The sequence below is a fragment of the Triticum aestivum genome, chromosome 6A (assembly GCF_018294505.1).
Source record: "Triticum aestivum cultivar Chinese Spring chromosome 6A, IWGSC CS RefSeq v2.1, whole genome shotgun sequence".
Classification (NCBI taxonomy): Eukaryota; Viridiplantae; Streptophyta; class Magnoliopsida; order Poales; family Poaceae; genus Triticum; species Triticum aestivum.
Genome location: NC_057809.1, coordinates 221,019,815 through 221,091,903, shown reverse-complemented (window position 1 = coordinate 221,091,903; position 72,089 = coordinate 221,019,815). Strand labels below are relative to the sequence as shown.

Below are 72,089 nucleotides of genomic sequence, written 5' to 3'. Positions count from 1 at the left end.
ATGAAACTGTGTGCGATGCATTAATCGCAAATGGTGATGTAAAAAACCATCAAAAAAGATGCAAAATGTTTGCGATGGTGGAGACATCAAACATGGTTCGGATTTTACATGCGTGTGCGATGCAGGGCACACAGTTGATCCATCCAAACTTTTTGCGATGAGAAAGAACAACAGAAATGGGAAGCCATATCAAAGTGTGAGTGATATACGCCATACAGTTCACTCAGAGGAACTGTTTGCTTCTAGGGAGTGCAACAGAAATGGTTAGCCAGATCAAGGTGTGTGTGATATACGGCATACGGTTCACTGAAACAAACTGTTTTCGATTAGGGAACACAACATAAACATTTCAACTTAACAAGATGTGTGTGATATGCGGCATATAGTTCACATAGATTAACTATTTGCGATGAGCCAAAAGAACACAAATGAGTGGTATAAACAAGATGTGTGTGATACACGGCAAACAACCGACTCGAATGAACTGTTTGTGATGAGAAATTACAACACAGATGGTTACTATAGTTAATTCATGTGCGATTTTGTATGTACACAAAACTTTGAAAATTGCAAACTAGTTGCTTGCGGTGGCTAGGAGTATTGCACACGATGCGTCTGCGGGTACTCGTGTGTGATTATTAGTAATTTACACATGTGTTTCCTTATGCTAACACGTGCGTGAATTTGCAATATGGCTGTTAATATGCAAATGCCTTCTGGACATCGGGCACACGCTTGAACTCAATGAACTATGTATGATACTAATACATTCGATGAAAATCGAAGAACTTGGCTAACAGCATTTGAGTAACATATATATAATGGTTACAGTATTTGACAAAAGGAGGATCTTCGTAACATAGTTTTGACAACCATATGGTCCATATCAACATACTTAACATAGTAACAACTATCACATTTTAAGAGGCTGAGGGCCAACAACCATATGGTTCATATATACATACTTAACATAGTAACAACTAGCATATTTTAAGAGGCTGAGGGCCAACAACCAAAACTATCTGCTGTAAGCAGCTTGATCATGGTGACTCGACATCTCGTCAATGAAAAGGAAGAGCACTCATGTGCCTTGGTAGAGCATGAGTAGAACAGTGTCTCCAATTTTCCAATATGGATGCATTGCCACGACAAGTGAGAACTTGTTAATTTTAATGGTTCCATTTCTGCGGGAAATGCGGTACCTTGCAATCACTTTGGCGTTATTAGCAGGCACAACTATAATTCGACCACGCCGGTAAATCGATCCAGGAACTGCTACATCGGGCAAATTTTTGTTGAAGTGTAGAATAAAAACCAATTGTAACATATTGTTGAAGATATATATAGTTTATGAGCATCAACATAAAAATAAGACTTTGTACCAACATTTTGTGCACACAATTGGTCTTGTTCAATGTGTGCACCATGGGTATAATTAATCCTATCCAAAATCCAACGTTCATATGATGTGCTATATCTGTCAGATTATCAACAAAGTTTATGACATGCTTCAAGTCCTTCCAGTGAAATTTAGTACGCTTAGTAACATACAGATCGTTCACTATGCATCCAACATATCCTGCATAAAAGGCGGAAAGGTATTATTTATTCAGAACATGGTAGAAGAATATATAGTGCGCATGAATTGGTAAATAGAATTTGTTACTGCCAAGGAACAGAGTCAGAAAATGAAATCACAATTGGTTTCTTAAATAGTGATCAATTAGTCAGAACAAATACCCTGATTTTGCTAAGCAATATGCCAGCATGGAGAAAGTTGAAAGGGCACTAACCTTGATCAAACTTTGATTGGCTAATGACGCTGAGGAAGTTAATATCCATGGTAATTAAACCAGGCTGTGGTGTATGCACTAGAATTTTATTGCCATCTTTCAGTTCATAACACTTAGACATTTTTCTCCAAAGGTTCGCATCAAAATAGGAGTGGCCATCTTTATCAAGTTTTACGCTAACCATCATTGTAAATCCATGATGCGTTGTCAACATGACATCCATGGAGTCATCAACAAAGTAAAGCCCAAGGTTTCCTTCTACTCATGTTCTTGCAAAGCAAGGGATGTACTGCTTGAAATGAAAATTAAGATGGTAAATTAGACATATTGAAATAACAAAGCAAGATGCAAATATGGGAGTAACTCATAGAACAGAGTAATATATAGATGAAAGCAAAGTACAAAAATATATAATTAAAAATAGATAATGTAAAAAAGATTTGATGCAAATATGAGAGCAACTGAATGAACAATACATCATATATTTTCCTAATATAGGGGGGGAATCGGCTTCAACATCTAGGCTACACGTGGCACCGTACCCTTTATCCAAATGTAACAACAGACAGTATATGTTCACAAATTTAGGCCATGCCGACCATGGTAGGTTGAGATTGAACATACCGAGCGCTCCCTGAAGTCATCGGGAATGGTGAGATAGAACTTCGTTTCCAACTGGCCGCGACCACACTTGCCCGATCTTTGCTCGCACTATGGATACATGAATGAAAACCCTCCAATCAGCTAGAAGAAAAATGAATCCACGACAGTTTCCACTGGTTGATTAATAGCGATGGACGGACAGCGATTAGAGATGAGCGAATATTTTTCTAACTTGATTACCTTCTCCATGAGAAAAATCCCTGGCCCAATCCCGCAGAAAACCCCAATCGACTAGAATCTAGAATGTCAGTGCAAATAGGCGACGGAAAGCGGTAGGGGCGAAATCCCGTGCCGTTTGGAGCGCGACCTCCACCCGCGGACGACAACCGTCGAGCTTAGGGTGGCTGCCGTGATAGTAGTTGATGAGGTGCAGAGTTGCAGAGGATTCCGCGGCGAGTGGGTGGGGATGAAGTGGGCGAGGGTTTTCTTTTTTCCTTTTGCATGTGTGGGTGAACACACACGGTTCATAGAGGTGACGGAGATGAATCGTGTGCGATAGTAAATCACTGAGATTGAAGGGGAATCCAAATTTCCTTTGTCCTTTGTCCATGAGTTTTTCTATGATGAACATGAACCCTGCAAATCACCGTGTTCAAATTTGGCACTTTTCCGGGTTCGTTTGCAATATTTAGGGGATTATGTGCATTTTCAAGGCATTAATGCACATAATTCAAATTCAAACAATCGGTGCATGAAAAGGTGCACGAGAATGGTATGGAAAAACCATGATCGTGCTATTTAGTAAATTCTCACGGAAATGTGTGGCAATACTCAACCACAAACAAGTCGTTTATTGGTTTTTCAACTCTAGAAAAATGAAATACATGCTTGAAACACAAGATGGCTGGCATGGTGCCATGGTATGGCCTCACCATGCCCTGGTACAAATTTGAGAAGGTTTGGCTTATGTCGTCGTCCACGCCATTCACAAATCGAACCATCATCGAGGATTTTTCATGGCTTCGAGGGGGAAATCAGCAAGATTGAAGGGGCTGAGAATCCCAGTTTTCTTCCTATTTTGTCATTCAGTTTTTTCAACAATCAACATACCCCCCCCCCCCGAATGCAACGTGTTCAAATTTGGCATTTTTCCAAACTCATTTACCATATTTAGGGGATTATGTGCATTTTCTAGGCATTAATGCACATGATTCAAATTCGAACAACGGTGCATGAAAATGTGCACAAGAACGGTCTGGAAAACCATGCTCGTGCTATTTAGTAAATTCTCATGCCTTTTACAAGGAACGGGCAGAGATTTCAAGGAAATGTGTGGCAATAGTCAACCACAAAACGCGTCGTTTACTGGGTTAACAACTATACAAAAATGAAATACATGCTTGGAAATCATGATGCCTGGCGTGGTGCGATGGTATGGCCTCACCGTGCCCTGGTAAACATTTGAGAATGTTTGCCTTATGTCGTCATGCACGCCTTTCATAAATCGAACCATCACCGAGGAAGTTTCATGGTTTCGAGGGGGAAATCATCGAGATTGAAGGGGCTCCAAATTTCCTTTGTCCTTTGTCCATGAGGTTTTTTTCTATGATGAACATACACCCTACAAATCACCGTGTTCAAATTTGGCACTTTTCCGGGTTCATTTACCATATTTAGGAGATTATGTGCATTTTCTAGGCATTAATGCACATAATGCAAGTTCAAACAATGGGTGCATGAAAGGGTGCACAAGAACGGCCTGGAAAACCATGCTCGTGCCATTTAGTAAATGCTCATGCCTTTTAGAAGGAATGGGCAGATATTTCGATGAAATGTGTGGCAATAGTCAACCACAAACGTTTTTATTGGGTTTTCAACTGTAGAAAAAAAAATGAAATAAATGCTTGAAAAACATGATGCCTGGCATGGTGCCATGGTATGGTCTCACCATGCCCTTGTAAAATTTTTAGAAGGTTTGGCTTATGTCGTCATGCACACCCTTCATAAATCGAACAATCACCGAGGAAGTTCCATGCTTTCGAGAAGGAAATCACCAAGATTGAAGGGGAATCCAAATTTTCTTCATTCTTTCCCATGGAGTTTTTTTTCTACGACAAGCATACACCCTACAAATCACCGTGTTCAAATTTGGCATTTTTCAGTCTCATTTACAATATTTAGGGGATTATGTGCATTTTCTAGGCATTTAGCGCATATAAATCCAATCCAGCTATAGCTGCACGAGTGTGATGTGAGGGACGTGGATTGCCGTTCGATCACGGTGCATCCTACGGTGCACATGCGTGATCCGCATGGCTGGGATTCTGGCCAATAATAATGCAACACATAATAGGCTCAGCGCACACTGTTTCCAGAGGCGATGAGATGAACCATTTGCGACAATGAACAAGCAAAATTTTAAGGGAAGCCAAATTTCCTTCGTCATTTGTCGTTGAGCTCTTAAAATCCACCGCACTGTACGGTTGCCCGGTCACTCCATCCCAAAGCTCTCTCCAAGCATCGTTCATGGCACTGCGGCCCATAGTAACTGGTAAGCAAGTGATGGCATCCCACCACGCCGCATTCCTCACCGCCCGCGACCGCACACATGGTAAGGAAGCAACGTCATCTCGCTGCGCCGAGTTCATCGCTACTGGTGGCCATACAGTTACGTGGGCTGGCTTTGAGGCTGCCATGGCCGAATGGGTGGTGGATCTAGAGGCGGCCAAAGCCGCATAAAAAGAGTGGAAAAGGCAGAAAGCAGTCAAGAAAAGAGAGTCCCGCCGCCGCAAGAAAGAAGAGGCTGCATGTCGTGTAGAGGAGAGCTTGGCGGAGATCAAAGCACGGTTGGTTGCCTGCTACAAGGCCGGGATGGAAAACGTCGGTGTCTGGCCAGCATGCCCCATTGGCAGCATGTGAGAAGTAGTTAGTGCGTGTGTCGCTTGTAAGTTTGTATAATTAATTACGAGCATCTACCAGTACTACATACGTACTAATCTTAGAGAAAATTAATAGTAGTACTTTAAGTTGGTACTATCTATTATTAACGTACAATGTCGGTAAGCGCATCCTTTGAGAGCTTTGAGCATTGATTAGCATGTGTTCACTGAAGTTTTGTAGCCGCACCCCGGCCCCAAATACTACTGAAATGTCCGCCCGCGGCCACCGGAGGAGACTAGTGTTAGTGTCAAAACCGGCCGATCTCGGGTAGGGGGTCCCGAACTATGCGTCTGAGGATCAAAGGTAACAGGAGACAAAGGGGACATGATGTTTACCCAGTTTCGGGCCATCTCGATGGAGGTAAAACCCTACTTCCTACTTGACTGACTTTGACGAGTATAGGGGTTACAAGAGTTGATCTACCTCGAGATCGTAAAGGCTAAACCCTAACTATCAAGAATATATGGATTTTGATTGCCTCTACAGACTAAACCCTTCAGTTTATATAGACACTAGAGGGGCCTAGGGTTGTACAGAGTCAATTTATAGAAGAAGGAATCTATGCATCCGGACTCCAATCTTTCCATCCACGGAAAGGAGAGTCCCATACGGACACGGGGAAGGCCTTCTACTTTGTATCTTCACGACCCATCAGTCCGGCCCATATTACACGGCCCGGATACCCGAGGACCCCTTAATCCAGGACTCCCTCAGTAGCCCCAGAACTGGCCTTCAATGACGACGTTGCATCCGGAATATGTCTTCGGCTTTGCAAGGCGGGTTCGTCATTATACTTCGAATCAACGACAGTCCAACCGTGACCTTGATGTTTTTGCCTCTTATGTCCCCTCCCTATTGCCGCCTTGATTTCTGCGTAACGACTGAATACGAATGGTCCATGCTTTCTTTTTTGCAAATAAGCCCCTCATCACACTTGGATGGTATCTATATAAGGATATGTAGATCTCCAAATGCCATCTCACATAGCGCAAAAGGAAAACTGCCAAGTTTAGCCACAAGCAAAGCCTTCTATCATGTCCAGTGCGCCAGGCTCCTCTTCGCGCCCTCATGGCCCTCAAGAGGGTGACTGCCAGAGTTGCTCCGTTCCTCATCTCTAACTGAGCCGACTCCAGACGCAGGGCTATCTTCCCCCCACGGATCTAGTCTCCATTCGAGCGGGTTTGGCCTCAATCGGCAACAATGTGATGGCTGAGAACTTCCCCAATCCCAATAAGGAGGAGAGGGTGTGCTTCGTCCCATTCCTGTTCCAGGGTCTAGGATTTCCAATCCATCCCTTCCTCAGGGGGTTATTGGAATTTTACGACATCCAACTACACAACCTCACCCCAGTTTTGATTTTTGCACATCTCAGGTTTCGTTGCCCTCTGCGAACTATTCTTAGGTATCGAGGCCCATTTTGAATTATGGAGGAAGTTCTTTTGCCTCATTCCCCGGCATTGCGGAGGTTCTATATTTGAAGTGGGTCGCGCCAAAGTATTGTGTATCACTGGATCCGGATACCTCATAGGAACACCTAAAGAGGTATACCCGCAGTCTTCGGAATGGTTCTATATGGACGACGTCCTGCTGCCGGACCTAGTTCGGCACGGCCTCCTTGAATTTTCCAGTGCTCCTTTAAAGAAGCGCTTCAACTTGCGTCCACGAAGACCCAAGGAAGAGGACAATGCGGAGATAAAGAGGTTGGTTAGCAAGGTCAGGTTGCTAGCCCATACCAAACTCTCGATAATTGAGGTCATGGCAATTGCGATAAAGAGGTGCGTTCAGCCTCTCCAATCCAGAGTAATTCCTTTATGGTGTTACAATGGAGAAGACGACGCGTCCCGTTACAGAAGGAAGGGTCCAGATACCCCAGCCAAACTGGCTTGGCCGATCTGTATAAGGGCGAGAAAGAATATTTTCTCTAGTTAAACTGCCGGGAGGGTTATTCCATGTGCAGTCCTATTGAATGGGTAAGATTTGGATCGTCTGTATTTGTTTTACTGATGTTACAGACACTAATCAAACTTTCCCTCTGTTGCCACAAACAGTCCTGGAGGAAGATGACTGAGGACGTCCACTATCCCGCTCCCCAGCCAGAGGATCATAACCATGATAAAGACCCCGGCTTTTGCGAGGATCCGGACAAATATATAGAGTTCGACGATGGTTTTTTTACCAAGTGAGCCTTGGCGGTTCGGAAGTGGCTATCACCGCCGGTTGCCCCGCCTCTATCCCTTCTACATCATGAGTATTCAGAGGGTTCTTAAAAGGAAATCCTCATCCGCACTTGTACCTCTTGTACCGATCTGAATTTTAATAGGATCAGCACTCTAGGGACCGTATCTCCTCATGGGTGGCCCCTACACAAGGTTGTCGTTCAAAACGAAAAGGGACCGAGAGTGCTGCAGAGACCTCATAGTCTTCCAAGTGGTACGTTTGCTAGAAGCGAATCCGGCATAGCTTAATGTTGTCACCGCCGAATTGGCGGAAATGAAAAAGGCCGCAACAAGTGCATCTGGGAAGAATGAACAGAGGGGAAAAAAAGACAAACAATCTGACGTGATAGAGAGCTTAAGGGCTCAGTTGTCGGCCGCTCAAAAGGAAAATGAGAAGCTGTAAGGCGACATGTTCTGTATGTCTTCCTCTCTTATTGAAAACCATCCTATGTGCCCAAATGTAGTCCATAGTTCGGAATGTCATGACTTTGTTGCTGTAGGTCTGTTAACTGGTCAACCGGAAGAGGTAGTGTCTGGATTTCAAGGTGATGTGCTAAAGGAACTGTCCATGGTACATGCTGTAACGCCCCGAGACCGATGTGCCAGGTGTCTTCTAGTTATTCGCTGCGTTGCCATGTCATTTGCTTGCATGTTGCATTTCATCATGTCATCATGTGCATGGCATCATCATGTTTTCAAAACTTGCATCCGTCCCGGTCTCCTCGTTTCTTTTTGTTGTCCGTTCTGAGCCCAGACACACTTGCACGCGCCTGTGGCACGTCCGAATATTATTTTATAAGTGGCCGGAAAATGTTCTCTGAATGGGATGAGAGTTGACGTGTGGTCTTATTATAGTGTAGATAGACCGCCTGTCATGTTTCATCACATTCGGAGTTCATTTGATAGCCCAACCGTTAAACTATAGCGGCATTATAGCCAGTCTTTTTGTCGGACGTTTTTGGTCTCCGGAGACAGTCATCGGGTCTCTCTCTTCTCTTCTCGCAGGCCAAGGCTTTCTGCACAGCCCACTACCTACCGCCAGGTCCAACCTAACCTCTCTCGTCACACCGCGTCCCTCCTCGTGCGCTTCCGAAAGCTGTCCCGGATCCGACCCGGGCAGCCGTCACCATTGGGTCCGGATCATCCCCAAACGTCTACAAAACGTCTCCTTTTTCTTATTTGGGCTCCCTAGCCTATTTTTCCCCGACCGTTCGATTACGATCGGAGGGACGGATTAGCCCCTACCCAAAAATCCCCTTCTATATATATATATAGGTCCAACCCTAAAATCTAGGGACTTTGTCCCGCCGAGCCGCCGCCACCTACCGTATCTTCCTCGGGATCCAGATCCAATCTGCTTCCTCCCCGATCCAAAAGCCCCTCCTCGCTTTCACCACCACACCAACCAGAGACCCCTGCTCCCTGTCTCCTTCTCCCCGCTCCCGATGGCCAACCAGCGCCCGAGCCAGCTGCCCGTCGCCGCCGCTAGCGACCTCAACCACCACCACCGAAGCCTCCAGGTCCAGCCGTCGCCGGTAGCTACAACCAACAGATGAGCGCCGCCCCTCTTTTATTTCTTCCCTCGTTTTTCCTCCTCCTCTCCTTTTCCTGCTATCTCTCCCGAGCTCACCTCTCTCTCTCCCTCCCGTTCTGCAGGAAGCCACCTCCTGATGGCCTCCTCTCAAGCCCGGCGCCGTCGTGACGGATCCCCTCGCTGAGCTCCATCAAGTCCACCGCCCTCTGCGTCTTCCTGGTGAACCTCTGTCGACCTCTTGCATCGCCTGGAGCTGCCGTGGCCAAGTCCCTCGATCCCCGACCGGAGCCCATCTCCTTGCTATTCCCGGTGCCGTCGCGCACCTACTCCCGCTGCTTCGAGGACGAGAACGAGCAGTGACCAACGCCCGAGTCGACTCCCCTGCATCGCCTGTTGCTGCGCCGAGCCCCGCTGCCGCCTCGCAGTTGACCTTCAGTGTCGCGTTCTGTCTCTGTCGAGCAGAGGACGGAGGAGCGGTTCCTCGTTATCGTATTGACCGAGGCCCAGCAACGATCTTCGTTCCCCAGGCCGGGCCTTCTTCCTCAATCAGGCCAAGGCCCATGGTGAGGCAGACCCCCTAGTGCCTCTCTTTTTTTCCTTCCTTTGGCCCAGCTAGTTTCGGCCCGTGTATTTTTTTTCCAGCGCCTGTGATTTTGCTTTTTAATCAGACTGTAGGTTTTGTAGAAAACCCCTCCATGTTCATGCATTTAATAACTTCTAAACCGTGCATCGGATTAAAATACTTTATATATGTAAAATGCTTAGAATTTTGTGTAGATTATTAATTTGCAACTTTCAACTATGTTTAAATGTTTAAAATTGTTGTTTGCATTAATTTGCATTAATGTCATGCTAAAATGGTTTATGTCATAACTAATTTAACTATAGCTCCGAATTAAATAAATTATATATGTAAATGGGGTAGAAAAATGCCTAGTTTAACATGGCTCACTTTCTTTGCATGTTTAACAACTCTAAAATATGGCTTAGGGCAGAACAGTACCAAACCTTAAAATATGCACATGAGGAGTTTTCCGGACTTGTTGTTTGTTGTTCCGGCCTCATTTAACCTTGCCTAGATAGGTAGTTTTACTTTGCTTCACCCTCTTGCCATGTTTAACAACATTTAGTATTGTTGGGTACATAAACGAGATCGAACTAAATAACTTGAATGTGGTGTTTCGTCAATATGCAACGGAGTTGCATGTTGAGCTCCACTTAATTTGTAGGATTGTTTGTGCACTTTGCCATGCCATGCCTCATTAAACCGGACATGCATCATACTTGTTTGCGCATCGTGCCATGCTTATGTGGTGGTTTTTTAGTATGTTGTGTGCTTCTTTCCGGTGTTGCTTCTTCGGGGTGGCTTCGATTATGTCGCGTTTGTGAGGAACCGTTCGACTACGTCTGGTTGTCTTCTTCATGGACTCGTTCTTCTTCCTTGCGGGATTTCAGGCAAGATGACCATACCCTCGAAATCACTTCTATCTTTGCTTGCTAGTTGCTCGCTCTTTTGCTATGCCTATGTCGTGGTACCTACCACTTGCTTATCATGCTCCTATATTGTTGAACCAAGCCTCTAACCCACCTTGTCCTAGCAAACCATTGGAGTAATGCTTGACATAGGTTGTTTTGTTCTAGTTGATCAATAGTGGAGCCCAGTTGGGGTCGATCGGGGATCTATGTAGCAATTGGGGCAGTCTTCTTTTATCTTGGTTCCGTAGTAGGACCTTGATTGTATCTAGATGATGTAATGCTTTATTCATGTATTGTGTGAAGTGGCGATTGTAAGCCAACTATGTATCTCTTTCCCTTTATGTATTACATGGGTTGTTTGCGAAGATTACCTCACTTGCGACATTGCTTTCAATGCGGTTATGCCTCTAAGTCGTGCTTCGACACATGGGAGATATAGCCGCATCGAGGGTGTTACACATGCCCGGGCCCGGAAAGCCATGAAGAGTATGGTGAAGGCATTATGGCCCTCTGATACCCCTCCAGAAAGTATGGAGGGCTTGGCAAACTTGTTCAAGGGTGCCCAGCGTCAGTTCGAGCTATAGAAGACATCCGCCTGTCAGGAAGGCACACGAGAAGCCTGGGCCATGGTAAAAACATGCTTCACCAAGCTAGATCCAAATCACTTGGCCCGAGTGGGACCATGGGGACTAGACGGGGAACAAATTCTAGTGAAGTTGTCTTATGACCAAGTAATGGTAGTTGCGAAGTACTCGCAGGAGGACTATAAGTTAGACAGTCTTATAGATGGAGTAGATAAGGAATAGGTGTTTTTATTAGTCAACATGTACCTTTATCCAAACATGTGAAAATTTTGCCATCGCAGGCCTTTGGCTTTTATCCTCTGAACAAAAAATTGGTGGAGTGTTTCCGGATACTTTTTCAAAATGAAAGAAGTATGTATTATGTCCGAAAACCAAGCAACCCAGTCATTGTGCTCGAACAGACAAAAAGTTTAGTTCAGGATGTATGTTATATGACATATGTAAGAAACATCTTCCAAGGAAAATAGGTTCGTTAAGGGTCCCTTTCCTTAGGTTGGCATGCTGGAATTATGCATGGCACGACATTGGTCAGTAGTACGGGAGAGAAGTGTCCCACTGTGTTAGAGGGGTCACCATAATGTAACAATTTGTCACTTGATTGCCGACCACTTATTCTCTTAAGAATGCTAGCTTTCGGCTTCACCCGTCTGAGGTATATGTCCGGATGACCCAGTTGTAACAATTGTAGAGGTGCTCCCTTTACGCCCTAGTCGAACAATCGGGAACGTAGGGCATAAACACAGGAGCAAGGAAACCCAACTTTGCAAAAACTTAAGTCATAGAGGTGCATGTGATGGCAAAAAAGGATGTATATCAGCAAATGACTCTTATATTATGAGCTCCAGGCTCGAAATGATAGTAAGCTTCGGTTAAAGAAGCCCCCAGTCATGCTGGGATATATATACATTTAAGGATGTGTACCCCTCAAGTGTTCGGCATATCTGAACGCATCATGGCAATCGTACCGAAACGAGAAAAAAATGAAGAGGAGAAAAAGGAACAAGAAAGAAGTATAGCCAAACTTATGCATAAAATCTTAGGAGCCGAGCAACGTTCCATGGATTTGGCTCAAGGCGATCCAGAGCATCACGAAGTAGGTAGGCTCCTCCTGTGAGAACTTCATCGATAATGAAGGGACCCTCCCATTTTGGTTTGAGTTTGTCCTTTTTATTCTCCGGAAGGCGCAAAACGAGTTCCCCGACATTATATGTCTTGGCCCGCACTTCTCTGCTTTGGTATCTCCGAGCCTGTTGTTGATAGAATGCGGAACGGGCTTTTGCGACATCACGCTCCTCCTCCAGGCCCTCTAGGTCGTCCTTCCGATCAAGCTCGGCTTCTCTCTCTTCATACATGCGCACTCAAGGTGAGTCATGAATGATGTCACAGGGCAAGAAAGCCTCTGCGCCGTACACCATGAAGAAGGCTGTGTATCCGGTCATGGGATTGGGCGTTGTCTGCAGTCCCTAGATTACGGAATCAAGTTCCTCGCCCTAGTGTTTATCTGACTCCCGTAGGGATCACACTAGTCTGGGTTTAATGCCGCTCATTATCATACCGTTAGCCCATTCGACCTGACCGTTTGTTTGAGGGTGATATACGGAAGCATAATCCAGCTTAATGCCCAGGTTAGCACACCGGTTTTTCACCTCATCGACTGTAAAGTTGGAGCCATTATCAATAATAATGTTGCGCGGGACACCGTAACGGTTTGCACTGGATATAAAGTCAATCACCGTCCTAGCTTCAGCTATTTTGAATGGTTTGGCCTCTATCCATTTATTAAATTTATCCACCATAACCAGCAAAAATAATTTCTGGTGGCTTCCCCCTTTAAGGGGTCCGACCATATCGAGCCCCCAGACGCAAAAGGCCAAGTAATGGGGATTGTTTTTAGGGCAGTGGGCGGCATATGACTTTGATTGGCGAACAGCTGGCACCCGGCACATCGTTGTACAAGGGCCTGCATATCTGCTCGAGTCATGGGCCAAAAGAAACCTGTATGAAAGGCTTTACTTACGAGGGCCTGAGTTGCGGCGTGGTGGCCACCGAGACCAACATGTATTTCAGCCAAGAGGCGCCACCCCTCCTCTTCGGAGATACATCTTTGAAGAACTCTAGTAGCACTTTTCTTGTAGAGTTCTCATTCGTGAACTTTGTAGGCTTTCGAGCGTCGGACTATGCGACGGGCCTCATTCTGGTCATCAGGCAGCTCCCGCCTATTAAGGTAGGCTAGGAAGGGTTCGGTCCATGGAGCAATGACATCCATGATTACATGGGCGGAAGGTGTCATTTTGGTGTCCGAGCCTCCCGATGATATCAGAATTGTGTTCGACATCTGAGGGCATGATCGACTTGAGACTGGTATTACCGGTCTCGTCCTGCCATACTACGGATGGCTTAAAGAGCTTTTCCACAAAGCTGTTAGGTGTGACGGGGTCGTGTTTAGCGCCCATTCGAGCGAGGATGTCCATTGCCTGATTACTGTCTCGAGCAACATGTTGAAACTTGAGCCCCTCGAACCGAGCTGATATTTTGAGTACGGCATTGCGGTATGCCGCCATCTTTGGATCTTTTGCATCAAAATCTCCATTTATTTGAGATATGGCGAGGTTCGAGTCCCCTTGCACCTCAAGGTGTCGTATACCCATGGAAATAGCCATTCGGAGACCTTGCTATAGTGCCGCATATTCGGCCGCATTGTTGGAGTCCATATACTTGATTTGTAACACGTAATGGACTGTGTCCCCTGTAGGGGATGTTAGGATGACACCGACCCCCAATGCGGCTAACGTTTTAGAGCCATCAAAGTACATCACCTAGTTACAATATGTGTTGTACTCTTTAGGGAGCTCGGCTTCTGTCCATTCGGTGACGAAGTTGGCCAACACCTGAGATTTAATAGCTCGGCGTGGCTTGTATGTTATTTCAAATGGCAAGAGCTCAATTGCCCATTTGGCAATGCGACCGGTGGCATCCTGATTGTTGATGATGTCATTGAGTGGAAGTTCGGAAGCCACCGTGATCGAACACTCTTGAAAGTAGTGTCGCAGCTTCCGAGATGCCATGGAGACCGCATACGCTATCTTTTCATAGTGTGGGTATCGAGATTTTCCTGGTGTTAGAACCATCGACACATAGTACACTGGTTTCTGGAGAGGGAATTTATGTCCCTCCTCCTATCATTCGATGACAAGTCCCACGCTCACTACCTAGTGAGTCGCAGATATGTAGACAACATGGGTTCGCCGACACTTGGTGCGGCAAGGATTGGGTTGCTTGCTAGCAAAGTTTTTATTTCTTCCAATCCGGCTGTAGCTGCGTCCGTCCACTCAAAGTGGTCGGTGTGTCGGAGTAGTCGATAAAGCGGTAGCGCATTTTCTCCCAACCTGGAGATAAAGCAGCTCAGGGCTGCCATGCACCCCGCTAATTTTTGGACTTGCTTTAAGTCTGTTGGCGTCGCCAATTGTGACAAGGCCCGGATTTTTGCTGGGTTCACTTCAATTCCTCTATTGGAAACGATGAACCCGAGTAGTTTTCTGGCTGGGACGCTGAAGACACACTTTTCCGGATTGAGCCGTATGTTGTATGTTCGGAGGTTGTCAAATGTGAGTCATAGATCGTCCACCAATGATTCGACATCTTTAGTCTTGATGGAGACATCATCTACGTATACCTCCACTGTCTTGCCAATTTGCTTTTCCAGACATGTTTGTATCATGTGTTGGTAAGTGGCACCCGCGTTTTTGAGCCCAAAGAGCATACTGTTGAAGCAAAAAGGCCCATAGGGGGTAATGAATGTTGTTCCATCCTAGTCGGACTCCTTCATCTTAATTTGATGGTATCCAGAGTATGCATCAAGGAAACATAGTGAGTGGTATCCTGCGGTTCCCTCAATGATTTGGTCAATGCGGGGCAGTGGGAAGGGGTCCTTAGGGTAAGCCTTATTGAGGTCCTTGAAATCGACACAAAGGCAGTAGGATTTATCCTTCTTTGGCACCATGACCAGGTTTGCCAGCTAGTCCGGGTGTTTGATCTCTCTAATGAACCCGGCTTCAAGTAACTTGGATAGCTCCTCCCCCATAGCTTGTCGTTTGGGTTCGGAAAATCGTCGCAGCATTTGCTTGACTAGTTTGAACCCCTTTATTATGTTGAGGGTGTGTTCGGTTAGTCTTTGTTGGATTCCTAGCATATCCGAACGATGCCAGGCAAAGATGTCCCAATTTTCGTGCAGGAACGCTCGCGAGGCGACGTCGACCGTCAGATCCAGACATGCTCCAATGGAGGCTATCTTGTTAGGATCCGTCAGGTGCACTTGCAATTTAACTATTTCGTCTGCTGGTTTGAAAGAAGTGGACTTGGGCCTCTTATCAAGGATTACATCGTCTTTGTCCACTGTGGACCACGGAGCGGTTAACTCCTCGGCCGCGACGGCCTCAAATAGCGCCTCGAGGGCCAAGGATGCTATTTTTTTCGGCGCAGAGTGCTATGTTTGGATCACTGGTGATGGTGATAACTCCATTGGGCCCTGGCATTTTGAGCTTCATGTACCCGTAATGGGGTATTGCTTGAAAGTGTGTGAAGGCGTCACGCCCCAACAGGGCGAGATATCCGCTGTTGAAAGGTGCCACGTGGAAGAGTAACCATTTGGAGTTGAAGTTCTCCAGTGTGCTGAATACTACATCAAGTTTGATTTTCCCCAAGCATTGTGCTTCTCGACTAGGGATAATGCCTCGAAAGGTGGTAATGCTTTGCTCGATGCGACTCTTGTCCATTTGCATTTTATTGAGCATTTCCTCGTAGATGAGGTTTAGTCTGCTGCCGTCGTCCATGAGCACCTTGGTGAGCCTAAAACCATCAACAATTGGGTTTAAGACCAAGGCGACAGGTGCTCAGATTGATCTGGCCCTTGGTTCATCGTCGGTAGTAAAAGTAATTGTCATATCGTTCCAAGGATTTATTGCGACTACTTGTTTGACTTCGGCGAGGTCGCGGAGCGCCCTTTTGCACCGATTGTTTGAAGAAAAGTTCTCAAAGACCGTAAAGAGATTGAGATCGTCGTCTTCCGAAGAGTGCGTCTCCGGGGTGATGTTGGTGAGGATGGCCTTGCCGCTCTTAGCCACTTGCCATAGCACCCAACATGCCCGAAGGTTATGTATTGGTTCGGCATTCGGTGTAGTGTGTATCTGACAGGGCTTGTCCATCCGTTTGTCAAGGACAGTTCTATGTCCTGTGAAGGATTTGATTCTCTTGTCAATGAGTTGATGATTGGGTGGCCCATAAGGGTGCATCCTTTTAGCCCATCTAGTGGGCTACTTAAAGGTAGGAGGATCCCATCGGGCTGTCTGGGCTTTCCAAGCGCTTTCCATTGCATAGTATTTTTGTACTATCTGTGCCAAATATGCAAAGTGCAGTATGCGGTGGTGGTTGAGGGCATTGAGGATTCCGTCATCCGTATAGTTGCGGCAAAAAACTGAAAACGCATCGTCCTTGCAGCAATCTTTAATCTTGTTTTTAACAAGGAGGAACCTGGCCAAGAAGTGATGGACCGTTTCCTGAGGCTGCTGTCGTACGTACATTAGGTCACATACGTTTGGAGGACCTGAATTGCTTCGGGAATATTGCTTGTGGTGGGTGGGCAGGTTAAATTCTGAACCCCGACCCGCCATTGGATCTGGAGCTTGAAGAATCTCCGAGGTCACTACTCCATGATCCGGAGGGTCCTGGAGACTTTTGCGCTTGACGCTTGATTCCATGTGCGAAGGACATACAGTCCCTTCCTGAAGATGGGTATCCGGCACACAGGGCTTGGAAATCCGAACATAGCTCGTTCTTAACTTGGGAGGAGAAGTATTCTCGGCTTGCTCCTCCACAGCCTCTATGAGATGGGTGATTGGCGGGGACTTGATTTCCGTCTGATCGGGTTTTAGCCCAATCCGATCATAATCCATTGCTACTCCTAGGGCGGCGGTGCGATCTAGTAGTTCATTCAAGGATGAGACATCTGTCAGATCCATCTTCTCGGATTGTTCGAGTGTGATGCAGAGGTGGTGATTGGCAATCGCGGGGGCTGCCTTTGGATTAACGGCCAAGCGGGCGCCCATGGTGAAGCTGCCAAGCTGGAGGACCTGTCCTGGAGCCAGGGCCTTCCAGAGGAGATACCGTAATTACTGACAAGGTGATCCATCGATCCTTCCATCGATGATAAAGAGGAACTCTCAATGAAAGCACCAATGTCCGTGTCAAAACCGCCCGATCTCGGGTAGGGGGTCCCGAACTGTGCATCTGAGGATCGAAGGTAATAGGAGACAAAGGGGAGACGATGTTTACCCAGGTTCGGGCCCTCTTGATGGAGGTAAAACCCTACTTCCCGCTTAATTAACTTTGATGGGTATAGGGGTTACAAGAGTTGATCTACCTCGAGATCGTAAAGCCTAAACCCTAACTATCTAGCCTATATGGATTCTGATTGCCTCTACGGACTAAACACTCTGATTTATATAGACACCGGAGGGGCCTAGGGTTGTACAGAGTCAGTTTACACAAGAAGGAATCTATGCATTCGGACGCCAATCTTGCCATCCACGCAAAGGAGAGTCCCATTCGGACGCCAATCACAGCCCATCAGTCTGACCCATATAACACGGCCCAGACACCTGAGGACCCCTTAATCCAGGACTCGCTCAACTGGAGCTGGCGCAGTTGGTTTTTAGTCCCACCTCGCCGCGCGAGTTGGCCGCATACCGGCTTAAATTGTCATGCCGGCGGATGGTAGCAAGCTTCTCCCTTGTTGCCTAGGATCAAATCTGGCTACGCAAGAGAGGCAGGTTGACACTTGATTGAATTTCATAAACCGATGATTGCTCATTGGGTGTCACCTTGCCTCGCTCATGTACATTGAAAGAGATTTTTGAAATTGGGTGCAGTTGGAGATGCTGATGGATATAAGAATTATTAGAAGATCACAAAACACACGGTTTCTATGGCGTACCCGTGTGCGTTTTTTGCGTTAATGATCCATAGGTAAGTTACCTGTGAGATGTTTCCTAATAAACCAGGTGTACCATTGACCCAAAAAAATCAACTACACATGTACATTTTTTGGGGGACAGGGTTTGCGAATTTTCCCTTTTCTCGCACACGATTATTATACGCGCTTCGTCTGTGTTGTGTGTTTCCCCACCACATCCCCACCCATCAAATTTCCTAAGTATCTCCCCTCCCCCCTCCCCCTACCGGCAGCTCAAACTGCCGTCGCCGCAACCACAGCTTCAACCACATGTACATTCTACTCGAATCCATTTAGGTATCCCACTGATCTCTATCACAGCCCCGGCCTGATTGCTTAAATGGCGCCTGTGAAACATCCTCATGCCTCCAAATCCCCACCACCCCTACCTCCAGAGCATCACTGTCGTGGATCTAAGCCTGACAGTAGAGTGGGGGTAGGTATGGAGAGGCAAGGTCCTAGCTATGGAGAGGTTGTAAACACAAAGGATGTACGAGTTTGGGCCCTTCTCGAAGGAAGTAATAGCCCTACGTCTCGGAGCCCGGAGGCGGTCGAGTGGATTATGAATATATGAGTTACAAGATGCCGAACCCTTCTGCCTGTGGAGGGGGGTGGCTTATATAGAGTGCGCCAGGACCCCAGCCATCCCACGTAGGAGAGGGTTTAAGGTGAGTTAAGTCTGGGGCGTTACTGGTAACGCCCCACATAAAGTGTCTTTACTATCATAAAGCCTACTTAATTACAGGCCGTTGCAGTGCAGAGTGCCTCTTAACCTCCTGGTGGTCGAGTGAATCTTCGTGGTCGAGTCCTTCAATCAGTCGAGTGAGTCCTTCGTTGGTCGACTGGAAGGCGACCTCTTCTAAGGGCGTCCTTGGGTAAGGTACTTAGATCAGGTCCATGACCTTACCCTAGGTACATGTCCCCATCATTAGCCCCCGAATGGATTGAGGCTTCGAGTGAGGAAGGAGTTGATGTCGTTTCCGATTAACCTTTGCACACTGGTCGTGCGTTGTTCTGGGCCAAAGAATTTCTTCGTCGATAGTGAGCAACTTGTCTTCGATCGACTCGATCCATTCTCTTCTTTTGTCGAGTGATCTTTCGGGCTTCGATGATCTCCGAGCGACGGATCGCGGGAAACCCCGTGTCTGACAGACCGATCTGATGTTCGCGGATTCCGCGGGATGCGAAATTTGGGGACGCGCGCGAAGCGGAGCGGGCCGCGGTGTTCGGATGGGACGGGACATAGACGCCTCGATCTCCGCGCCGCTTTCTTCGCCACGTATCCCGTCTGCATAACTGTTCCTGATATGATTAGATTGACCGGGCCCACCTGTCATCCACTCGGAAGGGGCCTTATAAATGCGCCCGGCGAGGGTTTCTGTACTGTGCCTCAGCATTCTCTCTCTCTCTCTGCTTCCTTCTTCCCCGCCCAGCGTGCTCGCTCTCGCCTCCGCACCACTTCCCTTCGCGCATCTCGCCGGCAACCATGGCCAAGGAGAAGACGGCGGCGCTGGAACGTGCGAAGAAGGCGTCGACGTCGGAGAAGGCAAAGGGGAGATCCACCAGCCGCGGCGGGTCCTCGTCCAGATCCCGCCTGCCGAAGGGCTGGGTCCAAGGAGACTGGATCCAGTCGACCATCACAGAGAATGACCTCCTCGACATGGCCAACGAGGGCTTGATCCCTCATGGAGCTGCGAGGCTTCCGGGGAAGGAGTGGCAGCCCCAGCCAGAAGAGGGTGAGTGTGTGCTCTTGGCCACCCATGTTGATCGTGGATTTTCCTTGCCGCCGAGTGTTTTCTTCCGTGGCTTCTTGAATTTCTTTGGAGTGCAGCTCCACCACTTTACCCCAAACTCCATTGCCTATCTTGCCGCGTTCGTGTCCATGTGCGAGGGTTTCTTGGGCTGTCGACCGCACTGGGGTTTGTTCAAGCATATATTCACGTGTCGCTCTCAGACCGTGAAGAAGGCGAGTCCAGGCGACGAAAATACCCGAGTCGTCCAAATGTGTGGGGGTCTGGGCATCCAGGTGAGGAATAAGAGCACCTTCCCGCCCATGACCTTTCCCGAGTCCGTAAGAGGCTGGCAGTCGACTTGGTTCTACTGCCACGTCCAGTCGACGCCAGGGCAGTCGAGTGGACTTCCTCCGTTTACCATGGACCGAGTGAACAAGCCCTCCCCTCTGAAGTTGATTCCGGAGGAGAAAGCCGACGTGAAGATGTTGATGGAGCGCGTGGTGCAGTTGGTCCGGGAGGGAGTGACGGGCATGGACCTCCTGGAGGTCTTCCTCAGGCGTCGCATCCAGCCCCTTCAGTTCCGGAGTCACTGCATGTGGTTGTACTGTGGGACTGAAGATGAGACTCGAGTCCATCCAGAAGCAGTCGACGATGTCACTCTGGAAAGATGGATGGTAGCCGTTACCGGAAACAAGGATAACCCACGCGGAGCCAGAAGGATTCCTCCACTCGACCACAACAGCGATCCAAACAAGGTACATTTGCTCTGCTCTCTACTATGTTCTTGTCGCATTCATTTCCGTTTATCCTGCCGACTGGTCGACTGATCCTCGTCTTGATATCTGCTAGGCTCTCACCGAGCTGTACTCGATGCCCAATGGGGCACAAGCTCCGACTGAGGAGGGCGAGGCGAGTGGGGGCGAGAGCCAGGAAGACGAGGAATGGGACTCGGACGTTGCAGAGGATGATGACGACGATGATGATGATGACGGTGATGAAGATGACGTTGAGGACGAGGAAGAAGAGGAGGAGGAGGTCGTACCACCGCGCTCAGAAAGGCGGTCAAAGCTTGTCCATGACCCTTCGGCTGAACGTGGCAAGGGGGTTGCGACCGTTGTTCAGTCGACCAAGCGCCCTCGAACCACCTCTCCGGTGCCGACTGAAAAGGCGCCGAAGCAGCCCAGGGCGGCCTCGTCGAAGCCGGTCAAGATCCTGCCGAAGATGAAGGTGTCTATCCCCACTATATCAGGGTAATCGTGCTGCTTAAGTCTTCTTTTTTTTGTGTGAACTTTGTCTCTGGTCGACGCTGAAGTTTAGTCGACTGATCCTTTGGAGTTGCAGTGCTGCTACTTCTGAAACCTCAGCCCGGGCTGACGACCATGAGATGGAGGACGCAGCAACTTCGAACCCAGGTGCTGTATTCTTAACGCCGTTCTTAGTCGACTGACTCGCGATCTCTAATCCTGATTCTTCTCCGCAGCTCCACCCAATACTGTTATCAATCTCCCTGATGATGATGAGGATGAAGAACCACTGAAGCGCAGGAGGAGTAGGAAAGCGTCCGCCAGTAAGGTGCCCCAGGATGTGACGGCGCCTGAGATTCTGATTGCGGAGGAAGAGAACACCACTCGACACACGGTGTCCTTCGCAGATCCATTGACGAGTGCTTCGCAGCCCTCTCTCTTCACGACGCACCACGTCCCGGAGGACCAAGCCGGCGCGGCGAAGGAGGCAATACGCCAGGCGGGAATCATGATGGAGCAGTTGAAGACCATCCGGGACGCGAGCCAGGCAGCTTATGACGCCAGTTCTGCCCTCCAGAGCAATGTTCAGGTCAGTCGACCACCGTTTGTTCTGTTGGATATGCTGCCAAAAACTTTTCCTTTCTGGAATTTATAGTAGTCACCCAGTGGGTGTGTCGATTAAACTCCGTGTTAGCGGGGGCACGCTGAGTGCACCCGCTGGGTGTAGTCCCCAAGGCTAAGGTCGACTGCTGGCAGTCGGCCTTAGGCTTTATGATGTCAATCTTTCTGTCAGTCGACTATGTCGATTGGATTTCACGAACCGGTGGGGGCACGCTGAGTGCACCCACTGGGTGTAGTCCCCGAGACTGTGGTCGACTGCTTGCAGTTGATCACAGTCTTAAAGAATACATATCGTTTTTTTTAGGTCGACTGGTCGACTTTGTTTTCAACAGAGTTAGTGGGGGCACGCTGAGTGCACCCACTGGGTGTAGTCCCCGAGACTACGGTCGAATGCTTGTATTCGGCTGTAGTCTTAGAAATGTGTGTTTTTTCCTTTTCACTCGGAAGTGAATTATATTTGACATTTAGTCGATTGGCTCCTCGCAGAACTCTTGTGATCTTGTGGCTCGCTACTCTGAGCTGGAAAACAAGCACACTCAACTCGAGCTGAGCTTGAAGCTGGTTCAGGAGAAGTTGACGAAGGCAAAGGAAGAGACTGAAGGTATGTTTGGTGAGATCCTGACGACTGCCTTTCCCCTTGCTTGTTTCAAAATCTGATCTTGCTGTAACTTGCAAGTAAGGTAAGGGAGGCCCAGCAGAAGAAAGACCTCGAACTAGCTGAGAAGATCAAGCTTGCTGATGAGAAGTTAGCTTCAGTCACCAAGCTTGAACAAGACAGTACCAATCTGAAAGCTGCTCTTGGGATCGCCAACAAGGAGGTCAGTCGACTGAAAACTGATAAAGCTGCCCTGACCGACCAAGTCAGTAAGTTGACTGGGAAGAAAAATGATCTGGAGGCCTTCCTGAGTGGTCTTGCCAAGAGGCTGTTTCTTATGCTTGAAGGTAAACCTTTATGCTTGGCAAACATTTCCAATTGTGGTTTTTCCATTCGACCATCCTTTTGACTTAGTGATCACCCTTGCAGAATTTTGTCAAAACTTTGAAGAAGAAACTAGCCGGCTGGAGCCAAACCTCGACCCCGTCAATTCTCCGGTGAACGACGAAGTTGCCATGGAAGTTTTCCGACTGGAGTCCCGTGTTGCAGCTGTCGTGGACTATCTCGCAAGGCTGAAGGCCGCCACATCTCGCATCGATTCGACGCTCTGGCCTGAGGAGACACTTCAGAATGACCTTGAGTCGCTGATGGCCCGCTTGAACACGATCCCTGGTCGAGTGCAGGAATGGAAGAAGTCCTCGGCTCAGTGTGGTGCAGATGTTGCTCTGTGTCTGGCCCGAGTCCACTGTAAAGATGCGCGAGAAGAGAAGCTGGCGGCTCTTCGGGTGGCCAACACCAAGAAGCACGACTTCAGGTCCTTTATGGAAACTTTCCTTGCAGCTGCCACTCGGATCGCTGATGGAATCGACCTTGATGAATTCGTTGCACCTTCCAGCCCTCCACAGGAGGGGTAAAAAACTTCTTCTGGCTCGACGCTTTAAATTTGCCTCGGTATGCCGAGTGGAATTGTAACCGATAAACCTTAACAGGCTTAACGCCTGAGCACTTTCGGTTCCTTTAGATATCGATTCAAACTTGAATTTGGTGCTTGGATAAGATTGCCTTTGGCTCGAAATGTCTTTTGCAGGTTCAAAGCAAGGCGCCTTTACTGCAATCGACTTATTCTTTAGTCCACTTAGGCGAGCACTGGGCTGCGGCTAAGCCTCCGAGTGGAAGCCCGGCTTACCACTCGGTAGGATTTCTATAACTTAGGCAAGCACTGGGCTGCAGCTAAGCCCCCGAGTGAGAGGTTTGCTCTTCACTCGATAGGATTTTTGTAACTTAGGCGAGTGCTTGGACTGCAGCTAAGCCCCCGAGTGAGAGGGTTGCTCTTCACTCGGTAGGATTTTTGTAACTTAGGCGAGTGCTTGGACTGCAGCTAAGCCCTCGAGTGAGAGAGTTGCTCTTCACTCGGTAGGATTTTTATAACTTAGGCGAGTGCTTGGACTGCAGCTAAGCCTCCGAGTGGAAGTCTGGCTTACCACTCGGTAGGATTTTGATAACTTAGGCGAGTCCTTGGACTGCAGCTAAGCCCCCGAGTGAGAGGGTTGCTCTCCACTCGGTAGGATTTTTATGACTTAGGCGAGTGCTTCGACTGCAGCTAAGCTCCCGAGTGAGAGGGTTGCTCTCCACTCGGTAGGATTTTTATAACTTAGGCGAGTGCTTCGACTGCAGCTAAGCTCCCGAGTGGAAGTCTGGCTTACCACTCGGTAGGATTTTGATAACTTAGGCGAGTCCTTGGACTGCAGCTAAGCCCCCGAGTGAGAGGTCTGCTCTCCACTCGGTAGGATTTTGACAAACTTAGGCGAGTCCTTGGACTGCAGCTAAGCCCCCGAGTGGAAGTCTGGCTTACCACTCGGTAGGATTTTGATAACTTAGGCGAAACGGATTCGAAGCTAAGCCTCCGAGTGGAAGTCTGGCTTACCACTCGGTAGGATTTTGATAACTTAGGCGAAACGGATTCGCAGCTAAGCCTCCGAGTGGAAGTCTGGCTTACCACTCGGTAGGATTTTGATAACTTAGGCGAAACGGATTCGCAGCTAAGCCTCCGAGTGGGAGTCTGGCTCACCACTCGGTAGGATTTTTACAAACTTAGGCGAAATAGATTCGCAGCTAAGTCACCCACTGAGGGGGAATTTTATTGGACAAAAATAAAAAGTGATAGAAATTATGGAGGAACTATGACACTATTATTTTGAGGTCCATGAACTACAGAAGTACTTTATTGCAACTCAGCCGAGTGTATAAAATGGGCGGAGTAGTTCCGCGTTCCAAGCTCGGGGCTCGTCGATATTATGCTCGACGTTGTAAAGACGGTACGCCCCGTTGTGGAGAACCTTGGTGACGATGAAGGGACCTTCCCAAGAAGGAGCAAGCTTGTGTGGTTTGTGCTGATCCACTCGGAGAACTAAATCTCCTTCCTGGAAGGCTCGACCTCTCACATTTCTGGAGTGGAAACGACGCAAATCTTGTTGGTAGATGGTCGACCGGATCAGAGCCATCTCCCTTTCTTCCTCTAAAAGGTCGACTGCGTCCTGCCGCGCTTGTTCAGCCTCTGCTTCGTTGTAGATTTCAACTCGAGGAGCATTGTGGAGAAGATCACTCGGCAAGACTGCTTCAGCGCCGTAGACCAAGAAGAATGGAGTTCTTCCGGTCGACCGATTAGGTGTGGTCCGCAGCCCCCAAAGCACTGAGGGAAGTTCGTCGACCCAAGCTCCGGCCGCGTGTTTGAGATCACGCATCAGTCGGGGCTTCAATCCCTTAAGGATCAGTCCATTAGCTCGCTCTGCTTGTCCATTCGACTGCGGATGGGCGACTGAAGCGTAGTCGACCCAAGTGCCTTGGGAGTTGCAGAAACCTCTGAATTCCTCCGAGTCAAAGTTCGACCCATTATCCGTAATGATACTGTGCGGGACTCCATATCTGAATATTAGTTCTCTGATGAAGCTAACAGCAGTACCGGTGTCAAGGCTCTTGATTGGTTTAGCCTCTATCCACTTGGTGAACTTGTCGACTGCCACCAGTACATGTGTGAAGCCGCTTCGTCCTATTCTCAAAGGACCGACCATGTCCAATCCCCATACTGCGAAAGGCCAAACGAGTGGGATGGTCTTCAGAGCTGACGCAGGCTTGTGCGACATATTCGAGTAGAACTGACATCCCTCGCACTTATCCACTATCTCTTTTGCCATCTCATTCGCCTTTGGCCAGTAAAATCCGGCTCGGTATGCTTTGGCCACGATGGTCCGAGAGGACGCATGATGACCACAGGTCCCCGAGTGGATATCATTGAGGATGAGTCGACCTTCTTCTGGTGTTATGCACTTCTGACCAACTCCAGTCGCACTTTCTCTGTACAATTGTCCTTTGATTACGGTAAAGGCCTTAGATCGACGGACGATCTGTCGAGCCTCTTCCTCATCCTCCGGGAGCTCTTTTCTCAGGATATACGCGACGTATGGAACTGTCCAGTCGGGAATGACCACCAAGACCTCCATGATCAAGTCGACCACCGCTGGGACTTCAACCTCAGTCGGATCCGTGGCACTCTTGGGCTGTGGAGTTTCTACGGTGAAAGGATCTTCTTTGACTGACGGAGTGTGTATATGCTCCAAGAACACACCACTCGGAATGGCTTCTCTCTTGGAACCTATCTTTGCTAGATCATCAGCTGCTTGATTTTTCAGTCGGGGTATATGATGGAGCTCTAACCCCTCGAACTTCTTTTCCAGCTTCCTCACTGCACTGCAGTATCCAGTCATGGCTGGGCTTCTCACGTCCCACTCTTTCATCACCTGGTTGACCACTAAATCCGAGTCGCCATAGACCATCAGGCGACGGACGCCGAGTGAAATGGCCATACGCAACCCATATAAAAGGGCCTCATATTCTGCCTCATTGTTGGAGGAATCAAAGTGAATCTGTAGCACATATCTGAGCTTATCTCCTCTGGGGGAAACCAGGACAACCCCAGCACCGGAACCATTCAACATCTTAGAGCCATCAAAGAACATGGTCCAATGCTCCGAGTGAACTTCAGTTGGCTGCTGTTGTTCAATCCACTCGGCGAGGAAATCTGCTATTGCTTGGGACTTAATGGCTTTCTTTGCCTCAAACTTGATATCAAGGGGAAGAAGTTCAATCGCCCATTTGGCCACTCGACCAGTTGCATCTCTGTTGTGCAAAATCTCTGATAGTGGAGCGTCGCTGACGACTGTGATGGAATGATCAGAAAAATAATGAGCAACCTTCTTTGTGGTCATGTATATTCCATACACAAGCTTCTGATAATGAGGATATCTCTGCTTGGATGGAGTCAGGACTTCAGACAAATAATACACTGGGCGCTGAACTTTGAGAGCTTTTCCTTCTTCTTCCCGCTCGACCGTAAGCACAGTACTGACGACTTGTCCTGTGGCTGCGATATAGAGCAACAGAGGCTCTTTGCTGATTGGAGCAGCAAGCACCGGCTGGGTGGAAAGCAGAGCTTTTAGCTCAGCAAACGTTGTATCAGCTTCTGGAGTCCACTCGAACTTGTCTGTTTTCTTCATCAGTCGGTAAAGAGGCAATGCCTTTTCACCGAGTCGTGAAATGAATCGACTTAATGCGGCCAAGCATCCAGTAAGCTTCTGGACATCGTGCACTCGCACAGGGCGTTTCATTCGGAGAATAGTGCCAATCTTCTCTGGGTTAGCGTCAATTCCCCGTTCAGAAACGAGAAAACCGAGTAACTTGCCACCAGGAACTCCAAATGTGCACTTTGATGGATTGAGCTTGATATCATATCTTCTGAGGTTGGCAAATGTTTCGGCGAGATCAGCGAGCAGGTCGGAACCTTTTCGTGACTTGACAACAATATCATCCATATATGCTTCCACATTCCGACTGATTTGAGTGAGTAGACACTTCTGAATCATTCGCATAAATGTGGCTCCGACATTTTTGAGGCCGAATGGCATGGTGATATAGCAGAAGCACCTGAATGGAGTGATGAAAGCTGTTTTTACCTCGTCGGGTCCGTACAGACGGATCTGGTGGTACCCGGAGTAGGCGTCTAAAAAAGACAACCTCTCGCATCCCGCGGTCGAGTCAACAATTTGATCTATGCGAGGGAGAGGAAAATGATCTTTCGGGCAGGCCCGGTTGATGTGCTTGAAATCAATGCACATTCGGAGCGACTTGTCCTTCTTAGGAACCATGACGACATTAGCGAGCCACTCGGAGTGGTATATCTCTCGGATAAATCCTGCCGCCAACAGTCGAGCCACTTCTTCACCAATGGCTTTTCTCTTCTGGACGGCGGACCGCCGAAGATGCTCTTTGACTGGTTTTGCAGATGAGTCGACTCTTAAGCGATGCTCAGCCAGTCCCCTGGGAACACCTGGCATGTCAGCGGGCTTCCATGCAAAAATGTCCCAGTTCTCACGGAGGAACTGGATGAGCGCTTCTTCCTATTTGGGGTCGAGTGTTGTGGAGATGCGGGTCGGAGCCGCATCGGGGTCGGTCGGGTGAATGTGAACAGGCTTCGTCTCACCGGACGACTGGAATGCAGATTCTGTGGCGGGTTTCTTTGATCGCAGCAAGTCACTCGGATCTGCGTTTTGCTTGTATTCCTCGAACTCGACCGCTGTCACCTGGGAATCGGTAATCTTGGAGCCCTTCTGGAAGCACTCTTCTGCCTTTTTCCTATCACCGGTGACAGTGATCACTCCTTTGGGGCCGGGCATCTTCAATTTGAGGTACACGTAACATGGTCGAGCCATGAACCGTGCGTAAGCTGGTCTCCCCAAAATGGCATGATATGCACTCTGAAAATCCACGACCTCAAACGTCAACTTTTCTTTGCGAAAGTGTTTCGAATCACCAAACACCACATCCAAAGCTATTTGGCCGAGTGACTCGGCTTTCTTCCCTGGTATAACTCCATGAAAGCTCATGTTACTAGTGCTCAGTCGGGACATCGGAATGCCCATTCCTTTCAGTGTGTCTGCATACAACATATTCAGCCCACTTCCACCATCCATCAGCACCTTTGTCAGTCGAGTGCCTTCGACAACTGGATCGACCACCAAAGCTTGCCTCCCAGGGGTGGCAATATGAGTCGGGTGATCAGATTGGTCGAATGTGATGGGTATTTGAGACCATTTCAGATAATTTGCTTTTGCTGGGGCAACCATGTTCACCTCTTGGTTAATGACTTTCAGTCGACTCCTGCTTTCCACATCTGCAAAGATCATCAGAGTGGAGTTGATATGCGGATATCCATCCTCACTGTCCTCCTTGTCTTCAGCCTTGTCCGACTCCTTCTCCTTGTCCTTAGACTGTTTTCCCTGAAACTGCTGGATCAGGAGTCGACATTGGCGAGTGGTGTGCTTTGGGTAGATGATATTCCCCTCTTCGTCTTTCTTCGTGTGGATGTGACATGGCATATCCATTACATCGTTCCCTTCTTTATCCTTTACCTTCTTGGGGTTCCAGGATCCTTTTGGTTTCCCCTTAAACTTTCCCTGAGTCACGGCCAGAGCCTCTCCAGGAGCTGCCGGTTCAGCCTTCCGCTTCTGTTTCCGACTGGTGTTTCCTTTTTCCGAATGACTCGGCTTGTGCTTGCCGCTTCGGAGTCGGTCTTCTTCTTCGCCGTTGGCATACTTGGTAGCAATCTCCATCATCCGACTCAGGGTCATGTCACCGGTTCGACCAAACTTCAAACTCAGTTCTCTGTTCTTGACGCCATCTTTGAAGGCGCAGACTGCCTGATGATCGGACACGTTCTCCACAGTGTGGTGCAAAGTGATCCACCTCTGAATATACTCTCTGAGAGTCTCATTAGCCTTCTACACGCAGACTTGCAACTCTGTCAATCCAGCTGGTCGCTTGCAAGTTCCTTCAAACGTTCCGATGAACACTCGGGACAGATCTTCCCAAGTGTAAATGCTGCTAGGAGGTAATTGGGTCAACCATGCCCTGGCAGAACCTTCCAGCATGAGGGGCAAATGCTTCATGGCTACCTCGTCGTTCCCACCACCAATCTGAACTGCCACTCGGTAGTCTTCAAGCCAAGTTTCAGGCTTAGACTCACCAGTGAACTTGCTGACTCCTGTCGCCAACCTGAAATTGGGAGGGATAACTGCGGCTCTGATAGCTCTGCTGAAACATTCAAGACCAGAAACATGCACTCGACTGCTTGTGGGTGCATCTCTGTCGAGTCCGCCTCGATGGGCTCTGTTCCGGTCGACCAAACCTTGTACGATAATGGATCACGCGTCGAAGCCTGGTTCTCTGGGGTCGACTGGAACCCTTCGCCCTGTACTGTACTGACGCCTGTCATCTTGCTGTCGAGGAGCGTAAGACCCACCCCTCGGAGGGGAATAGGGCACTCGACGCCTGCCATCTCGGTCGAGTCGGTCGCCATATTGATCTCGCCAATTCTCGCGCCCTTCACGCCGCGGAGGCGATCTGGGGCTGTGAGCCGACTGAACCGTATTCACAGTGACGGATCGACTGTGAATTCTGTTGCGCGACTGAGACACAGCTGAATTCTGATCTCCTGCTGCCCGGAGCAGATCCCTAATCTGCAGCAGACCTCTGCCAGCTTCCGACTGCGAAGGCTGGATGGACTCTGCTATACGGGTCGCAGCTGCTAAATTCTGGATTGGGGTTCGATATACCTGAGTCGGCGGGAAGAGTTGACGTCGACTGGTGTTGGGAACTCGTTGCCGCGCGCGCTCGTCGAGTGCTCGCTGAAGGTTCTCCAGTCGAGCGCGCTCGGCCAAATTGGCCAGACGCGCCTCCTCCAAGGCACGAGCCTCGGGGGTTTCTCCTGCGATGGGGGTACGCAGGGCATCCACATTCCTGCGGCGAAGTTCCTCTCTTTGCAGAGAGTCGAGTGGCTCGGGCTGGTACTCTTCGTGGCGTCGTACGGGGTCGCCTCCGTCACCTGCTCCATCATCACGGGCGAAGCCACGGGGACTGCAGGGCCCGTCGACCATCAAGATTTCCACCGCTGGATCACTGCTACCGCACTCGGATGCAGTCTCTACGGAGCCAGTCGACAGATCGAACAAGCCGTAAAGAGATTCGTCGGGCTCGATTGCCGCAACTTGGGTGGTGGCCGATTGGCGAGCCACCGCGTGCTTCACCCATTGCTGAAGCCTCGACCGGCCCGAGCGCTTGCGCTGGCGGGAGACCGGGAGGGTGGACGATGGAGGAGTCGTCTGATACGGGGTCGACGGTTGCCGCAGCAGAACGCCGCGGACACATGCGCGAAAATGCGTCGCACCGCGGACGGGGAGCGCATCAACGTCGAGTGGAGCCTCCTGGAGCCAGGCGGAGTCGTCGACGATGAAGGTGAAAGCGCCGAGACGGATCTCTCGACCCTCGACTAACACTCCAGCAGACACCATGATGAAAGTACTCGGAAGAATCGCAACTTCTCCACAAAAATCGCTAAAACACCGGCCCCACGGTGGGCGCCAACTGTCGTGGATCTAAGCCTGACAGTAGAGTGGGGGTAGGTATGGAGAGGCAAGGTCCTAGCTATGGAGAGGTTGTAAACACAAAGGATGTACGAGTTCAGGCCCTTCTCGGAGGAAGTAATAGCCCTACGTCTCGGAGCCCGGAGGCGGTCGAGTGGATTATGAATATATGAGTTACAAGATGCCGAACCCTTCTGCCTGTGGAGGGGGGTGGCTTATATAGAGTGCGCCAGGACCCCAGCCATCCCACGTAGGAGAGGGTTTAAGGTGAGTTAAGTCTGGGGCGTTACTGGTAACGCCCCACATAAAGTGTCTTTACTATCATAAAGCCTACTTAATTACAGGCCGTTGCAGTGCAGAGTGCCTCTTGACCTCCTGGTGGTCGAGTGAATCTTCGTGGTCGAGTCCTTCAGTCAGTCGAGTGAGTCCTTCATTGGTCGACTGGAAGGCGACCTCTTCTAAGCGCGTCCTTGGGTAAGGTACTTAGATCAGGTCCATGACCTTACCCTAGGTACATGTCCTCAAACTGCCGTCGCCGCAACCACAGCTTCAACCACATGTACATTCTACTCGAATCCATTTAGGTATCCCACTGATCTCTATCACAGCCCCGGCCTGATTGCTTAAATGGCGCCTGTGAAACATCCTCATGCCTCCAAATCCCCACCACCCCTACCTCCAGAGCATCACCGCACAAGCCCAACCACATATTACATGGAGGTCGAGGAGCTGATCGCAGTCCATGGCGCGATGGCCACTGTGCATGTTGACCTGGAGGAACACCTTGCCTCCTTCGCCGCCGACTTGGTGCAGGCTCTGGCCAAGATGAAGTGCCCTAGCGACTACCCCCTAGGACTTGATAGGAATGATCTGACCAGCTCAATCTTACCAATACTACTTGCATGGCTATATTTTGCATGGTTGATGTATTAAGCATGTTTGTGCCATGTTTATTTTAGTACTGCCAAAATAACCATGAGCAGCCACAATATTATAAGTTTCTTCCTCTTGACCAAATTTGTAACCCTCATTAGCAGATTCATTTTCAATAGTTTCCCTGATCAAACTAGAGGTTACCAAGGAACCATGCATAGCACTGAATAGGGAACCACCAAATACACCAGCTACACCTAACACTGTGTGATGTTCAGGTATTAACTTTCCAGCTCAATTTCACCAATACTAGCAACAAACTTATAATACATGACTCGGGATATCACTAGAGATGCTGCCCATTTGCTATTTTTGGTGGATGCTAACCCTATTGTACTTAATATGCATGTCCATGTACTTACGCAGGGTCATAACGAACGATGTTGTTGTTTGCCGTCGAGGTTAGCTACATCCCATGTCTTACAGTATTTCACATCATTTGTGCAATTGCAATTTAACTTCTAACATTTACTGGTTTCTTGTAGGTGCACATGTCAGTGGCACTGATCCACGCTTCGACCCGGAGGAACACCTCGCCTCCGCCACCACTGACTTTGGGCGGGCTCTGGCCAAGATGAAGTGCCCCAGCAACTACCTCTCAGGACTTACCAAGTATGTACTCACCAGTTCAATCTTACCAATACTAGTTGCAATTAATGGCTATGTTTTCTACAGTCAATGTATGAAGCATGTTGTAGTAAACATGCCTAAAATGTTTTAGCTATTTCCCTACCTTTTTATAGACAACTGGGTCATTCTCTGCTCCGGCAGCACTTGCTTTGTGATGTTTAACTCTACTAATTGCATTTTTATGAGTACCAGTTTCAATGGCTATTAAGCCTGTTGCAATTAACAGTTGTATCCATTTTTAAATAGTTGTATTTCAATGGCTACAAACTTACAAAACATGACTTAGGATGTTGTTAAGCCTGTTGTAATTAACAGTTGTATCCATTTTTTAATCTGTCCCTTTGCTACCGTGCTACTCTCCATAATGAAGATATAATAGAGATGATGCCCATTTGCTATATTTGGTGGATGCTAACCCTATTGGACTTAACATGCATTTCCATGTACTTACGCAGGGCCATTGCGGGCGATGTTGTTGTTTGCCATCGAGGTTATCTGCATCCCATGTCTTACAGTATTTTGCATCATTTGTGCAATTGCAGTTTGGCTTCTAACATTTACTTGCTTCTTGTAGGTACACATGTTAGCGACACTGATCCCCGCTTCGACCCGGAGGAAGCGCTCACCTCCGCCGGTGCTGACTTTGGGCGGTCTCTGGCCAAAATGAAGTGCTCCGGCAACTACCTCTCGGGACTTACCAAGTATGAACTCACCAATTCAATCTTACCAATACCAGTTGCAATTAATGGCTATGTTTTGTATGGTTGCTGTATTAAGCATGTTGTAGTAAACATGTCTAACATGTGTTAGCTATTTTCCTTACCTTTTTATAGATATCTGGGCCATTCTATGCTCTGGCAACACCTACCTTGTGATGTTTAACTCTGCCAATTGGATTTTTATCAGTACCGGTTTCAATGGCTATCAAGCCTGTTGGAATTAACATTTGTATCCATTTTTAAACAGTTGTATTTCAATGGCTACAAACTTACAAAACATGACATAGGATGATGTTAAGCCTATTGCAATTAACAGTTGTATCCATTTTTTAATCCGTCCCTTTGCTACGTGCTACTCTTTCACAATGAAGATATCACTACAGATGTTGCCGTTTTATTACCATTTGCTATTTTTTGTGGATGTTAACCCTGTTGTAGTTAACACTGGCTTTCCATGTACTTAAACAGGGCTACAATGGGTGATGCTGTTGTTTGCCGTCGAGGTTAGCGACATCCCATGTCTTATACACAATTTGTTCCTAAATATAAGCATTTTTCGAGATTCCAATATAGACTACATAAGGAGCAAAATGAGTGAATCTAGATTCTAATCCAAACTATATCTATAATTCTATATACATCCTTATGTAGTTCATATTGAAATCTCTAAAAATACTTATACTTAGGAACGTAGGTAGTTGTATTTTACATCATTTGTGCAATCTCAGTTTAACTTCTAACATTTACTAGTTGCTTGTAGGTATTTATATGAGCGGTACTGATCCACGCTTCGATCCCTTTTGCGTATGGGGTAATGATATATTCATGAACAAGCGTCAAGTGAGGAAAACTAAGAATGATTGTTAGGCAAAAGAAATGGGTGATGGGAATTAAGCTCTTTATTTACACTTTGTCAAAGACAACAATGAACTTTAGGATGGTAAGTAATGTGTTGCCTTTTCCCCCTGCCCACAACAAGTGACTCTCACTGGTACATCGATGTCCTAAACAAACGGTTTTTAACCTCTTTCCGCGACGACATTTGGAACCGGCGCCAAGTGAGTGTGTGCGATAGGGTGTCCTTCCCACATGACCCAAAAATCATCGGGGATAGGCCCTCCTGGGACCCAGGCTGGGGCCGTGTGCAATCAGGTGAGGCATCGAAACCCAATCATTTCCGTAGGTATGTACATCCCACACGATAATCCAAGAAAATCATTTCCGTAGGTATGTACATCCCACACGGTGAATCCTAGAAAATCATTTCCTTAGGTATGTACAATCCACACGCTGAATCCCAGAAAATCATTTCCGTAGGTATGTACATCCCACACGGTGAATCCTAGAAAAACATTTCCCTAAGTATGTATATCACACACAGTTATTTGTGTGGAAACGTTTGTGCAAGGTGGCCTAACGCAAACAATTCCCTGCCGGAAGCCGTGTGTGATTGTTAGTTGATCGAACACGCCTACTTTCTAGAAACCGTGCGGGTTGTTTGAGTTCATCGCCCACGGTGCTGCCTGAGTAATTGTTTGCAATAGAAAACCCCAATAAGCAGGGTAATTAGCCTATTATTGATAATCCATGTACTAATCAAACTGATATTTCTTATAAAACATGCCAAGTATTTCATATCCGTATAAAAGCAGCCAGGATTTCATAATCGAATTACATCAGATAGCTTTGGCACTCAGTTACGTCAGTACACAATAGCACCAAGTTTCACATGCAGCAACAAAAACCTTTGGAAAGTAGCATCATACACGGTAAATAGACAGATGAATCTCATCTGGGAAATTGCGGAAGTGGAAGGCAAATATTGAGCCTTGAATGATGTTAAATGTCCTTGCAACTTTAGGCCAGTGGCTATGGATAATTAGCTACCCAAACTTCATCCTCTTCAACAAGACTTCAATATTGTACCATGGGTGTTGAATGATTACCTTCGTCACCTCTTGACCATGCAGGTGGTTTGAGAGGTAATCATCGGTGAACTGCTTTGACAAGTACTAAAAACAAAGCTATGCATAAATCGATGTTGTAAATTTTGAAATGGCGCAAGGGGTAAAAACAAGGTGAAAGAGTTGGTACCATCCTATAGTTGACTGATGTCTTCTTCATTGTGCAAACAATGATCTTGTTGTTATTCATCGCAAGTTTCTTCATCCTAACAATCTTTCTGAGTTTCTTGACTTGACTGATATTCATGGACATCTCATTTCCCCATATGCAAAATGGGTCGAACAGTGGGTCTAAGCCTCTCACAGCAGGACCTACATGTGCAAGACCAAATTGTAAGAAACCTAAATATCAGAATGATTCTTGCAACTACACAATAATGTGCTATTAAGCAAAGGACCCTGCTTGAACAAACCTCGATGGTAAACCATAGTGTCTCCCATTGTTTCCCTGCAACACACATAAGGAAGATCTTGATCGAGTCAACTGAGAGTTGCCATACTACCATTAGAATATGTATTGAGTATAGCCAAATTCGATTAGTGTCACATGCATAACAATACAAAATTGTACCCATAGCAAATGAAAATCAAATTGCAGAACTGAACCAAATAGTTAAATGGACAGTAGACCAAATGAACAAAAATAGTTAACTGAGCACGACATTGCAGAATAGAAACTTGTACTAGAAGTTAAGACAGTTAACAAAGCAAAGAATGCTTGAGAACAGTACTATGAAATGTAGCAATTGTTGGACCAAAGTGTTAACTGAACATTACATTTCAGAGGACCAAACTGTTAACTGAACATCAGATTGCATATTAAGATTACAGAGGACAAGTCACTAGAAGGCACTGGTGGTGGCCTCGAGAAAACATCACGAACTGTATTTTAATGTAGACAACCGCGTGGCGGTGTCGACGGTGGCCTCGAAGACGAGGTGCTCCTCCAAGATCTGGCGGTCGACACGCATGGCAGCCATAGCGACCTCGTTTGCGCGTGCGGCCGCATGCTACTCAGATCCACGTTATAATGCGTGTAAAATGGCTATGGGCGGCGCTTAATTCGAGGAGGGGGCACTTATTTCGGTGGAAGGTGTTGCTCCATTAGTCGATGCATGTGGGATGGGAAAGGAGGAGGATGATGTGGCTGGGGTGTGGATTACCTGATCATATCAACGAGGCCGCGTAGCAAGAAGAAGGGTCGGTGGCGAGGAGGCCACGCAGCAAGAAGAAGCGCTGGCGGCGAGGAGGCCACGCAGCAAGAAGAAGGGTCGCCGGTGATGAGGTGGCGCTGCAAGAAGAAGGGTCGCCGGCGAGGAGGCGGCACTGCAAGAAGAAGGGTAGCGAGCGAGGAGGTGGCACTGCAAGAAGGAGGTAAGCAGCAGTGAAGGTTTGAACTTGGAAAGCAAGGAGGAACAGTGGCAATGTGGATTTTGGTAAGAGGGAAGGGCGGGGAGATAGATATTTCCGCGGTGGCAAAAAAAATTCGCTCAGTGCCGCGCGAAACTGGCGCGCAAGTGTGGTTCAAGCGGGGGTGGTGGACTGTAGACGACGAAGCTTCTACTCAGCGGGAGCTATGTCAGCCAAGCCTGAGTGGCAGATGTTTCATGGCCATGTTGTTGTTGCCGCCGCCGATCTGGATTGCCACCCGGTATTCTTCCTGCCAAATCTCGGGTTTGGATTCACCGGTGAACTGGCTGATCCCCGTAACTGATATGTCTCCAACGTATCTATAATTTTTTATTTTCCCATGCTATTATATTATCAACCTTGGATTTTTATATGCTATTTTATATGATTTTTGGGACCAACCTTTTAACCTAGAGCCTAGTGCCAGTTTCTGTTTTTTTCCTTGTTTTAGAGTATCACAGAAAAGGAAAATCAAACGGAGTCCAATTGACCTGAGACTTCACAGAACTTATTTTTGAACCAGAATAAGCCCATGGAGTATCAGAGATGGACCAGAAGAGTCTCGGGTTGCCCACGAGGGTGGGGGCGCGCCCATCCCCCTGGGCGCGCCCCCTGCTTCGCGGACAGCCCGGAGGTCCACCAACGTACTTCTTCCTCCCATATATACCCATATACCCTAAAAACTTCGGGGAGCAGAATAGATCGGGAGTTCCGCCGCCAGAAGCCTCCGTAGCCATGGAAAGCCAATCTAGACCCGTTCTGGCACCTTGCCGGAGGGGGAACCCCTCACCGGTGGCCATCTTCATCATCATGGCGCTCTCCATGATGAGGAGGGAGTAGTTCTCCCTCGGGGCTGAGGGTATGTACCAGTAGCTATGTGTTTGATCTCTCTCTCTCATGTTCTTGAGGTGATACGATCTTGATGTATCGCGAGCTTTGCTATTATAGTTGGATCTTATGATGTTTCTCCCCCTCTACTATCTTGTAATGGATTGAGTTTTCCCGTTGAAGTTATCTTATCGGATTGAGTCTTGAAGGATTTGAGAACACTTAATGTATGTCTTGCGTGGGATACCCGTGGTGACAATGGGGTATTCTATTGATCCACTTGATGTATGTTTTCGTGATCAACTTGCGGGTTCCCCCCATGAACCTATGCATAGGGGTTGGCACACGTTTTTGTCTTGACTCTCCGGTAGAATCTTTGGGGCAATCTTTGAAGTACTTTATGTTGGTTTGAATAGATGAATCTGAGATTGTGTGATGCATATCGTATAATCATACCCATGGATACCTGAGGTCACATTGGAGTATCTAGGTGACATTAGGGTTTTGGTTGATTTGTGTCTTAAGGTGTTATTCTAGTACGAACTCTATGATAGATTGAACGGAAAGAATAGCTTCATGTTATTTTACTACGGACTCTTGAATAGATCTATCAGAAAGGATAACTTTGAGGTGGTTTCGTACCCTACCATAATCTCTTCGTTTGTTCTCCTCTATTAGTGACTTTGGAGTGACTCTTTGTTGCATGTTGAGGGATAGTTATATGATCCAATTATGTTATTATTGTTGAGAGAACTTGCACTAGTGAAAGTATGAACCCTAGGCCTTGTTTCCTAGCATTGCAATACCGCTTGTGCTCACTTTTATCATTAGTTACCTTGCTGTTTTTATATTTTCAGATTACAAAAACCTTTATCTACCATCCATATTGCACTTGTATCACCATCTCTTCGCCGAACTAGTGCACCTATACAATTCACCATGGTATTGGGTGTGTTGGGGACACAAGAGACTCTCTGTTATTTGGTTGCAGGGTTGTTTGAGAGAGACCATCTTCATCCTATGCCTCCCAAGGATTGATAAACCTTAGGTCATCCACTTGAGGGAAATTTGCTACTGTCCTACAAACCTCTGGACTTGGAGGCCCAACAATGTCTACAAGGAGAAGGTTGTGTAGTAGACATCAAGCTCTTTTCTGGCGCCGTTGCCGGGGAGGCTAGGTAAGCGGCACTAACACCCCGTCAACTAAGCTCTTTTCTGGCGCCGTTGCCGGGGAGGTTAGCGCTTGAAGGTATATCTTTAGATCTTGCAATCGAATCTTTTTGTTTCTTGTTTTATCACTAGTTTAGTCCATAAAAGAAAATTATAATAAAATGGAACTAAGGGTACCTCATATGCTTCATCTTTTTAATATCTATCATGAAAATAAGGATTCCGATAATTGTGCTCATGTGCTAGAGGAAGAATGCATTAGAATGTTTGGCACTAAATCTTTGAATGATGAGCATGATTGCAATGTTGTTAGTATGAATTCCCTGAATATCTAGGATGCTAATGATATGCAAAGCTACAAGCTTGGGGAAGCTATGTTTAATGAAGATGATATTTGTAGTCTCCCAAGTTTTGATGTGCAAATTTATTATGATGAAAGCATGCCTCCTATCTATGATGATTATTGTGATGACACGTATGCTTTAAAGAATAATGATAACAATTAAACTTGTCATCTTCATCTCAATTTTCAATCGCATGATAGTTATTTTGTTGAGTTTGCTCCCACTAATATTCATGAGAAGAAATTCGCTTATGTGGAGAGTAATAAAATTTATATGTTTGTAGATCATGAAAAGAATGCTTTATGTGATAGTTATATTGTTAAATTCATTCATGATTCTACTGAAAATTATTATGAGGGAGGAACATATGCTTGTATGAACTGCAATAATGTCAAGTTTCCTCTTTATGTGTTGAAAATCTTGAAGTAATGCTTGTTTTGCCTTCCTATGCTAGTTGATTATTGCTCCCATAAGTTGTTTGTTCACAAAATACCTATGCATAGGAAGTGGGTTAAACTTAAATGTGCTAGTCATATTCTTCAATATGCTCTCTTTATGTTACAATTCTTATCTTTTATGTGAGCATCATTGAAATCATCATGCCTAGCTAGGGGCGTTAAACGATAGCGCTTGTTGGGAGGAAATCCAAATTTATTTTTGTCCCTTGATTTTTGCTCCTATTTAGTAATAAATAATTTATCTAGCCTATATTATGATTGAGTTTTTATGTTTTAATTAGTGTTTGTGCCAAGTAGAACCGTTGGGAAGACTTGGGGAAAGTCTTGTTGATCTTGTTGTAAAAAAACAGAAACTTTAGCGCTCACGAGAATTGCTGCCATTTTTTTATTGGAGAGTGATATTTAGTTAATTATTTTTGCAGATGATTAATAGATAAATTTCTCAGGTCCAGCAATTTATTTTAGAATTTTTGGGGTTCCAGAAGTATATGTTTGATCCATATTACTACAGACTGTTCTGTTTTTGACAGATTCTGTTTTCTATGTGTTGTTTACTTATTTTGATGAATCTATGGCTAGTAAAAGAGTTTATAAACCATAGAGAAGTTGGGATACAGTATGTTTAACACAAATATAAATCAAAAATGAGTTCATTACAGTACCTTGAAGTGGTGTTTTGTTTTCTTTCGGTAACGGAGCTCACGAGATTTTCTATTTTGAGTTTTGTGTTGTGAAGTTTTCAAGTTTTGGGTAAAGATTTGAGGGATTATGGAATAAGGAGTGGCAAGAGCCTAAGCTTGTGGATTCCCAAGGCACCCCAAGGTAATATTCAAGCACAACCAAGAGCCTAAGCTTGGGCTTGCCCTGGAAGGCATCCCCTCTTTCGTCTTCGTTCATCGGTAACTTTACTTGGAGCTATATTTTTATTTACCACATGATATGTGTTTTGCTTGGAGAGTCAATTTATTTTGTTAGGATTTGCTTGCTGTTTGAATAAAATACCAAGATCTGAAATTCTTTAATGTTAGAGAGTCTTCATATAGTTGCATAATTATTCGACTACTCATTGATCTTCACTTATATCTTTCGGAGTAGTTTGTTGTTGCTCTAGTGCTTCACTTATATCTTTTTAGAGCATGGCGGTGGTTTTATTTTGAAGAAATAGATGAACTCTCATGCTTCACTTATATTATTTTGAGAGGCCTAAACAGCATGGTAATTTTCTTTTGTTATGAATTTAGTCCTCATATGATAGGCATCCAAGTGGGATATAATAAAAACTTTCATATAGAGTGCATTGAATATTATGAGAAGTTTGATTCCTTATGATTGTTTTGAGATATGAAGATGGTGATATTAGAGTCATGAAGTTGAGTAGTTGTGAATTTGAGAAATAGTTGTGTTAAAGTTTGTGATTCCCGTAGCATGCACGTATGGTGAACCGTTATGTGATGAAGTCGGAGCATGATTTGTTTATTGATTGTCTTCCTTATGAGTGGCGATCGGGGATGAGCGATGGTCTTTTCCTACCAATGTATCCCCCTAGGAGCATGTGCGTAGAACGTTGTTTGAATAACTAATAGATTTTTGCAATAAGTATGTGAGTTCTTTACGACTAATGTTGAGTCCATGGATTATACACACTCTCACCCTTCCACCATTGCTAGCCTCTCTAGTACCACGCAACTTTCGCTGGTACCTTAAACCCACCATATACCTTCCTCAAAACAGCCACCATACCTACTGTCGGTGTCAAAACCGGCGGATCTCGGGTAGGGGGTCCGGAATTGTGCGTCTAGGCCAGATGGTAACAGGAGACAGGGGACACTTTGTTTTACCCAGGTTCGGGCCCTCTCGATGGAGGTAATACCCTACTCCTGCTTGATTAATATTGATGATATGGGTAGTACAAGAGTAGATCTACCACGAGATCAAGGAGGCTAAACCCTAGAAGCTAGCCTATGGTATGATTGTTGTGTATGGAGTTGATTGCCTACGGACTACAACCCTCCAGTTTATATAGACACCGGATAGGGTTAGGGTTACACAGAGTCGGTTACAATGGTAGGAGAATTTGAATATCCGCATCGCCAAGCTTGCCTTCCACGCCAAGGAAAGTCCCATCCGGACACGGGACGAAGTCTTCAATCTTGTATCTTCATAGTCCAGGAGTCCGGCTGAAGGTATAGTCCGGCTACCCGAACACCCCCTAATCTAGGACTCCCTCAGTAGCCCCTGAACCAGGCTTCAATGACGACGAGTCCGGCGCGCAAATTGTCTTCGACATTGCAAGGCGGGTTCCTCCTCCAAGTCCTTCATAGAAGAATGTAAACACCAAGAGTAGTGTCCGGTTCTACAAAATAAGCTTCCACATATTTCCATAGAGAGAATAATATTGACACAAATCAAATCTGCTGACGTATTCTGCAGTGTGCTATCACACTATGGCCAAGTCCTTTACTCGAATCGTTTTTACTTTTCCACCTCAGCATGTTTGGCGAGGCGGTTTCCTTGGCACGTCTTGTCAAAGTAGAGATTGTGTACCCCCTTTACGGGATTATCATCAATACGGATGTGGGTAACCCTAACCGCGCCATTTACCATGGCGCTTGGGAGGCAAGCGAGTTTTATTAGGCAGGTGGGGACGCACAACCGCATCCGCCCATATAAGGGGATAAGGATCCACCTTTTTACCTATGCCTTCTTCCTCCTTTGCCTATCCATCTCCTGCGCACTCGAGCTCCAGCGCCCAAGCCCGCACTTCCCACCTCAACCTTCTCCAGCAATGTCCGGAGCGGGAGGCAAGTGGAAGGTCTCCTCCGTCACGGAGGGCGACGTTAAAAAGCTTAGGAAGGCCGGATACTTGTCCAAAGACATCGTGCACCAGCTTCCCGAGGAGGGCCAGCTTCTCCCCACCCCAAGGCCCCATGAGAGGGTAGTATTCCTTCCCCACTTCCTCCGCGGACTGGGTTTTCCACTTCACCCATTTGTCTGGGGGCTCATGTTCTACTACGGCCTGGATTTTCATGATCTGGCCCCGAACTTCATCCTCAATATCTCGGCGTTTATCATCGTGTGCGAGGCTTTCCTCCGCGTCCGCCCTCATTTCGGCCTCTGGCTGAAGACTTTCAACGTCAAGCCCAAGGTGGTGCGCGGCAACCAGGCGGAGTGCGGAGGCGCCATGGCGGGCAAGATTGCCAACGTCCTGTGGTTCAAGGGCTCCCTCGTAGAGACCCTAAAGGGGTGGCAAGCCGGGTGGTTTTACATCACCGAGCCACGCGATCCGAAATGGATTGCAGCCCCCGAGTTCCGATCTGGACCCCCCACGCGGCTTATGTCCTGGAAAGAGATGGGCCTATAATGGGGTGACGAAAAAGAGGTGGCCGGATTGCAAACATGCATCCAGTCCCTGGTGAACAAGCCAATCCGGCTTGTTAATGTAATCCAGGTTATGCTCGTCCGCCGAATCCTCCCGTGCCAACAACGGGATTTTAATCTGTGGGAGTTCATCCCGGCGCAGCACCAAACCCTTAATAGGCTCTCCGACACGATGTATGAAGACTTCTGGAAGGTGCTAACCAAAGGCGCCGAGGCTCCCACATCCGCTTCCGAGGACCACGGATACAGCTCGCAGCATCATGCTAGCGAGGTAAGCCATTTTCACCTTTTACAGGATGTTCAGCTTTTTTCATAGTTTAACTCTATGTAGGATCTAAACTCCCTTACCTTTGACAGGCTTGGCGGGCGGTATCCGGACCGATTAACTGTCCGGCTCCGCTGCCCGAAGACCCAGCCCCGGCTCTACTAGTGAAGCTGCTGGCTCCGGCGCCTTATGTGGTGCCGGAAAAGAAGGCCAAGAAGAAGAAGACCACGGGGACTCGAAAGTGTACCCGCAACGTGGTGTTGTCGGACTCGTCATCCGACGAGTCCGAGACGCCCTCCTCCCGTGAAAACGAGGAGGAGGAAGAAGAAAGCTCTCCCCCCAGCGGGGGGAGGAAAGAAAAGGAAGGCAGCCCCAAGGGGGAAGGCCGAGGGGTCCAAGAAGAGGAAAACCCCTCCGCCGAACTACGCCCCCGACGCCGACGAGGACAAAGAGGAGTGGCCGGATAGAGCCAGGCGTCTGGCGAAATCGTAAGTGTTCGGATACCAGAGTGAGTCATGATATTCCTTTCATTGCACATCTTTCCCTAATGTCGAGTATAATCATGTAGCCCGCCACGGGCCGAACTCAACGAGTCGTCGAGCGGCTCCCTGGATTCATCGAACGTGAACTTAGTTCCGCCCATTGTCTCCCCCCGCACTGCGGATGACGCCGAAGTGGCGTCGCAACGAGCTCCGGGGCAGGAGGAGGTGGTCCTGTAGGAGCCGCAAGGCGACCTCCTGGACTCCAGGAGTAAGGGGGACAAGACCCCCCAGGGCTCCAAGTCCAGCTTTGAGCCGGACGCCGTGCCGGAGTCTTCAACTATTCCGGACCGCGGCAGCCGAACTCCTTCCAAGAGGAGCAAGCCTTCTGAGCCGGCCGCCTCCGTCGAACCGGAGGCACCGGACAATCTGCTGGAGGTGCTTGAAGGCGCCTCCATCGACGAGGAGCACCGTACTATTATGAGTACGGTGATCCAGAAGGTTCAATCCGCCAAGAGCGGACTGACTGAAGCTTGCGCTAGCCTTCTAACAGGCTTCAAGGTAAGTAAAAATATGTAAAAATATTACCGCATAGACAGTAGCCCCTGATGCTCTGTTTGGCATTCGGAAAGAAAAGCCGAATAGAGGATCTAGTAAATTTCGCAGGAGTCTAACAAAAAGAGTCAATATGCGTATGCAGGCTTCGCTGCTATCCGCCGCCGCACTGATTGCGGAGGTGGGTGTCCTGAAGCAGGACCTCACGCGGACCGAGCAAGAGCTCGGCCTTGCCAAGCGGCAGCTCGAGGAGAAAGAAGGTAAGAAATACCTTACAGAAAAAGTGCCTGTAGAGAGGCGTGATTGCAAAAAATAACAGGATTGTACTACTTATTGTAGGGGCCACGACTGAGGTGGCGACCCTCAAGCAGGCGCTGTCCGAGGCCGAAAAGAAAACGGCCGTGGAGCGCACCGAGTGAGAGAAACTTGGGGCTCAGGTCGGCGAGGTGCAGCAAGAGCTTCAGGCTCTCATGAAAAAACATGAGAGTTTGGAGCTTGAGTCAAAGACCCAAGCATCCGAGCTCGCGGCGGCCCCTGAGACTGCCAAGTCTACCAAGGCCGAAGCCCAAAAGGCCCTCCAAGAGTTGGAGGAGGTGAAGAAGATAGCAGCGGGTAAGGCATTCTTTATGCAAAGCAGAAATATAAAAGTAAACTACACTACTTGTTACTTACCCGAATCTGGAGTTCTCCAGGGGCATTCGCACATCTTCCCCGCAGCGTATCTGACACCGCCGCATTCTACCAAGCTAAAGAGGGAAGCTCGACGGAGAAGGTGTTCTGGTCTCAGTATGCTGAGGCCGGACACCCTGTGCCCCTGAGCGACCAGCTGAAATAGCTGGTCGAGCTCCATAAGGCGGCCGAACAGGCCATGAAGGGCTTCATAGTTCGGCTGTGGCCCGGAGAGGCCCTACCTGGGAGCTACTTCGGGCTGGTGCGGCGGCTGGTGGAGGCCTATCCAAGGCTCGAGGTCATCAAGCGGTCCGTTTGCATCGAAGGAGCCTGTAGGGCCCTTGCCCGTGCGAAGGTGCACTGGGGTAAGCTAGACGGTGAGAAGCTTGTGAGGGACGGGCCACCGCCGGGGAAGGAGCATCGCAAGCCCGAGAACTATTATAAGGATGTTCTTGCAGGTGCCCGCCTTGTGGCGGATGAATGCACCAAGGATGTAATTTTTGAATAAACTCGCTCATTTTTATACTGTGCGCTGAAAACTTGTTCGTATGGGCTTAAGCAATGCTTGTTGAATTTAAAATATTATTTTCTGTGCGGCCGTTTATCAAAAATTGAGAGGTGGCCAGTCGTCGGCTTCTACCCCCATGCCACTAGTGTTGGGGTGTTCGGTGACAAACCTGAGCGCTCTTTTTCCCATGGTTGGGTCCTTCGAGGGAGGCGCTCAGCACGACGAACCAGGCAATCGGACTATAATGCTTGAACACTCTCACTTAGCCATAGAACTTTATAATTTTAGATTTCGGCGAAGCCCCTAGTTCGGAAGACCGAGTTCGGGGCGCTATCCACGCCTTGGCTGGGGTCATCCAGCTCCTCGCTCGAAGCGGCATAAGCCTTTAGGGACTCGAAAAACCTCTCGAACAGCAACCGGTTTCTCGCCTCATCATGACAGTCAGTTTTAGCTTTCTCCACTGAGGTGCTTAACCCAGCTCAACCAGGGCACAATCGCAGTGGTTCTCCTAGTGCTACATTAGCCGACATAGCGGAACGTAAGGCACCAAAACATAGGAGCCGGGCAAACCCAACTATTGACCCAAATCATGATTCGGAGCTGATGCATATAGTGCTATAAGTTCGGGGTGCCGCACTTGTGAAAGTGTACGGACTTCTCACACCATATTAAAGGGTACTGAAGCCCCTGGCGTACTTTCCGTACCACAGTGTACGGGTGCAACATGTCATTAATGAACATATATAAAAGAGAGTAATGCAAAAAATAGACAAAAAGCTAAGTATTGTTTATAGAGAGGCTGTTTATCAAAGCCGAACGATACAAATAGTGCAGTAAGCAAAAGATATTGGACTATTCAGTATGTCCTGACCAGGGGCAGGCCGCGGAATTGTATTTAAAACAGGTATAGCGCTCGTAACAGAGACCACCTGGGATTCCATAATGTGGCATGGCTTGTCTGCCTCCCTGGATCTTGCATCGTTTGTGCGGCAGTCGAATTGCCGAACAGGTCGTCCGAAGTATGGAGTCCTGAAAGTAAGAAAAATTAAAAAAAGAATCCGGCAGCCCCTAGTACATTTTAAGCCGTATTTTGGGTGTGCCGTTATTGTGCCCCTTCCACTGTGCCCATGGTATTTCCAGGGCGTAGTTATGTACGCGAGGTACTGGTTTCGCTATGTCGCGAGAGCTGGGGTTGGGGCCGCATTGCTACGCTTGCTCAGAACGTGCCAGGCGGTCCTGCTGTGGATTACTTCGGGCGCGCTTGGCAGTGTCTAGCTGTTTAATGGCCGGACTGGAGAATTGCCTGAGAAGGCTACTTTGTACCTCCGTTGCGAGAGCCGCCGTATCCTCCTCCATACGGAGGGAGCATTCGGTGTTTCCGTTGACCGTAATTACTCCTCGAGGGCCTGGCATCTTGAGCTTGAGATATGCGTAGTGCAGCACCGCATTGAACTTTGCTAATGCGGTTCGTTCGAGCAGGGCGTGATAGCCACTGCGAAATGGGACTATGTCGAAGATTAACTCTTTGCTTCGGAAATTGTCCGGGGATCCGAAGACCACGTCAAGTGTTACTGAGCCTATACAGTTGGCTTCTACACCTGGTATAACGCCTTTAAAGGTCATTCTTGTGGGCTTAATCCTTGAGGGATCTATGCCCATTTTCCGCACTGTATCCTGATAAAGCAGGTTCAGGCTACTGCTGCCGTCCATGAGGACTCTTGTGAGATGAAATCTGTCAATGATTGGGTCGAGAACCAATGCGGCGAAGGCGCCATGACGGATGCTAGTTGGATGGTCCCTTCGATCAAAAGTGATCGGGCAGGAGGACCATGGGTTGAACTTTGGGGCGACTGGCTCCATCGCGTATACGTCCCGTAGCGCATGCTTCCGCTCCCGCTTGGGAATGTGGGTTGCGTATATCATGTTCACCGTCCGCACTTGTGTGGGAAAGCCCTTCTGTCCATTGTTGTTTGGCAGCTTGGGCTCCTCGTCATCGCTGTGCAACCCCTTGTTTCTATTTTCGGCCCTTAACTTGCCTGCCTGCTTGAACACCCAACAATCCTTGTTAGTGTGATTAGCTGGCCTTTCGGGGATGCCATGTATCTGGCACGAGCGATCGAGTATTCGGTCCAAACTGGACGGGCCTTGAGTATTCTTTTTGAATGGCTTTTTCCGCTGACCGGATTTATAGCCTTTGAATCCGGCATTGACTACCGTGTCTTCATTGCTATCGCTGTTAATGCGGCGTTTTTGCTTATTCCGACGTGTCCTACCACTTTAGTCCTTGGTATCCGAATTACCAGGGTTCTTTGATAAGTTGTTACTGTGAGCTAGCCAGCTGTCTTCTCCCGCGCAAAAGCGGGTCATGAGTGTCGTGAGGGCTGCCATGTATTTCGGCTTTTCCTGTCCCAGGTGCCGGGCAAGACACTCGTCGCGGATGTTATGCTTGAAGGTTGCTAGGGCCTCTGCGTCCGGACAGTCGACTATCTGGTTTTTCTTTGTTAGGAACTGTGTCCAGAATTGTCTGGCCGATTCTTCTAGCTGCTGAATTATGTGGCTTAAGTCGTCGGCATCCGGCGGTCGCCCGTAAGTGCCCTGGGAGTTGTCGAGGAATGCGGCTTCCAGGTCCTCGCAAGAACCAATTGAGTCTGCTGGCAAGATGTTAAGCCAATGCCGAGCCGGTCCTTTAAGTTTGAGCGGGAGGTATTTGATGGCGTGTAGATCATCGCCGCGTGCCATGTGGATGTGAAGGAGATAATCCTCAATCCATACCACCGGGTCTGTTGTGCCATCGTATGATTCGATGTTTACGGGTTTGAAACCCTCTGGGATTTTATGATCCATTACTTCATTCGTGAAGCATAGCGGGTGTGTGGCGCCTCTGTACTGGGCTATATCACGACGCAACTCGGAAGAGCTATGTCTGTTGTGTTCGGCTCGGCCGGATTTGTTGTATCCGGAGTGAAGATCATTGTCACATGTCGTAGGGCGCCTGCACGATCCGTAGATCGATCTTATTTGTCTTGCCTTATCCTCCAGTATGTCTCGCAGGTCGGGCGCATTTTCCCGTGCCTTAGTTGAGCGGCGTCGTGGCATGGCTTGGGTGGAGGGCCAACAGACCTCTCTGTCGTGGCCGCAAGGTGGCCGGTCTGCCATGTCATGCGCTGGTGATGTAGGTGCTTCCTCCTCTGATCGGGGTAGCAGCCTGCGCTTCGGGTAACTCTTGGAGGGGCGTTCGAGTTCATACTCTTCGTCCGCAAGGTCTTCAGTCCATCTTTCAGCTAGCAATTCTTGGGCAGCTCTAAGATGTTGCTGCTTTTTCTTGAGGCTGCTTGCCGTGGCTAAAAGCCTGCGTTTAAAACGCTCTTGTTCGGCGGGGTCTGATGGTATGACGAATTCATCGTCATCGAGGCTAACCTCGTCTTCGGAGGGAGGCGTATAGTTGTCATCCTCGACCTCTCGGTCTGCCACTCTCTCATGAGGGCTGGTTTCTCCATCTTCATGTGCCGAATTTTGCTGAGGTGGGTGTTCTTCGGCGCTATCCAGGGTAGCATTATCTCCCGTGCCGGAATCACCGTTTTTGCTTTGGCGGGATTTAGAGCGGCGCCGCTGACGCCGGCGCTTTTGCTGTTTCTTGGGGGCGTCATCCCCCACTGTTCCATCGCCATCTCCATCTTTTGGACTATCCACCATATATATGTCATATGACGAGGTGGCCTTCCAGCGCCCTACAGGTGTTGGTTCTTGTTCGTCTCCTGCATCGTCGTCCATGCCTTCGATGTCTTCGGAGTCGAAGTCAATCGTGTCAGTTTAGTCGTCGATAGTGGCTACAAAGTGGGTGGTGGGTGGGCTTTGAATTTCTTCGTCGTCCGTATCCCAACCTTGCTCACCGTAGTCCAGCCAGGGCTCTCCTGATAACGAGAGAGACTTTAGAGAATTCAGGATGTCGCTGAAGGGCGAGTGCTGAAAGATGTCCACAGCGGTGAACTCCATGATCGGCGCCCAATCGGATTCGATCGGCAGGGGCGTGGGGGGCTCGGAGCTCGGAGAGGAATCCGGCTCCTCGGAGTCATGAGCCGTGCAGAGTGCGGGGCTGGCGTTTGGCTTGATCGCCTTTGCGATTACAATGCCCGAGGTGACGCCCAACCGCTCACCCTCGATTGGCGCAGCTGGCTCCGAATTAAGGGTCAGAGCCGATGCGTTTGCGGCCTCCAGGGTACTGTTCGGCGGCAGAGCTAGATCATGCCCCACGAGACAGTGCGGCGCGCTTGGCTGTGGCTCGAATCCGTCGAAGATCAAATCTCCGCGGATGTATGTCGTGTAGTTTAGGCTTCCAAACCTGACTTGATGGCCAGGGGCATAGCTTTCGATCTGCTCCAGGTGGCCAAGTGAATTGGCCCGTAGTGCAAAGCCGCGGAAGACGAAGATCTGTCCGGGGAGAAAAATCTCACCCTGGACCACATCGTTGTTGATGATCAAAGGAGCCATCGGGCCTAAAGGCGACGACACAGAGGAACTCTCAATGAAAGCACCAATGTCGGTGTCAAAACCGGCGGATCTCGGGTAGGGGGTCCTGAACTGTGCGTCTAGGCCGGATGGTAACAGGAGACAGGGGACACTTTGTTTTACCCAGGTTCGGGCCCTCTCGATGGAGGTAATACCCTACTCCTGCTTGATTAATATTGATGATATGGGTAGTACAAGAGTAGATCTACCACGAGATCAAGGAGGCTAAACCCTAGAAGCTAGCCTATGGTATGATTGTTGTGTATGGAGTTGATTGCCTACGGACTACAACCCTCCGGTTTATATAGACACCGGATAGGGTTAGGGTTACACAGAGTCGGTTATAATGGTAGGAGATCTTGAATATCCGCATCGCCAAGCTTGCCTTCCACGCCAAAGTCCCATCCGGACATGAGACGAAGTCTTCAATCTTGTATCTTCATAGTCCAGGAGTCCGGCTGAAGGTATAGTCCAGCTACCCAAACACCCCCTAATCAAGGACTCCCTCACCTACCTTCTGAGATATATCGCCATGCAACTATCCACCGTTCCACTTATTATGACACGCTCCATCATTGTCATACTGCTTTGCATGATCATGTAGTTGACATCGTATTTGTGGCAAAGCCACCATTCATAATTCTTTCATACATGTCACTCATGAGTCATTGCACATCCCGGTACACCGCCGGAGGCATTCATATAGAGTCATATCTTGTCCTAAGTATCGAGTTGTAATTCTTGAGTTGTAAGAAAATAAAAGTGTGATGATCATCATTATTAGAGCATTGTCCCAGTGAGGAAAGGATGATGGAGACTATGATTCCCCCACAAGTCGGGATGAGACTCCGGACGAAAAAAAGAGGCCAAAGAAGCCCAAAAAAAGAAAGGCCATAAAAAAAGAGAAGGCCCAAATAAAAAAATACAAAAAATACAAAAATGAGATAAAAAGAGAGAAGGGACAATGCTACTATCCTTTTACCACACTTGTGCTTCAAAGTAGCACCATGATCTTCATGATAGAGAGTCTCCTATGTTATCACTTTCATATACTAGTGGGAATTTCCATTATAGAACTTGGCTTGTATATTCCAATGATGGGCTTCCTCAAAATGCCCTAGCTAGGTCTTCGTGAGCAAGCGAGTTGGATGCACACCCACTTAGTTCTTTTTGTTGAGCTTTCATATACTTATAGCTCTAGTGCATCCGTTGCATGGCAATCCCTACTCACTCACATTGATATCTATTAATGGGCATCTCCATAGCCATTGATACGCCTAGTTGATGTGAGACTATCTTCTCCCTTTTTGTCTTCTCCACAACCACCATTCTATTCCACATATAGTGATATGTCCATGGCTCACGCTCATGTATTGCATGAAGATTGAAAAAGTTTGAGAACATCAAAAGTATGAAACAATTGCTTGGATTGTCATCAGGGTTGTGCATGATTTAAATATTTTGTGTGGTGAAGATGGAGCATAGCCAGGCTATATGATTTTGTAGGGATAACTTTCTTTGGCCATGTTATTTTGAGAAGACATGATTTCTTTGTTAGTATGCTTGAAGAATTATTATTTTTATGTCAATATTAAAATTTTGTCTTGAATCTTAAGGATCTGAATATTCTTGCCATAATAAAGAAGAATTACATAGAGAAATTGTTGGGTAGCATTCCACATCAAAAATTCTGTTTTTATCATTTACCTACTCGAGGACGAGCAGGAATTAAGCTTGGGGATGCTGATACGTCTCCAACGTATCTATAATTTTTGATTGTTCCATGCTATTATATTATCAACCTTGGATGTTCTATATGCATTTATATGTTATTTTATATGATTTTGGGGACTAACCTATTAACCTAGAGCCCTGTGCCAGTTTCTGTTTTTTTTTCTTATTTTAGAGTATCGCAGAAAAGGAAAATCAAACGGAGTCCAATTGACCTGAGACTTCATGGAACTTATTTTTGGACCAGAAGAAGCCCACAGAGTATCGGAGATGGACCAGAAGAGTCCCGGGCTGCCCACGAGGGTGGGGGCGCGCCCACCACCCTAGGAGCGCCCACACGCCTCGTGGACAGCCCGGAGGTCTACCGACATACTTCTTCCTCCCATATATACCCATATACCCTAGAAACTTCGGGGAGCAGAATAGATCGGGAGTTCCGCCGCCAGAAACCTCCGTGGCCACCGAAAACCAATCTAGACCCGTTCCGGCACCCTGCCGGAGGGGGAACCCCTCACCAGTGGCCATCTTCATCATCTCAGCGCTCTCCATGACGAGGAGGGAGTAGTTCTCCCTCGGGGCTGAGGGTATGTACCAATAGCTATGTGTTTGATCTCTCTCTCTCTCTCCTGTGTTCTGGAGGTGATACGATCTTGATGTATCGCGAGCTTTGCTATTATAGTTGGATCTTAAGATGTTTCTCCCCCTCTACTCTCTTGTAATGGATTGAGTTTTCCCTTTGAAGTTATCTTATCTGATTGTGTCTTTAAGGATTTGAGAACACTTGATGTATGTCTTGCGTGGGATACCCGTGGTGACAATGGGGTATTCTATTGATCCACTTGATGTATGTTTTTGTGATCAACTTGCGGGTTCCGCCCATGAACCTATGCATAGGGGTTGGCACACGTTTTCGTCTTGACTCTCCGGTAGAATCTTTGGGGCACTCTTTGAAGTACTTTGTGTTGGTTGGAATAGATGAATCTGAGATTGTGTGATGCATGTCGTATAATCATACCCACGGATACTTGAGGTGACATTGTAGTATCTAGGTGACATTAGGGTTTTGGTTGATTTGTGTCTTAAGGTGTTATTCTAGTACGAACTCTATGATAGATTGAACGGAAAGAATAGCTTCATGTTATTTTACTACGGACTCTTGAATAGATCGATCAGAAAGGATAACTTTGAGGTGGCTTCGTACCCTACCATAATCTCTTCGTTTGTTCTCTACTATTAGTGACTATGGAGTGACTCTTTCTTGCATGTTGAGGGATAGTTATATGATCCAATTATGTTATTATTGTTGAGAGAACTTGCACTAGTGAAAGTATGAACCCTAGGTCTTGTTTCCTAGCATTGCAATACCGTTTGTGCACACTTTTGTCATTAGTTACCTTGTTGTTTTTATATTTGCAGATTACAAAAACCTTTATCTACCATCCATATTGCACTTGTATCACCATATTCTCGCCGAACTAGTGCACCTATACAATTTACCATTGCATTGGGTGTGTTGGGGACACAAGAGACTCTCTGTTATTTGGTTGCAGGGTTGTTTGAGAGAGACCATCTTCATCCTATGCCTCCCACGGATTGATAAACCTTAGGTCATCCACTTGAGGGAAATTTGCTACTGTCCTACAAACCTCTGCACTTCGAGGCCCAACAACGTCTACAAGAAGAAGGTTGTGTAGTAGACATCAGTAGCCAACCTGAAGTTGTTGGGAATCTCATCCGCTCGTATATAACGGCTGAAGCACTCGGGACCTGATGGTGCGGAACCACTCGGTACATCATGATCTTAGCCTTCCATCAAGGCCCGACCTCTGTCGACAAAGTTGTGAGCAAGAACAGATCTTGCGTTGAACAACGGGTCTCGAGCGCCCCTTGACGGACGAGTTGGACTCGGCCAACGATCACCGCCGTGTGTCCTCTTGTCGTCGTAGGGCTAGCGCCCGTATGCAGTATCGTGGGGTGGAGGCATCAGTGCACAATCATAGTCGTCGTTACGCAACGGCGACGTGACTCGATCGCGTATCCGATCTTCATGACAATCTCTAGAGGAAGAAGTGGCTCAGCGCCTTCCCAAGCCAAGTTGGCTGTGAGTCGATTAGACGGTCTCCGCACGCATGGATGCTCTATGGTTCCAGTCTGTAGACTGGGACACCACTGCATTCTACGACAATGTTGTTTTGAGGAGCACCTGGTTCTGACAAATCCCCTCTCTAGTTGAAGAGCCAGAGGGTTGAATAGAATCCACGATCCGAGTGGCGGATGCTAGATTTTGTAATGGAGTACTAAGAACTTGATTCTTATGAGGCTAGTCACTCGAGTAGATCCGACGCTTGTGCCGACTGGAATTGGGTTGACGACGCTCGCATTCATCCAGCTCCCTCTGAAGCCGCTCGAGGCGATCGCGTTCGGCCAAAGTAGCCAGGCGAGTCGACTCCATGGCTAACACCACGTGAGTCGTTCCGGTATTGGGAGTGTTCAGGAACTGGTCGTTCCAGCGACGGAGCTCGTCCCGCTGCCCCTGAGTGATATCTTGATGCACATATGGCTCATGCCCCGAGAAGCCGTCATTGGTGTTGAGGTGGGACGCACCCGCATTATCGTCTTTGGGTTTCGGGTAGCCCGGGGGTACGTGGTGCTCAGAGTTATCCTCCATAAGGATCTCAGTAGTCGACTCGATACTCTCGGACTCAAAATCCTCTAAGCAATCGCTGAGTGATCCGTTCGAGAGGTCAAGGGCGGGCTCATCGAACTCGATAGCCACCTATTCCACTGCAGCCTGAGTGGCAACAGCGTGCTTGATCCAACGCTGCAGCCATGAACGCTCGGAGCGCTGGCGACGGAGCACAATGGTGGGATGGGCAACCACTCGGTATGGAGCCGAGGGTTGTCAGAGAAGAACTCCATGGGAAGAAGCTTGGAAGTGCGTCGCACGATGGGTGGGTAATGATTCCATGTCCAATGGGGCTTCGTGTAGCCACGTTGAGTCATCGGCCATGAAGGAGTCGTCCTGAAGCAGATTTTGCCGCCGACTAACATGATGATGAAGAAATCCACCTACACTGTGAAATTTTGCTAGATGCCTAGCCCCACGGTGGGCGCCAACTGTCGTGGTTATGATACTGACAATGAGTACTAGGAGTACGAATATGGGGTAGAGCTTAGCTATGGCATAGGTGTAGCACACGGTGTTTAATGAGTTCATGCCCCTCACTCGGTGGAGGTAAAAGCCCTATGTCTCATGCCCTGAGGCTTGCTTTGATTTGATGGATAGGATTACAAGGTTGAACGTGCCCGGCTATGGAGAGGGGTGCGGCTTATATAGAGTGCGTTGCAGCCCCATGTTTCCCACGCCACTGAGGGAATAAATGACATTGAATGAGGCAGTTACTAGTGTGAGCCTATACTACAACAGTTACAGGTAATGGTAGTTATAACTCTATTTGGTGGACGACTTAGGATCCCCCGACTATTGCAGCTCCCACGGCGCCTTCTTGCCCTGTACGTCCGAGTGGTTGATTGTTCGCCGAGCGACGCATGGTTGCCCGTGTGCTGTAGAGCCGCACGAGTGATCCTCTTGATGTGCGCATCCGAATATTGGCATGGTCCAGGGACCTACCTGTGATGATGATGGGCTCGATGTGGATCCTGAACTATGGGTCCTTGGCCTTACCTCTAATAGGTGACCACATCAGTTGTTGAAAACCTTTTGCAACAATTCGAGCTTTGTAGACAGTGATATTACCATCAGCATTCGTCTTCTTCTTGAAGATCAATTTATTCTCAATGGCTTACCGATCATCCAACAAGTCCACCAAAGTCCACACTTTGCTCTCATACATGGATCCTATCTCAGATTTCATGGCCTCAACTCATTTGTCGGAATCTGGGCTCATCGTAGCTTCTTCATAGTTTGAAGGTTCGCCGTTGCCTAACAACATGACTTCCGGGACATGATTACCATACCACTCTAGTGCCTTATGTGTTTTGGTCGACCTACGAGGTTTAGTAGTAACTTGATCCGAAGTTTGATGATCATTATCATTCGTTTCTTCTCTAGTTGGTGTAGGCATCACGTGAACCGTTTTCTCTGATGTGCTACTTTCCAATTCGAGAGAAGGTATAACTACCTCATCAAGTTCTACTTTCCTCCCACTCACTTCCTTCAAGAGAAACCCCTTCTCTAGAAAGGACCCATTCTTAGCAACAAAGATCTTGCCTTTGGATCTATGGTAGAAGTTATACCGAATAGTTTCTTAAGGGTATCCTATGAAGATGCACTTCTCCACTTTGGATTCGACCTTATCAGACTGAAGCCTTTTGACATAAGCATCGCATCCCCAAACTTCAAGAAACGAAAGCTTTGGTTTCTTGCCAAACCATAGTTCATATGGTGTCGTCTCAACGGATTTAGATGGTGCTCTATTTAACGTGAATGCGGCTATCTCTAATGAATAACCCCAAAATGATAAAGGCAAATCGGTAAGAGACATAATAGAACACACCATATCTAATAAAGTACGGTGACAATGTTCGGACACACCATTATGCTGTGGTGTTCCAGGTCGTGTGAGTTCTGAAACAATTCCACATTGTCTTAAATTAAGGCCAAACTCGTAACTCATATATTCGCCCCCACGATCATATTGTACAAACTTTATTTTCTTGTTACGACGATTCTCCACTTCATTCTGAAATTCTTTAAACTTTTCAAATGTTTCAGACTTGTGTTTTATCAAGTAGATATACCCATACCTACTCAAAACACCTGTGAAGGTTAGAAAATAACGATACCAGCCGTAGCCAACCTGAAGTTGTTGGGAATCTCAGCCGCTCGTATATAACGGCTGAAGCACTCGGGGCCTGATGGCCGTAGCGATCACATCAACCTTGGAATCTTTTGCGGCCGCATGCTACTCAGCTCCACATTATACTGCGTGTAAAATGGCTGTGGGCAGTGCTTAATTGGAGGAGGGGGCAGTTATTTTGGTCGAAGGTGTCGCTCCGTCAGTCGGGGCATGTGGGACGGGAAAGGAGGAGGATGGTGTGGGTGGGGTGCGGATTGCCTAACCATATCGACGAGGCCGCGCAGCAAGAAGAAGGGTCGGTGGCGAGGAGGCCACGTAGCAAGAAGAAGGGTCGCCGGCAAGGAGGCGGCGCTGGGAGAAGAAGGGTAGCCGACGAGGAGGCGGCGCTGCAAGAAGAAGGGTCGCCGGCTAGGAGGCTGAGCTGCCAGTAAGCAGAAGTGAAGGTTTGAACTTGGAAAGCAAGGAGGAACAGTGGAAATGTGGCTTTTGGTAGTAGGGAGGCGGCGGGGAGATAGATATTTCCACTGTGGCAAAAAAATCGCTCGATGCCGCGAGAAACTGGCGCGCAAGTGTGGTTCAAGCGAGGGCGGTGGACTGTAGACGACAACGCTTACTGCGTAAGCCAGACAAGACGGTGCGCCAAGATATTTGATATCGCATCCCATGCGATTCTTTCTAGTAAATTGTTTGTGGTATACCTGATTTTTTCATTATGTTTTGAGTGTTAGGGAGGGAAAGGATGGTTTTTTAATTGCTAGAACATTTACGTACAGTGAACATGCAACTAGTACATGAGTGTCGTGTTTAAATTTCGAATTATTCCAGGTTTGTTTGGTATTTTTATGCATTAATTGAGTTTCTGGGCATTTAATGTGCATAATTCAAATTTGAACTACAAGCACATGCTCCAATGCACCAAAGTTTGCTAAAAAATCACATGTGTGTCTTTGGGTGAATTTATAGGTCCCATGCAAGAAATCGGAATAAAATTCAAACATCTAGGTGTCGTGGCTCGGCCGGAATGATTGAGAAACTTGGTTTTTTAATACCTGTAAATCCAAAACATGGCTGAAAATCATGAAACTTGGCATGATGTCATGACATGGCACCAACATGCTGTAGTAATTTTTTTGGCCGAATTGGGACAAGCTTTGGTGTAAGCTTCTTGCAAACCAGAGCTTCCCTCAAGAGGGCTCCTGGTTCCGAGAAGGAACGTGTCACCTCCATGTGTGAAACGACATACGTACATTACCTTTCACCGCCTTAATTTTTTACATAGGCATATTAGATCAAATAGAAGTATCATGCTAAATTTTGGAATTATTCCATGTTCGTTTGGCCTTTTTAATACATTAAATGCGTTTCTGGCATTTAATGTGTATAATTCAAATTTGAACTAGTAGCACATGCTCCAGTGCACCAAAGTTGTTTGAAAAATCACATGTGTGTCCTTGGGTGAATTTCTAGGTCCCATGCAAGAGATGGGAGTGAAATTCAAACATCTGGGCATCGTGGCTCGGCCGGAAACATTGAGAAACTTGATTTTTTTAATTCCTATAGTTCCAAAACACGCCTGAAAATCATGAAACTTGGCATTGTCTCATGACATGGCACCAACATGCTGCGGTAATTTTTTGGCCGAATTGGGACAAGCTTTGGTGTGGGCTTCTTTCAAACCGGAGCTTCCCTCAAGAAGGCTCGTGGTTTCAAGAGGGCACGTGTCACCTCCTTGTGCGGAACGACATACGTACACTGCCTTCTCCCGCCTTAATTTTTTTACACAGCTAGATTATACCAAATAGAAGTACCGTGCTAAATTTTGGAATTATTCCGGGTTCGTTTGGCCTTTTTGTACATTAATTGAGTTTTTGGGCATTTAATGTGCATATTTCCAATTTGAACTACAAGCACAGGCTCCAGTGCACCAAAGTTGTTTGAAAAATCACATGTGTGTCCTTGGGTTAATTTCTAGGTCCCATGCAAGAGATGGGACTGAAAAATTCAAACATCTGGGCATCATAGCTTGGCCGGAAAGATTGAGAAACTTGGTTTTTTAATTCATGTAATTGCAAAACACGCCTGATAATCATGAAACTTGGCATGGAGTCATGACATGGTACGAACATGATGCGGTAATTTTTTTGGCTAAATTGGGGCAAGCTTTGGTGTAAGCTTCTTGCAAACCGGAGCTTCCCTCAAAAAGGCTCGTGGTTCCAAGAGGGAACGTGTCACCTCCGTGTGTGAAACGACATACGTACATTGCCTTCTCCCGCTTTAATTTTTTTACACAGCCAGATTAGACCAAATAGAAGTACTATGCTAAATTTTGGAATTATTCCGGGCTCGTTTCTCCTTTTTATACATTAATTGTGTTTCTGGGCATTTAATGTGCATAATTCAAATTTGAACTACAAGCACAGGCTCCAGTGCACCAAAGTTGTTTGAAAAATCACATGTTTGTCCTTGGGTGAATTTCTAGGTCCCATGCAAGAGATTGGAGTGAAATTAAAACATATGGGCAGCGTGGCTCGTCTGGAAAGAATGAGAAACTTGGTTTTTTAATTTATGTAATTCCAAAACACGCCTGATAATCATGACACTTGGCATGGTGTCATGACATGGCACAAACATGCTGCGGTAATTTTTTGGCCGAATTGGGACAAGCATTGGTGTAAGATTCTTGCAAACCGGAGCTTCCATCATGAAGGCTCGTGGTTCCGAGAGGGAACGTGTCACCTCCGTGTGCGAAACGACATACGTACACTGCCTTCTCCCACCTTAATTTGTTTAGACAGCCAGATTGGACCAAATAGAAGTATCGTGCTAAATTTTGGAATTATTCCGGGCTCGTTTTTCCTTTTTTATACATTAATTGAGTTTCTGGGCATTTAATGTGCATAATTCAAATTTGAACTACAAGCACATGCTCCAGTGCACCAAAGTTGTTTGAAAAATCACATGTGTGTCCATGGGTGAATTTCTAGGTCCCGTGCAAGAGATGGGAATGAAATTCAAACATCTGGGCATCGTGGCTCGGCCAGAAAGATTGGGAAATTTGGTTTTTTAATTCCTGTAATTCCCAAACACGCCTGAAAATCATGAAACTTGGCATGGTCTCATGACATGGCACCAACATGCTGTGGTAATTTTTCTGTCCAATTTGCGTAGGCGCACACATTAACAATCAACAAAGTCATTTTGGAACAAGTGATGTCACGTTACAAATCGAAAACACAAGTATTATTGAAACCGTGGGTGTTCGACTTACCAATTATGTGCGGCTACGCGTCCCCTTTTTTATTGGCTAGGAGGTGTCGTGCGGGGTAGCTATTTGAGTATGGAAGGAGCGCGATCAGACCCCTGTGCGTGCTCATCGGAAGGAGAGCCCTTTTGACCGCTACCCGCCGCACACCTCCCTCCCAATGTCTCCATTAATGGCGCCCGAGCACCTGTTATGCGGCTTGGCTATATGTCTTAATGGACTGAGATTTCAGAGAGAGAAATGAAAATCTGAAAAGGAAGTTTTGTATGGATCTTGATGTAAGATCTGATGGACCTATATAGCATTGACTGCGACCTATAGCAAGCATGATGAATATAAGGATGATGACATTGGATAATAATTGTCTTACATATTTATAAAAATAATTAAAAAAAGCCACATGCGGTAACGCCTGATATACACAAGGGCAAAAGAAGAAGGAAGCCACACCAGGAAGTAGTCTTCGCGGCGGGCGGCGACGAGCTCTTTCTTGTCCTCAAGATGTTGGTTGAGAGCATCCACGGATTCCTCCACCAGCCTTCTGCGCTCGATGCATAGCATGGCATTCTCATCCATAAGTTTCTCGACGATGACGTCGGTCCTGTTCAACAAGGCAGTGGTCTGCTCCTACTGCTCCGCACTTCCGACGATCTTCGCCCTCAGCAGGTCGCGCTCGGCCCGGAGCTTCGCATTGCTCTCATTTAGTTGCCGGATGACGTCGGTAGACTGTTCGAACGAGGATTGCAGGTCATCCTGCAACCTCACCCACCTGGAGATCTGATCCATCTTCCTAAGGACGAGGGCACGCATGCGCCTATAAGAGTCCTCGCCTGCCCGTAAGGCAATTATCTAGGCCACCACGATGTGGGAGGACATCTCTATAGCATTCGCGGTGCGGCGGGACATCTCTTCTGCTTCCGTGGCGCGGTTGGACCAGTCTACTGCATCGACGGCGCGGCGGGTCCTCCGTGCTGCTTCGGCGGCACGGCGGGACCTCTCTGCTGCTACGGTCGTGCGGTGGGACATGTTGGCTGCTTTCACGGCGAGGCAGGACATCTCTCGTGCTCCCGCTTCCAGGCTCGACTCTCCCTGGTGGCAATCTCTCGACCCAGAACTCACGCTGGCCATGGCGGACACAAGGGAACGATGGTGACTGACTTGTTTGTTTTTGACTTTTTGTGGATGAGGAGTTGAGGAGGAATGTGCAGTCATCTTGGAGTAGTAGTATCTATAACCACGTAGTAACACGCTCCTAAGTGGGAAACTGATTTGGTTTTGATCGGTGTGAACAAGTTTGCAATTTGGAATGTGACGGGACGCATGCTCAAAATTTACTGACGGTTATAAGTGCGGCACTATTCCCGGAAGGCGTAATGTGGGCACGTACGCCTTCTCGGCCGTGTACGTGGCGTTTGCACCATAGGGTGCACTGCAATAGGCAATGTCAGCACCATCGCGCACGGTTCTTTTAATTAGAATGGGTGTGCCCGTCTAGCACACACACGTTGATCTATCTAACTGTTTCAGTTTGTTGTGGCTAATCGCAGACAGTTCATCCATGTGAAGTGTATGCCATCAATCGCAGACACTTTGATATGGCTGACCCATTTTTGTTCTGTTGCCTAATCACAAACAGTTAATCCTTCTGAAGCATATGCCCTCAATCACACACACCTTGATCTGGCTGACCGTTTCTTTTGTGTTGCCTAATCACAAACAGTTCATCCGAGTGAACCGTATGCTGTGTGTCGCACACGCCTTCATCTGGCTGCCCGTTTCTTTTGTTCCTCGTCATCGCAAACAGTTAATTGAACTGAACCGTATGACCTTCATCACACACGCAACTAAAACCTGAACCGTGTTTGATGCATCCGTCATTGCAAACATTTTATACATTTCTGATGGTTGTCATACAGCACCGTTTGCGATTATTGCATCACACACAGTTTCTCGAAGGGTCTCTGATCGTACTGTCGCGTTAGCAGCATTCTGCAGTAGTGTACCCCCAACATGGAAAACGTCCTCAAGATTTTCTCTAACGTTGAAAGAAAGAGCCGCCTCAAGGTGATTAACCGAGACATGAACATGGCAGTTTCGACTGTCACCAAGTATCTCGACTGGGCCAAGTGATGTTTGACTAGTCAAACCATCCAGCTCACATACCAACCCTCGGGCGGCAAGCTTTGGTAGTGGACCCAGTCGTGGGAGGAGTCCGATTGCGCAAAGTCCTGATGGACGGTGACAGCGGGCTTAACATCATCTACGTTGACACCTTAGCGGCGATAGAGCAATATGGAGTTCCACGGGGTAATCCCCGGGAAGAAGGCCAAGCCACTCGGCCAGATCTCTCTCGATGTCGTATTCGGCGAAGAGAAGAATTTCTGAAAGGTACGACTGACTTTTGAAGTGGTAGACTTCAAGAGCACTTATCATGCCATCCTCGGTAGGCCTGCCTATGCACGTTTCATGGCCCATCCATGTTACGTCTATCTTAAACTCAAGATGACAGGGCCTAAAGGCGTAATCCCCATCACAGGTAGTTAGAAGTTGGCCAAAGAGTGCCTCCAGAAGGGCTCCCAGATCACTGATGAGCAGATGGCGATGGCCGAGCTGGACGAATACAAGAAGGCGGCAGACCCGAGTGAACTTTTGAAGTCCAAGAATCCGACTATGGAATCTGCTTTCCAGTTGGTGGCAGAAACGAAGCCGGTGAACACCCACCCTGAGGACTTGAAAGCTGCCCGACCAACATCTCCACCACCCCGGACAGTAAATAGGAAGATGCGCTCGTCCAATTCCTCCGTGACAACCGGGACATCTTCGCATGGATACCTTCTGACATGCCAGGTGTTCCCAGGGAACAGGCCGAGCACAGACTCCGTGTCGACACGGCTACGGAGCCTGTCAAAGAGTACCTTCGGCGATCTTCAACCGAGAAGTGCAAGTCGATTGGCAAGGAGATAGCGTGGCTCTTAGCTGCCGAATTCATCTGAGAGGTGTACCACTCCGAGTGGCTCGCCAACGTTGTCATGGTGCCAAAAAATGATAAGAATCTGTGAATGTGTGTAGATTTTAGACACATCAATCAGGCATGCCCGAAAGATCATTTTCCTCTCCCTCGCATAGATCAGATAGTAGATTCTACTCCTGGATGTGAGTGATTATCATTTCTAGATGTGTACTCCGGGTACTACCAGATCCGATTGTATGTCCCTGATGAAATAAAAACAACGTTCATCACCCCATTTGGGTGTTTCTGTTGTATCACGATGCCATTCGGGTTCAAAAATGCTGGGGCCACATTCCAACATATGATCAAGAAGTGTTTACGGAAGCAAATCTATCAGAATGTGGAAGCATATATGGATGACATTGTGGTTAATTCCAGGAAATGTTCTGACCTCCTGACTGACCTCGTTGAGACCTTTGCAAATTTGTGAGCTTTCGGCATCAAGCTCAACCCTACCAAGTGTACATTCAGCGTACCCGCAGGCGAACTACTCGGTTTTATCGTTTCCGAATGGAGGATCGATGCTAATCCTGAGAAGATAGGGATAATCATCCGAATGAAGCAACTAGAACGTCTACACGACGTGCAACGCCTCACAGGGTGCCTAGTGGCTCTGAGTAGATTCATCTCCAGACTCTGTGAAAAAGCCATACCACTTACCGATTGATGAAGAAGTCTGACAAGTTCGAGTGGACTCCCAAAGCGCAGGCTGCATTCCAGGAACATAAAGCCATGCTTTCCACCCAGTCGATGCTAGTTGCTCCGAGCAGCAAGGAGCCTTTGCTCTTATACATCGTGGCCACGAGCCAAGTCGTTTGCACGGTCCTCATTGTGGAACGTGAAGAACAAGGCAAAATCTTCAAGCTCCAACGCCTGGTCTACTACATCTCTAAATTCCTCACGCCTTTCAAGCAAAGGTATGCGCATTACCAGAAGCTAGTTTACGGAATTTACCTTACTGCAAAGAAGTTGGCGCATTATTTCCAAGAGCACTCGGTCACAGTGATAAGCGACGCCCCTTTATCAGAGATCATGAACAATAGGCCAAGTGGGCCATTGAGCTCCTCCTATTGGATATCAAGTTTGAAGCCAAGAAGGACATCAAGTCATAGGTCGTGGCAGATTTCTTGGCCGAATCGATTGAACAAGAGCAGCCTGTCCCGACTGTCCTGAACACTGGACGATGTTCTTTGACGGATCCAAGATGATCCATGGCTCTAGCGCTGGAGTAGTATTGGTGTCCCCTAAAGGCGATCATCTCAGCTACGTACTTCAGATCCACTTCGACTCCTCCAACAACAGAGCTGCGTACGAAGCTCTCCTGTACGGGCTATCAATGGCAATTTCCCTGGGAATTTGCTGATTGATGGTCTATGGCGATTTAGATCTGGTAGTGAATCAAGTCATGAAACAATAGGATATCCTCAGCCCAGCAATGACTGACTATTGCAATGCCATCAGAAAGTTGGAGAAACACTTTGAAGGGTTGGAGCTTCACCATGTACCGCGTCTCAAGAACTAAGCGGCTGATGACCTGGCCAAGATGGGATCCACTTGGAAGCCAGTACCCAAGAATGTGTTCCTGGAACACCTGCACCCTCCCACTATCAAGGAAGATCCTTTTGTGGAAGAGCCCCCACAGCCAGTCGGACCTTCCAATCCGACTGAAGTACACATCCCCGCAGTTATTGATCTGGTCCAATAGGTATTGGTCATCACTCCCGAGTGGACCGAACCGTATCTGGCATACTTGCTCCAGCAAGAGCTCCTAGAGGACGAATATGAAGCCCGCCAGATCATCCGCCGATCCAAAGATTTCACTGTTATGGGAGATCAACTATACAAGAAAAGTACAACTGGGGTCACTCAACGATGCATATACCTAGAGGAAGGGCAACAAATACTGCAAAAGATTCACTCGGAAACGTGTGGGCATCATCCGTCCTCTCAGACCTTGGTCACCAAAGCGTTTAGAGCCAGATTCTATTGGCCCTGAGCCAACGAGGACCCCCGAGACATAGTGGATCAATGACTTGGGTGCCAGTTTTATGCAAACCAGTCGCACAAGCCGGAGTCCGCTCTGAAGACTATTCCCCTCACTTGGTCATCCGATGTCTAGGGACTCGACATGATCGGTCCTCTCTAGACTGGGGCGAGTGGCTTCATGCACCCGTTGGTAGCAGTAGACAAGTTCACTAAGTGTATTCAGGCCAAGCCCATAAAGAAGCTGTACTTGGCCACCGCAATTCAGTTCATCAGGGAGATCATCTTCAGTTTCGAAGTCCCACACAACATCATCACCGACAACGGGTGTAACTTTGACTCAGACGAGTTCCGTGAGTTCTGCTACACCCAAGGCACTCGGGTTGACTACGCCTCTGTGGTGCACCCGCGGTCAAATGTAGAAGCCGAGAGTGAAAACAGGCTCATACTTCAGGGATTGAAACCTCGCCTCATGCGTGATCCGACTCATGTAGCAGGCACATGGGTGACTATGCTAGCATCAGCCCTGTGGGGCCTGCAAACGAACCTGAACTGATCCACGAACCGCACCCGATTCTTCATGGTGTACGGGTCAGAGGCGGTCTTGCGGAGTGACCTATCCACAATTCTCCCCCGAGTGGATCTTTATTTGGAAGCTGAAGCCGAAGAAGCAAGGAAGGATGGCCTAGACCTTTTGGAGGAACAACACGAGTTAGCGGTCATAAGATCAACAATGTACCAACAAGACTTACGTCACTACCACAATAGACACGTCAGGGGACATGCCTTCCAGGAAGGAGACAAGGTCCTCCGAGTGGATCAGCAAAAGCCCCACAAGCTAGCACCCCCTCGGAGGGACCATTCGCCATCTCCAAGGTCTTGCACAATGAAGCATACAGGTTGTACAACTTCACCAGAGGAATTGAAGAGCCTAGATCTTGGAATGCGGATCTGCTTCACAAGTTTTATACTTAGAATAAGATATCTCCCTTGTAATAGTTAGTCCAAATGAACTTCGATGAATACAAGTATCACTTCTTCCATATATCGTCCAGTTCGACCTTTGGTCGCATCTCACTCAGGTGATTAATTGCATTCGGAAACTAACACACCTCCAGTGGGTGAAAGGGTGAGGGAGCTTAAATGCGTACCAGTTTTCGCCTAAGTTAAAAAACAATCCGAGTGAGGATCCACTCCACACTCGAGGGTTAGCCGTGGACCAGCTTTCGCCTAAGTTAAAAAACAATCCGAGTGAGGATCCGCTCCACACTCGGGGGCTTAGCTACGAATCATCTTTCGCCTAAGTTAAAAATACAGTCCGAGTGATGATCTGCTCCACACTCGGGGGCTTAGCCATGAATCATCTTTTGCCTAAGTTGAAAATAAAGTCCAAGTGAGGATCTGCTCCACACTCACAGGCTTAGCCGCGAATTAGCTTTCTCCTAAGTTAAAAATACAGTCTGAGTGAGGATCTACTCCACACTCGGGGGCTTAGCTGCGGATCAGCTTTCGCCTAAGTTAAAAACACTCCGAGTGAGGATCTGCTCCACACTCGGGGGCTTAGCCGTGAATCATCTTTCGCCTAAGATAAAAAAAGAATCCGAGTGAGGATCTAGTCCACACTCGGGGGCTTAGCTGTGAATCAGCTTTCGCTCGAAGTCAAACAAAAGAAGAAGCGAATAAGAAGCATAAACGGTTTCAAATTAAAATGTTCCAATCCATCTGAATGTCTCCAAGGGAAAACGAGCCCAAGGCTCAAAAAAGTATTTCATTACATCAACCACCTGGCTTTCCGGGGCAAATTCAATCAAGTGTATTTAAGCTTCAGGCAGAGGGCTGACTGGACCAATGAAGGCCTCTAGGTCAATCACATCGATGATGCGAGTGGCGGCTTCAGCAAAGGCCTCCATGAAATCCTCGAACTTGAGGTTCTTCTTGTTCAGCACTTGGAGGTTCTTCAACTTCTCCTCATCTACGTTCTTCCAATGAACATGGACGGGTGACAGTGCCACATCAGCTCCACTTCGAACGGCAGACTTCTTCCAAGCTTTCACCCGAGCAGGGACCTCGTTTAGCCTCGTCATCACCAACACCAGGTCCTTCCAAATCTCCTCACCTGTTTGCAACTCCGCATCAATCCGACCCGCAGCGCCTCTCGTCTGAGTGATGTAGCCCAATGCATTCTCTATGCGGTCTTCAAGCCGAAGGATAGCAAGAGTTGCTTTGTCAGCAACGAGTGACCGAGAAGGGTCTAGGTCCCTCTCTCTCCTCTACAGCTCCAGTTCCTTGTTATAGCAATGCTATGGTTGGAAGAAGATACTACATGAGCAAATGACTGAGAAAGATTTGGTCACACGTGGAATTCACTCGACTGAGGAAGAACTTACCGCAAAGCTTCTCACTGAATTCCTCGCACACCTCCCCCATATGGGTCTCCAGGGCGTCCTTCTTTTCAGTCAGCTGGGCGACCTTCTCATCCAGCTTGACCTTCTCCTGAGTATACGCCTCAGCAGCAGCCCTGAGGTTCTTGATCTCCTCCTCCAACTTGCCAACTGAAGCCAACTTCTCGTCGGCAAGTCTGGCCTTGGTCTTTACTTCCTTCTGGGCCAGTGCCAGATCCTTGTCCTTGTTCTCCAATGCCTGCTTCATGGTTTCTAAAGAATTGAAGTCCTGAGCCTCACTATGAGTTGAGCATTCTCGCTACGAACATCTGCCAGAGTGAAATGATTCGGATCAAGAGGGACGAACATCATTTAGCTACTAGTTGGAAGAAATAGCTTACCGCACATGGCCTTCTTCTCCTGCTCCAGTCGGGCGCTCTTGAGTTTCTCAGCCTCCAGGTCAAGCCAAAGGGATGTCACGTCCTTTTCCATTGTGGCATAGTGGGACCCCATCTCACAAGTCCTCTGCAACATAGAAAAAACAGTCAGTCGGAAAATCTTGAAGGGAAACCAAAAGCAGCAACTCACAAGCATCCGGGAAGGCACCGCTGGAAGGGACAAATTAGACCAGTACCAGATCCTAAAGTTACCTATGACTACCGGATAGGCTACTCACTCGGTCACCCCCCAACTAGGAGGAGAAAGCTTGATCAATACCAGATCCTAAAGTACCCTCTGATCTATCTCCACTCGTCTGAATCGTGAGTCGGTGACGAAGAAAACTGAGGACAACAACACAGGATGAACCACTTCACTTGGTTGACTCCTGAGTCGACGATGAAGAAAATTGAGGACAACAACACAAGATGGCCTATTCCATTCGGTTGACGCCTGAGTCAGAAGCGAGTGTCGTCGGGCACCCCGAACGCCTAATGACAAGTTCTAAAGGCTACCACCGATCGCCAGTGATCAATGGCAGCCTCGGGGACTACACCTAGTGAGTGCACTTAGCGTGCCCCCACTGGAAAGTGACTCGTTGATGGAGCTAAAAGAACTCTCTAAGACTACCGCCGAATGCTACAGTCAACGGTAGCCTCGGGGACTACACCCAGTGGATGCACTCAGCGTGACCCCACTGGATCATGTCCATTCGACTAGGCTCTGGCTAGACTCCAAATGGACATAAAAAGTTTCTACATTCGAAAACTCCTGCCGACTCACTCTAGTCGATAGTAGCCTCAGGGACTACACCCAGTGGGTGCACTCAGCATTCCCCCACTGGATCATGGACACCCAATGGGTGTGCCCCGTGCAAACCCACTGGCAGAAAGCCTACTACAAGAAAGGAAGAAATTTCGACTAGAAATCATACTCATAATGGTACTTACTCGGACATTATTCTCCAGCGTGGTGCTAGTGTTGTAGGCATCCTTCAGTCGGCTACACATCAAGTTCACCTGGATCACCGCTTCCTTACTCGCCCCCACCTGATCCTCTGGGACATGATACAGGGGGAAAGAAGTAGCCGGACTTGATGGAGGTGCAGGAGTTGGCCTCGGGGCTGGGATCATCGCTGTTCCACTCGGAGGAGCCTAGGTAGGCCCCGTAGGGGGCACCACTGCCGACGAAGATGCCGAACCACCCCTAGCCAAAGGGCTTGGCCTTGATATTCTGGCAATGACCTTTGCTAGAGAAATATGGGCCGCCTGGCGGGGAGAGGCGTCCTTCATTGGCGTGTCAGCACCTGCCACTCTCCTCATCATCTAGCTAGATAATCTCAAGCGGGGCTGCGTAAATCGGAAAAGTGATCAAAGTTCAGTTGGAAAGGCCATAAACATGTGAGTTAATCGATACAACATACCTTTGGAAGTAGCAACACTTGTCGCGTCAGCTTCACTAGGGCCAGGCTTGCGGGCGTGCGAGTCTGAGGTTGTCGAGGTGTCATTGCTGCAAGAAAAAACATCACTCTATCAGCAACCAAATGGATTTAGAAATGAACAAAGAGTCAGTCAGAACACTTACTTCGAAGCCACAAGCACCGCCACCTGGATCCGCGGCATGAAAGCCTTTTGGGGCTTGGAGGAGATCTGCTTGTGCAGCTTGGACTGCTTTTCTGTCGACCTCTCAGCCTCAGCGCGGGCACACTTGGAACTCTGAGTCGCTCGACCTAAAGTTGATAGCTGCTGAGTCTCTCCTGCCTTGCCCTTCGGGTCATGCAGCACCTTGGAGCGGGGTTCTTTAGGGGCCTCATAAGACGGGGAGAACTTCATCTCTTCCCCCTCCTCCGAACTCTCTTCATCTTCGTCGTCGTCGTCATCGTCAGTCTCGTCATCGTCAGATCTCTCCGAGTACTACTGCTCATTGTCACTCGTCACATCTTGGGGCAAGTGGTCCACCATGGGGATCCAGGAGATCAAGTTTTGGAAGTCCTGAGAAGTGGGCACATGCAAACGTGAAGGTCAACTACGTAGGAGACAACCTACAACTGAACCGACTGAGTCAAAGACAAATACCTCGATGGGCGGCAGGTCCTTGTGAAAGGCTGGCACTAGCCGAGTTCCCCGTCGGTTGTCACGGGCATAGGTGATGGCCTTGATCTTGGCACCCACCTCCTTCTCGGTGAGATCTTCTGGATGTACCTGAGTGGAGTCACCCAGTCCCTCGTACACCCACATGAGGTGAGCCCTGGCCTGCAGCGGCTGGATGCACCGACTGAAGGAAGTCTCTAGCAAGTCCATACCATTCACCCCAGCGTTCACAACACCTATTAACCCATTGGACAAGATGTCGATGACCACCTTCTCCTCCTTCTCTATGGTGAGGGTCGGAGCTCGTACCCTTTCGATCGAGTACGACGGGAGGCTCGACTGGCAGTTGGCGCTGGAGACGTCTTTGCATTAGAACCAGGTCCCCTGCCACCCCTTAACGGAGTCGGGAAATCTCATCCTGGGGAAAGGCCACCCTATCCGTGACCTGTATGACCCCCGCACAGCTAGGTGATGCGGGTTTTCTCGCCAGTTGGCGAGTCCATCACTGACTTGACCGGCATGTGAAGATGTATTTGAAGATACCCCAGTGGGGATGACAACCCAGGAAGTTCTCATAAAGGGAGATGAAAACCAAAATATAAATAATGGCATTAGGGGGAAACGGTGGAGTAGAGCACTGAAGAAATCAAGGAATGCTCGGAAGAAAGAGTGCGGAGGCGTCAAGAAACCTCGCTCGATGTGGGTGACGAGTAGGACACGCTCGTCTGCCTCAAGCGCCAGTTCAATCTCCCCCGTGCCTGGGCGACGCCACCCATCGTGTGGGATCAATCCCTCCTCCGCCAAGTCCTCCAGTCATCGGGTGGAGTCACGCGACATGAGCCATTCCCTTGACGCGCCGCCGGCCGCTGACCTTAGCCAGAGGAGGTTGCCTTCCCCAACTTCTTTGCTCTCTCTGCCTTCGTTGTGGAACCTTTTGCCATCGCCGTGCACTCGGGCGAAGAGGAGAAGCGGAGGAGTCGAGAGAAGGGAAAGGGGATCTGAGGCCAAGAGATCTACCACTGAATCTTTTATATCAATAGACAAAATCTCAGGGCAGATCTCTCGCCGCGCATCCTAGGATCAACGGCCCGTATGTCAAGGCTTTGCATAGGGCAAGCGCGGCACGTGGCAGGGATGGTGCGCACAAATCGAGGAGTCATGCCCCCCACTTTCCCACTAACACACAACGTTACCACTTCCACGCGTGAACACGCGAATTCAAATTCCCAAATTTTCAGGGCAAATTAATTCGATTGATTTTCAGTCAATCCTTTCCTAAGGGACGCGCGTCAGTCCGACTGACCACCCTCCGCGGGGACCCGTGCATTTGGCCATGTTAAACACCCGACTGAAGACTTCTTCAAGATCGTTATTTGACGAGCTTGACGCCCCTCTGCGGGTTCACTTGGCCCTCTCGATAGGCTCCAAGGCGCATGACTCGTAAACTTGGACTTGTAGAAGGCTCGCACTAGCGTTCCCCTAGGATAAAGAGTGTCGTCTCTCTGGAGAGTCAGACAACAGGCTGATGTTGCCCCTCGAGTTTTCATGGCATGCCCGCACACGGCCCCCTAGTCTATCTCTTCTGAGAGACAATATGAATGCCACCATATTTTTCTCGATGATCAATGACACCTGATCATCTGGACAAAATTAAGGTCCAGAATCCATTGCGTTTCTGTCCAAGGAACAAGTCACGACTCGAAAACATATTCTGAGTGCCCTGCAACACTCGGACTTAAACGAAGGATCGATTCGTCTGTTCCACGGAATCCCAACCAATTCGAGGGCTAATGATGTTGTCACCTATTACAGGTAGGGTCAAGGAACCATCATTCGGGACCCACACGTGGCCCATCATCGTCATAGGTAGGTCCGGATATGTCTCGAACGTATATATAATTTTTGATTATTCCATGCTCTTATATTATCTATTTTGGATGTTTTGTATGCATTAATATGCTATTTCATATTATTTTTGGGACTAACTTATGAATCCATAGCCCAGTGCCAGTTTTTGTTATTTTCCTAGTTTTTTTGTTTTACAGAAAAGGAATATCAAACAGAGTCCAAACGGAATAAAACTTTCACGAAGATTTTTCTTGGACCAGAAGACACACGTAGGACTTGGAGATCAAGTCAGGGGAGGACCGAGGAGGCCACAAGCCTCAGGGGTGCACCCCTTGTGGGCCCCTCGGAGCTCCTCCAACCCTAATATTTGGCCTATAAATTCCCAAATATTCGCAAACACTACTAGGAAAATGCTTATAGACAGTAGCATAGTAGTAGCGCTTTTTATAATAAAGCGCTCCTACTACTATGCACTTACCAGTAGCATTGTTTTAGTAAAAAAACGCTACTACTACAATTGTGAGGCCGTTGCCGGCAGGCCAGGCATAGTAGTAGCGCTTTTATGTATGAAGTGCTACTGCTACCGGACGTAGCAGTAGCGCTTTATACATATAAGCGCTACTACTACGGGCTCTTTATCCAGCCCAACGGCCCGCGCTCGACCTCTCTCTCTCACTCCCCCGCCCTCACACACTCACTCTCATCTCTCCCTCGTCGTCGCCGCCACCCTTCCCGCGCACCGCCGTCCCCCGCGCTGGAGCTCTCCCGCCGGCTGCCCTCGCCCGCGCCGGCTCTGGTCCCCCACCGGCCACCCTCCCCCGCGCCGGCCTCCTCCACCGCCGGCCACCCTCGCCCGCGCTGGCTCTGCTCCACCGCCGGCCTCCTCCCCGCGTC

At 48.0% G+C, this 72,089-nt stretch overlaps 1 protein-coding gene and 1 long non-coding RNA gene across 2 annotated transcripts; both read right to left on the bottom strand.

Annotated features, from left to right (window-relative positions):
• Positions 1–24,714: 24,714 nt before the first annotated feature.
• On the bottom strand, positions 24,715–25,485 carry LOC123131827 (uncharacterized protein K02A2.6-like; the record flags this gene model as incomplete). The annotated part of the gene is made up of 1 exon (XM_044551510.1): positions 24,715–25,485. A coding segment is annotated over exon 1 (771 nt), but the record flags the coding sequence as incomplete, so codon positions are not given.
• Positions 25,486–31,777: 6,292 nt separating this feature from the next.
• LOC123130576 (uncharacterized) lies at positions 31,778–48,044 on the bottom strand. Its single transcript, XR_006463879.1, has 3 exons — positions 48,035–48,044; positions 36,964–36,969; positions 31,778–31,912 (listed from the first exon to the last, which is right to left on the bottom strand). It is a non-coding gene; the product is annotated as an uncharacterized lncRNA (long non-coding RNA).
• Positions 48,045–72,089: the final 24,045 nt, after the last annotated feature.